A 71,067-nucleotide genomic window follows, 5' to 3' on the forward strand; every position below is an offset into this window, starting at 1 on the left:
CATCACATTTTAATTTGTCTAGACGCGTCGATCCCCCTAGCAGACAGCGACTCGAATCTGAGCAATGCTACATCAACGTAAATCTTTTTACTCCACCCAGTGAAATTCAAGAGGGGAGAATAATTAGAGATGGCAAGTTCCATTCCCTAGGCTTTAGTAGCACGTTCGTGGGTCTAAGCATTTTTGCTCGAATCTCCTACCGAACTCCAAACCCGAGCAGGTGAGCTAGCTGACGCGGTAGGCAGAGGGTCACATGCCAACGGAGCGCGGGATCAGCACGCGTGCACGCCCAATATTATACGCGCGCATGCGGTACACGCCGCCCACCATGTCGCGCCTATATAAAACCCGGCACAGAGCACCCAGCTCCTCGTGCCACACTCATCCCCTACTCCATCGCCTTCCTCCCATCCTCTTGCAGCGACCTCACCCAAGCAACCGTGTGCGCACACGCGGTGACCAGAAGCCGTGAGCTCGGCCGGACAAGGTGGTGTGGTGTGCGGAGATGGCTACAGGAGCGGAGACCGTCCGGCCACGCGCGGTCGCCGGCGGCGTGGAGGTGCCGGTGCTCCTGGCCGCGGACAAGGACCGGCCGGTGGACCCGGTGATGTGGGGCGACGAGGAGCGGATGAAGAGGGAGCTCATGGCGTGGGCCAAGGCCGTCGCGTCCATGGCGCTCAACGTCTCGTCGGCGCCGCCGCCTTCCATGGCACACGGGACCAAGTGTACGGCTTAGACAGCCAGCTAGCTTTTGATCGATCGCGTGGCTGCAGGTCGATCGACCGATGAGCGCTCAAAATCAATCATGGCGTATGTATGCCATCTTTGCTTGGCTAGCTGACATGCTAAACTCGGTAAGCTGGAGCATGTAATTAAGCTGCTTTTGGGAAGGCTCGTGTATTCAATTTTCCTTGGGTGGGTGGCTTAAGTGGTTGCTCACCCTATTGTATATATTTGTACCGCAATTCTTGGGTGTGTCCACACATACCAACTATGAAGAATTGCAGGTTTTGAGCTTATGCTTATTCGTGAGCTTATATTCACTAATCTAAGCATGACCAGCCATAATTACTCGAGAGTCCACGCAAGAAATATATGTGTTGGTTTGGAAACAAACAAAGTACCAAATAACACCATTTTGTGGCGGGGCTGGATAATGGTTACTGGAGTAGAGTATTTAACCAAAAACTACCACATTTGCCGGAAACGTGACGGAAAACTACCACTCTACGTTTTTGTGCGAAAAACTATCAAAATTTTCCTAAGTCGTGGCAAAAAACTACCAACTCGCGAAATCGCTCGCTTCGCCCGCGCTAACCCCTATTCTGACTGGTTGGGCCCGCCAACAGTTGCCACGTGGGCTAACGGACGGCCGGCGCGCGCTGACGGCCGTAACGGCCCGTCCGCTGTCGGAACGGCGGCTGTCGGTCGGGTGCGGGTCAAGATCTGATCCTCTCCCCTCTCGCTGCACTCTCTCCGTCCTCTCCCTCTCTCTGAACTAGGTGGCGGCCGGCGGACGATGGCGGCGGTGGTTCGGAGGGGGGCGTCGGCGATATGGGTGGTGGCGGCGGCGACGACGACGCTGGCGGCGGTGGCACAAGTTTGGACGCTGCGGGCTCAGTCGACAATTGGTTGGGGAGCACCAGCTTCTCGACGCAGGCCGGCTCGCAGTAGCAGGAGGCACAGCTCGCCCAGTCATCGCCAATGGGTTGCAGGTATGGAAATATCATCTGCTAGATTAGCTGCTTCAATCTGTCAAATAGGTTAGCTGCTCATGAATTGGTTAGCTGCTTCAATCTGGCAAATTAGTAAGATGTGTTTGTTAGAGTTTGTTGGACATGTGTAGTAAATTGTATTGCACTTGTAGCTCTGTCATTTTCAATTGAATCATGAGCACCTATTTCTGCACTTTTGCTGACAAGAAGTGGGAGATATGGTTTCATTTAGAAGGAAGAAACCCTGTGAAAAGGGTTATATATGAGTCAGATATATCTTTTGTTACTCTACAATCACTCATTGCTAGTGAAGGTATGGGCAGAGTGATTACATGTACTATGTGAAGGAGGAGGAAATTGGATCTGAATCTGAAAGAGTAAAGTATTTAGGTAATGAAGCTAGTGTTCATGAAATGTTGGAGTTTTTTAATCATGTCAATGTTGTGAACATAAGGGTTGTGAGAGATGTTGAACCTGCAATAAGTACACAGGCTATTCAGAATTACATGAACACTCAAGAGAGTTGCTGTGTGCAAAAGGTTGTGGAGCAATCTGAGCTTCAGAATGAGATAGATGATAGAAAGGCTCAGCTTGAGAGGAGCAGGATTCAAAGAGAGGCAGATTTGAACCACTTTGAAGGAGACACTGAAGTGTCTGAATTTTGTTCTGATGATTCAGCTCATTCAGATGGGAGTGCTGAAGATGTTCAACAAATGGAAATAGAGTGTGCCTCTGAAGAGGAAACAACATTGCAAAGTACTGCTATTGTGAAACATGTGAAGAACCCTGAGCCAACTAGCAGATGTCACAATGAGGTAGAGAAAAAACGTTTTGAAGATTGGTTTCCTGAAGCAGACGAGTTTTGTTTTGCTGGTGCTGCAGGCATAAGTGATGAGGAAGAAGAAGCTGAAGTTGAACTACCATACATCATGAAGAAGCCAAAGACAAAGAGTAGTAAGAAAAAGATGAAGGAAAGGGTATATTTTGACCCTTCAATTCCCAATTCACATTTACTCTTGTGCAAGAGCTTGTGTTTTGATTCTGTTTACCAGTTCAGAGAAGCATTAAGAGATTTTCATATAAGGACTTTGAGGTCTTTTCACTACCACAGGAACACTCTAACAAGAATTATTGTTTGGTGTTCACAGAGAGAGCATGGATGTGAATTTTACATGTATGCCTCCAGGATAGCTCATGAAAGAACATTTTGCATTAAGAAGTGTAACATGGAGCACACTTGTCCAGCATCAGCAGAGAACACAAAGGTTACTACTAAGTGGCTTTCCAAAGCAGTTGAGCCTTCTCTTAGAGCAGATCCTAGAGCACCTGTGGATTCACTTATTAAAAACAGCAAAGTCAAGTTTTCAGTTGATGTATCAAAGAGTGTGGCCTATAGGGCAAGGAGGAAGTCTATTAAGGTTGTACAAGGTAACCAGAAGGAGCAGTACTATAGACTGAGGGACTACCTACAAGCAGTTCTTGACACAAACCCTGGTAGCAGGTGTGTAGTTACAACATTTGAGGACCCAGAAAACCCTGCCCCAACTCCTAGATTTAAGTACATGTTCTACTGCTTGCATGCATCAAAGCAAGGATTTCTTAATGGTTGCAGGCCCTTTATAGGTAAATATATAACCGCATTTTGTTCAAAATATCTTGTTGTAATTTTTTGGTAGCTAATTTGGGTATGGATGCAGGGCTTGATGGTTGCTTCATCAAGCTAACCACTGGACAGCAAATTCTTGCAGCCACATGAAGAGATGGCAACAACAACATCTACCCCATAGCCTTTGGTGTGGTTGATAAGGAAGATTCAGAAAGTTGGACATGGTTCTTAACCCAACTAAGATGTTGCATTGGAAGTGGAAGCAAATTTGTAACCTACACCATTATTTTTGACAGGCAAAAGGTATGCAACCTATCTTAGCCAGTAGTTCAGATAAATATAGTTATTACTGGCTTTATTTGTTTTTGTTCATGACCATGGTTATTAATTTACAATCAGGGTCTTCTTAAGGCTATAAATGAGGTGTTCCCTGATTCCCCTCAGAGATACTGCCTCAGGCACATCTATGCAAATTTTCAGTCAGCTGGTTTCAGAGGAGCAGAACTAAAAAAGCTAGTAGATAAGGCTAGCTACTCATTCACCAAACATGGCCATGAATTAGCAATAGCAGAGCTTAAAGCAGAGTGTGAGGATGCCTGGAAGTGGCTTACAAAAATTCCAAAGGAGACTTGGTGTAGGTCTTCAATGGATTACAATTGCAAAACTGATCTTGTTGTGAACAACCTTAGTGAGGTTTTCAACAAAATGATCCTTGATGTTAGGGCCAAAGCAATTAGAACTATGTTTGAAGGAATAAGGACTAAGCAGATGATCAAAAGGCAGAAGACCAGGGAAAAGCAGAGAACAGCAGGTGGATGATCACACCCAACTATTCAGAGAAACTAGAGGAGAATAAGAAGTATGCCAAATTTTGTGAGGCACATAAGGCCGGTCCTGACATTTGGCAAGTGTCTAGTAAGGAAAATCAGTACTGTGTCAACCTAGCTACTAACTCATGTGACTGCAGGAGGTGGGACATGACAGGTGTGACATGCAGTCATGCAATAGTAGCAATGAGCAAGATTCACATGCACCCAGAGGACTATGTGCATGAATTTTTCAAAAAACTACTATATATTGGAGCATACAAAGACATAGTGTACCCTGTCCCTGGTCCTGGATTCTGGCCTGACACCCATACTCAGGATATTGAGCCACCAGTGTTCAAAGAAAAAGTAGGGAAGAAACAAACAGCTAGGAGAAAGGGCCAGTTTGAGGTGCCTGCACCAAAAGACACAAGCAGCATGGGAACAATTACATGCAGCAATTGTGGTCTACAGGGCCATAGATTTACTTACTGTGGGAAATCTCTAAACTCAAGTCTTCAGATGAGAAAGAACTTACACCAGGTCATTTAAAAATGTTGCATTCTTTGTTTAGTTAATAGTTGTTTAATTATTTTAGGTCTGCTCTATGTACTAACTATCTTAATTCTGTCATGCAGGAGAATAGAGAAATTTTTAGGGGTTCCTCTAGTGCTAGTCACCCACCTCCAGAATCACCACATCAACACCAAACTTCACAGATGCCAGCCTCATCTGCTCCACCTCCTAAAACAGTGAGGAACAGAAAAACAGCAGCAGATAAGAGAGCTTCAGCATCAACTGTTTCTACAGGAGCAGCCAGGTCTTCACCAGCACCTCCAACAGGATCAACATCAACAAAAACTCCAAGAGAATCAGCATCAACAAGAACATTCAATGCACCAAGAGCATCCACTGCAGAACCAAGGATATTAGCAGGCAAGAGGAAGAGGAAACCCCCTAGCAAGTTTGCACTATATTTTAGTGCTAGTGGAAACCATTGAAACTCTGTTACTAAGTTTGTGTTCTGCTACTTAGTTTGATTGTATGGTACTAAGTTTGTGCTCTGCTACTAGACTGCTTAAATTCAGACATGTGAACTTGTGTGCAATGTTGAATGTATGGTTGCTACTTATTTGTGGCCAATACCAATGGGTTAAGTGCTAGTGTTTTGTTTTATTTGTTTTACTTTGCCATTTGTGCAGTTTAGGTGCATGTTTTAATTGTTTTAATTTGTTTTTTTGTTTTACTTTGTTGTTTCTACAGTTCAGAAGTGACTGCCAAATTCATTTTAGAAAAAAAATATGCACAAAAAAATGTCTGGCCTGGGGCTCGAACCGAGGACCAGTTGGTTGTAATCATGCGCTCAATACCAATGGGCTAGTGCTAGTGATTTGTTTGACTAGCATCGGCCAAACTTATTATATGTTGCCCACCACGTCGTCTGTTCAGCGTGCGTTGCAGCCGCCATCGTGGTGAGCGTGCGTTGAATAAACCCAACCGTTTCGGATTCTACGACTTTATTACGTGTCCACCCACCATGCTCTCTGCTCACTCGCCCACTCGCCGCTCGCACCGCCCACTCTGCTTCCCCCTCTCTCCTGTCGAAATCGCCGCCGACAACCACCGCCACCGCCGTCGCCATGGACTGGCAGCTGGCCATCGAAGCTCTCGCCGGCAACAACCAGGAGATGCGCGCGCAATACAGGGAGATCGCGCGCTGGTTCCCCAGTCTGGCGATGATGAGGAACCACGCCCGCGGCCTCATGAAGATGATGACATCTGCTGAAAAGCAGCGCGCCTTCCCTGCCGGCCGCACCATCCCGCCGCCGTCCCTTCTGCTGTGGGCGATGCGCAAGGTGCAGCGCTCCCCCGACCCCAGGCAACGCGCCCGATGGTGGATGTACCGCTCATCCACCACGCCGCCGGCCGCCGCGGACCACGTCACCGACGCCGTCCTCGCGCTCCCAGCCCCAATCAACAACGCCTACCGGGAGAGGCGCAATCCATGGGTCCTTGGGCCCTCTGACGACTCTGACGGTGAGTCTTCAGACGACGAGTCCTCTGACGACGAGTCCAGTGAAGATGATGAGGACGAGTCATCTGACGAATCTCACGACGAGGTGGATGAGGTCATCGTCCTCTCCGACGACGAGCCTGAAGTGCAGCTGCTGGCTCCCGTCCTCGACGCCGTGGAGGGGGACAGGAACCTCCCAATCCACGTGGATGCACTGCCGGAGGTCGATCTCCCAGACGGCGTCGTCGTGAAGCAAGAATAAGATGGCGGCGAGGAAGATGTCGTGGAGCCGGCGCTGGGCAAGAAGAAGAGGGCGGCCGTGACTGCAGTGCGCCGCTCCCAGCGCCTGAAGATGCTGAAGGAGGAGTGAAGTGCTGCCTTTCAGTGCAAAAATATTCAGTTTCGTCAGTCCTGAACTTTCGTAAGTTCAGTAAGTTCCTAGGTTCAGTTTCGTCAGGCACTATCTACTAGTACTAGTTGCTATCTTTGTCAGGCACTATCTACTACTAGTTGCTATCTATGTCAGGCACTATCTACTACTAGTTGCTTTCTATGTCAGACTATGAATGACAGTACTATCTATCTATGTTAGACTATCTATATATGTTACTTGCTACTTGCTACATATGTTAAGTTATTTGTCACACTATCTAAGCTACTTGCTATATATGTTACTTGCTACTTGCCACTTCCAACTATGTCACTATTGTCAGTTATCCACACATGATATATGCAGAGTAAAGCAGCCTCATCATAGATAAAACATTCTTACTTACTTAACTTAGCATTAATACTCACTTAGCATAGTAGGTCTTAACATAATAGTCATTACATCATAGATAAAACCAACTAGTTCTTAAACCATAACAGTACCTCCCTCCCTCATACCATTCTGAAAGCACATGGAACTTTCCCAAAATATACACCTAACATGCATGACATTCCAAGGCCAGCTATATATATAGGCCTACTAATTACTTAACCCACACACCAAGCACTTCACTCATTCATAATTACCTTGATCCTTTCCAGCTTATCTTTGCTGGCATGCCCAGCATTGAGCAGATCAACAATCAGATACTCCAGCTTCTTCTTCTCTTGCTTAAGTAGGTCCCTGTCCCCCTCCAGTTCCTTCATGGCCTTCCTCATGTTCTGAATGATATCTGCTTGGCTTTGACGAATGCACCTTTGCTCCTTGGCAAGCTTCAGCTTTTCCATACTTAACTCAATCTTTGCCTGATCCTCAAGTTGTTTCTTCTTCTCAGCTAGTTCATTGATTGCCTGACTGGTATAGTCCATGTCATGAGACATCTTTCCATCTTGATAGTCAAAAAGCTTGGATACATCTTCCACCAACTGGTTGTAGTTGTTTGACAGGAAATCAATTTCCTTTTGTAGCTTGCCCACCTCTTTCTCATGGGCTTGTTTGTCACTCACCCTCCCCAAGTTCATGGTACATGTCCCAAATCCTTGTTAGGCACCTTTGTAGAATCTCTGGCCAAGGACCATCCACCCACTCCACAACCCCACAGTTCACACCTACATCCTACAGAAGCAATTATTTATAATTAAGCACATATCACTTAGTAACAAACTTAGTACAGATAACCAAAGTTCACACCTACAATTCTTTCATAGTAAGCACACAACACCTCACTTAGCATCAGAGATAAATTCAGTTAACAGCTATATTTAGCAGTAGATATAAATTCATTTAACTCTGCTCTTTTACAGTTAACAGCTATATTCAGTAACACCTAACTAATACATTCAGTCCACAGTACACTAAAGATCTCTGCATGTAGGTGTTCTCAGGTTCAGTCATGTATTCAATTCAGTTCTAAACTACAGCACACATCTCTGCACCACATGCTGCACCACACATCTCCAGCAGCAAAACAAGTTAGCGTTCAAGATTTAATACCTACTGCACATGACAACCCAGGAATCGCCTCCCAGTCAAAGCACCTTCAAAAGCCACCATCTTCTTCGGCCTCTGATGATGCATCATGCACGTCGGCTCAGATTCAGTGTAAGAACCATAGAAAGATGGTTCCACCACACTGTCAGGGGTTTCCTGCAAAAGAAACTTCGAATCAAACCAAAAGCAACTTGGAATCTCCAACTTGGATGAACTAACCCTAACCCTAACTCTGTTCCACCATTATGCACTTACAAAGAGCTGAGGATCCATTGAAACCATGTTGATGTCCTCGTCCGAGCTCTCCTCGTCATTCCAGGATGGCATCCTCAACTTCTACCGGCAGCAATGGCCGTGGCGGCGACGGCGATAGGCTGACCTAGCTCAGAGCACCATGGAGAGGGGAGAGGATGAGGACGAGTGAGAGCAAGCGAGGAGGAAGAGAATGAGCGAGTGGCTGAGCTCGCTCGCTCTCACTTATTGGCCCACCGACAGCTGCCGTTCCGACAGCGGACGGGCCGTTAACGGCCGTCAGTGCGCGCCGGCCGTCCGTTAGCCCGCGTGGCAACTATTGGCGGGCCCAACCAGTCAGAATAGGGGTTAGCGCGGGCGAAGCGAGCGATTTCGCGAGTTGGTAGTTTTTTGCCATGGCTTAGGAAAATTTTGGTAGTTTTTCACACAAAAACGTAGAGTGGTAGTTTTCCGTCACGTTTCCGGCAAATGTGGTAGTTTTTGGTTAAATACTCTGGTTACTGGTATAGAACTCGGCCCACCTTAGATGCAAAATGAGTTGTAAGATATTGCTAGCAAAAGCCTCTCGGATATTACTCGTCGAACAAAAGTCTATTTACCAAGTCTCTATGTTAAAGGAGATGGAAAGATTGGGCATTAAAATTCTAGCGAATAAATCAGTCATTTAAAGATATATATAAGGGGAAAGTGTTGACATACAAATGAGGCAGCTACTAAAAAATTTAAAATAAAATTAGTTGTTGCGATATCTTATAACCACAATTGTATCTTTGTTGCGACACATTATTGCAACACCCAACATAATGTTGCATTAGTCTATTGTGTCAAGTAAAACCCATAACAACAACCAAAACATATCAATAGAACAAAAGTATTGCTAATTGCAACATTTTTCAAAAAATAATTTTGTTTAATAAAGCACAATTTTAACCCTATCGCAATGACGCAATATCATTTTTTTACTAGTAGTTTGATACATATAGAAAACTATGTACCACTGTGGTACACCTCATTCGTTTCTATTTTGGTTACTTGATAAAAGGTAGAGGTGAACAATAATTCAAAATATGGTACATAATTGCATGCATTAAAATCACTTATTGTAACTTGTTTTTAAAATAATTTACGTGTAAATTATTTTGAAAATATTGTTAACTAACACATTATTCTTGTAAGCTTAGCAGAATTAAAAACATACAATAATGTTTTATGTTTATTATAGTGTCAATATATACTACTTTAATACAACGCACAATGTATTACTTTTGGCAAAGTTCTATATATATGTTTTTCTCTTAAAACTTTGTCTGAGTTGTTGCATCATAAAAGAAGTGTGTCCACGCACTTTCCCCAGGTCAACAAAAGGAGAAAACACAGAAGCCGCAATCCTCATTGTCTTAGTTTGAGCTATTTAGGTGAATTATTGTAAGTGTTCATATCTATTTAGTATTTATGAATATCTTGATAGATAGCTCTAGAGCGTGCATGACTAAAAACAATATGTTGATAATGGTTCATAAATTATATAATTATTAAAGTTATGTGTAAATCAATAGAAAATTCTTGAGTGTATATGGTGTTTTATATAGTTTTTCAGCACACTATTGGCAAGTCCATTTCCTTCTTATTTTGTGTTAAAATCTATATGTTGTTTATTCCTAGATAATGTCGATCTCATAATAGAAAGAGGGGAAGTAGAGGACATGATGAAGTGTTCATCGAGAGGACAAGGATTTATACAAGTTAGGGCTGCACTTAGGATAATAACCCAACTCGTGTGTGTCATATTGATATGAAAAAGGTATTACAATTGGTATTCTCGTGAGTACTATTTGGATCAACCATGTTCTGAATGTGGATGGTCTAGCTTGTAGCTTATGCTAGGGTTGTGTGAATCATCTTGCTCTTCCACACACACCTCTTAATTCTTACAAAGTCTCAAGTAGATCTGATTCTTTCTCGAGCAGGGCTTTGAAAAACCCAGCCCTAAAACCCCAACCTCAAGTCTGATTTGGCCCCCGAAAATTATTGCATATTTTAGGTATTTTCCTATATCAAATTTTAATGATTTTCAAGATATATAAATGTGTATTCTCAAGCATTTTATATTTTAAAAATAGTTTTTGTCATTTCATTATATAAAAATGCATTATTATACCTACGTCTATATTGAAATCTTAATCTTGAGGTTTATTGGGAATTTTCAGGCTTCCAGGTAGGGACTTGTAGGAAAAATCTAGTCGCTAGGTAGAATGTTCCAAGCTTTGGGTTCATGCTTTTAGGCCAGGCTGTCCGTGCTCATAACTAGTCGCCAGATAGTGTGTTGACAGGTATGTCCACTCTCCATGTAGAACCCCATCCATTCACCAACATAAGGGCAATCATGCTTAGTTTATGAGGTTCTGAATACCTAATTCTGGAATCAATATTTTTTGTTGTTGCCATCTTTCGTGATCTATAAAAAATTGTCGCAACACCTCAAAAAACAAAGGTTGCATTTGCTGCTGCTTTACTCAACCAAAGTCAATTTTCACTTAAAAACCCACAATGGAAGTGTTCTTTTTAGATACTGAGTTTGTTCGTGATACACTACTAGCCACGTTGCAACGCGAGCACAAGTTGTACTCGAGCGTCATCATGTTGCACTGTCAAAAGCAAGTTGCAAGCATGGCTCCGATTTTGGTCCATTTCAGGTCGTTGTAATCAATCTCCTCCAATCAAAGTATTCCGGTTTAGTCACTAGGACCATGAATGGCTTGAATGCGACAAAGATATTTGCATGTAGTACTAAATATCGAAAGAGGGACAATTCGGTCTAATCAGGTGTGAAGAATATACGGATCTTTTACTTAGCAAGCCTCTTGGTCCAACGATCATATTCAATGGCACATTTGGGCGCTCGCTTTCGGCCGATATGCTTCGCAAAATAATCACCAAGTGATATCATCAGTTAGATGAGCAAGGAAGGATACATAATTGCACCCGAAGAACCTCGAGTTATTGTACAAGGAGTATGTGCACGAATTAAGTCTGGCCTAACAATTACCAAGGTCGCTCGTCCTGTGTATCTCATACTAGATGGAATTGCGCGCTCCGCTGCGTGCGGATATTATAGCATGGATAAAGTACTCCGTAGGCATATCATATCATGAATAAAAATCTTTCATCCAAAAAAATGGGATGAAGAAACTTAAACCGAGAGCTCTTGATTCGAATGAATGCAATTAGGATGCTCATAGTACATACATAAACGTTGATGGTGTACTGTACAAGTTAATTTAGTTGATGGTCATCGATACAGACATCTCCACCTTGGTAATGAAGATGTAGTTGTGGTTTAGGGTTGGTGGTGGAGATCGTTAGGGTGGCGGCGCGGACGAGCGGGAGGGCGGAGTCGCGGACGAGCGGAACAGCCCACACATCTACGTGTGGGCAAAACAACTAGCGCCCACATGCCTCTTTTTTTCTCTTCCGATCCCTCTCACACGCGTGCGTGTGGGCGAAGTTGATAACACCCACACGCCCGTATGTCAGGCCTCGTTACCTTCTGGTCCCGCACGCCACGCGTGACAGTCACAGCGCGCCCGCAGTTGCCATGGTCCAGACCCTCGTCCATGTTTGTTTAATTGCAGTTGCCATGTCGCTGAACTACGGTTGCCATGTCGGACAACTGTAGTTGCCATGGTTGCTCAACTGCAGTTGCCATGTATGGTCTGATCTAATGTAGTTGCCATGATTTCATAACTTTAAGAGTTGCCACATACTAACACTAGGCAGTTGAGAGAGTTGCCATGCGCTCACAAGCATGTTAGGGCAGTTGCCATGTAAAAAGGAAGAGTTGCCATCTGCTTACATGCACGTTAGGGCAGTTGCCATGTACATGCACGTTAGGGTAGTTGCCATGTACCATGCAAAAACATATGGCAACTCGGTACAAAGAGAGTTGCCATCTGCTTACGTGCATACTAGGCAGTTGTCGTGTACCCTGCAAAACACATGGCAAATTCGGGTAAAAAAAGAGAGTTGCCACCTGCTTATAAAGCACACTAGGGGCAGTTGCCATATGCACTGCAAAACACATGGCAACTAGCAGTTTGGGTGTGGGAGAGGAGACGGACGTGTGGGCGAGATGGCAAATGTCCATACACTAACCCCTGTGTATGCATGCAAAGTGACGTGTGGGCGAACTGTTGAACGTCCACACACCAGCCCCTCCTGTGTGGTGAAACAGCCGTATGGGCGACCGGCTGAACGCCCACACACCAGGCCAGTCCTACGTGGCACTAGAAACATGCCAAGATTCGTGCGCTTACGAACGGACGCGGATCTACGTGTGTGGGCAAGATGCAAACGCCCACGCCACGCGTTAACATTTCCGAGCACATATTATCCTCTGACACTGCCCCAGCACACACTGCAAGTGGTCCCGCGGTATCTTGAAGCCGACTTCTATTTCCTTTGGCAACCTGACCGAAATACTCAGCCATGCTGCTCGCGCACGGGGAACGATCCAGACGTCACTGTCAACTATCAAGCGTACGTTGGAAGATCATCGCTGATCGTGCAGCCACCTCTGGTTCGAAGATATGGCAACTGGATGAAGGATGATCTCACCGAAATCTCAATGTTCGTTTGCTTGCAGTGGGACTTCAGTTACGATTCGTTTTGAAGTACTACGTCGCAATCAAACATTCGAAATAAGGAGCTGTCAAAAACTCAAAATCCATTCGAAAAGCAAAACCGGTATGGATCGGTCTGTTCGCGACGCTACAATAAAGAAAGTTGTGAAGTTGAGGGCAGGCACACATGTAACATGACGTGAACCTAGAAAATTCAGTAAAACTATTTCAGACGCTTCTTCCAAAAGACCATTCGTGCACAGAGCAGGCAGCATCGTGTGTGTGTGTGTGTGGAAGTCCAGCGTCCACCGCATTCTGTGATCATAGTGTTTGATTTTTATTCTACCGGCGGGCACCACTTGCGCTCGGGTGCCATCACGCGACACTATCAGCAGAAACAAGTTGCGAGCATCGCCGCGATTTTGGTTCATTCGCGTCGTTGTAGTAATGATGTATTTCCCGGTTTGGCCGCTAGGAGGCAAGGCTCTTGAGCTGTTCGAATGTGACACATATATTTGCCTGTAGTACTCCTGCTAAATACCGGAAGATGGACCTGTACAGTTTTACGTACTTAAGGGCGTCACGTCGACGTCGACCAAATCAGGTGCGAAGAATATACGGATTTTGTACTTCTAGCTAGCCTCATCCTCAATCGATCCTATTGGATGCCGGATTTGGGCGCTCGCTTTCGATCGAGATGCTCCTCAGATTAATCTTCTAGTGAGATCATCACTTAGGTGAGCAACGATAGTTGCATGCCATGAACCCGAGATTTTCACAAGACGACTGGGCACGAACTAAGCCCCTTTTTGTCGAGGACACGCACGAACTTTTTCGACAAAGGATGAATTTTATTGGTTCGAAATAAGGTATCAAGAGAATACAAATATAGTGAGCACACCCAGTCTCTGCATAGCTAGGATGCACACAACCAACACCAACACACGCACACAAGAACACACCAGCAAATAGCAAAGTCATATAAAATTAAAGCTATGCGTAGGCGATGGTAAAAAAATCAGAGCGATCAAATCCATAATAGGCAAACTGCATCCATGATCGTATCCACACCAACTATCTCATGACATCACGCGAATGACGAGGTTCTTCAACAACAACGCCTTCAGAAAGGAAACGACGCCCAGTCGCCGATGTCACTGGATTCAACCACTTAGGGTCAGAATCGAGGTTTTCACCTTCAAAAACAGTCCGAGTATATCCAAGCAATGCCTCCAACAAGGTAACGACGTAAAAACATCAACATTGCTAGGTATAACCAATTCGGATCACCTAGGCTTTCACCCCGGAACTCGAGACCGGGTACTTGAGGAGCACCATCATCAAGTCACTCATGTGTTGCCGCCACCACATTTTCACGATCTCAACAGCTACTTGCGACGTGTAATTGGCACCAATGCACCATCATCCCTTTGCGTCAAGTCGTCATCCTTAATTTGCATCTCATCATCAAAGTCAATCATCAAATTTGAAAGTGAGAAAACCTCACGAAGATGTATCGACGGTGACCGCCGTGGATGAGAAGTCCCACGTACGTGCAAAGCAATCCCTAACCAAGCACACATGCAGGTTCATTGATTTGCTGCCAAGTAATACATGCACATCTAATATCGATTCGGTCTCTCTGGATCTTCGTAGTCCGATGAAGAACAGCCATAAACAGGGACGCCGCCGGCGGCGCCCTCCGACGACAGCGGGAGGGAACAATGGGAGGAGAGGGAGTTAGGCGGGGCAACGCCGCTGTCGTCCGTGTCGTCCGGGATGAGCGACGCGGGGGCCAAAGAGTGATTTTCGGACAGGCATGAACTAAACCTAGCTTAACATTAGACCGTAAGCCTGCTTAATGGCACGTTAGACACTTAACTGAGTGCTGTATTTCATATTCCATGAGGGGATTGTGTTTCGACGTATTTCTCCAAAAAAGAAGACCTTCACATATTTTTTATGTAACGTACAACTAGCAAGATCATTCTCTTGACTTGTCCGTGCTACCGCCAAACTCGTCTTGCTTCTCGGCAAAACAGTGATCTGAAAGCTGCCGGCTGGCTATCACCAGCACGTGTTCAATGCTGCGTGGGGGCAGGGTATCCCGTGTGCCACACACTGCAAGCGGGTCCCGCGGTATCGTGTCGCGGACTTCCATTTCCTTTCTCACCTGACCCGGATGAAACAACCACAGCCACGCTGCACGGGCGCGGGGCACGATCCAGGCGTCACTGTCAAGCGCACGTACGAAGATCGTTGGCCGCCATGCTAATGGCTGCACAAATCCGTGGCCCGGCCGTGCAGATCGTATCTCACGTAGTACGTATCTTGGACTTTGAGAAGCATCGGATCAGTCCGTCCACAAAGCTACAATAGAAAAACAAAGATGTGAAAACAAAGGGCAGACACGTGAAACATCACGTGAAATTATAAAATTCATCGGCCGCTTCTTCTCCGCGGACCATTCGTACACGGAGCAGAGCAGGAGGCAGCGTCGTGTGTGTGTCTCGAAGTCAATCAGTGCGTCCGTGTCCGTCCCATTCCGCCCGACGGCGACGCCATAAGGACAACTCCACCGCGCGACCTCAAACAGACATTCGTTTTGTTCGGTTTTTGTCTCTTTGATAGGAATTTGGGATCGTGTCCGGGCCTATTCTGGGATGCGGTGGTCGTGCGCCCAGCGCGCGGCCGCATCCTTTTGCCCCATCCTGTCCACGTCTATTTTAAAAAAAGGATGTTTCAAATGCGAAGCCCCAGTTCACGACCCGAGTTCATCACGCCGGCAACAAAGCCAGCGGCCTACACGACCATCGCCGGCAACACAGCCAGCGGCCGGCAACACAGTCGGCCTCCAAAATGAATAGTTGTCCTCACCGGCAACACAGCCAGCGGCCGGCAACACAGACGGCCTCCAAAATGAATGTTTTTTCGCCGGCACACTGCCAGCGGCCCAGCGGGCGGGCGGCACCCATGCCAGCCTTCAAAAAGAACGGCCACGCCGATCGAACGACCTAGTTCAGGCTTTCGGCGTCGAGCATCTCCTTCTGCTTGGCCTCGAAGCAGGCCCTCGTCTTGTCGCTCATCTTCGACAAGTCCACGCTCATGATCGCAAGGGCCACCTCCTTCGCTTTGGTGGCGGCATTGGTGGCCTCGATGTCGAGCTGCCTCTGCCTGGCCTTGACGTTGTCGGCCTCGATGTCGAGTTGCCTTTGCCGGGCGGCCTCTTCCATGTCGAGCTGTCTTTGCCGGGCCGCCTCCTCCATGTCTATCTTCCTCTTCTTGGCCGCCTCCTCCATCTCAAGCTTTTGTCGTTGGAGGTCTAGGTATTGCTTTATTTGCTCGTCCTTGCTTTGCCGCTTCTTCTCGTCCCTCACATCCTTATGTGACATTATGCCATGCAAAGTCTCATGCAAGGCCATGGATGAGGCGTCACGTATGTCGTCCACCTTTGAGTTGGTCTTGCCCCTCGGCCTCTTCAACGCCTCGCCATCCCCACCTCCGGCGAACTTGGCCGTCTTCTTGCCTCTCTTCCTTTGAAGTTCACGGTATTGATCCTTGAACTTAGGGCAATTGTTGATGATCGCCCAACAATGCGTAAGAGTGAATGGCTTGTCATTGTGCCAGGCCTTGAATGCCTCCAAAGATTGAAATGCCTACACCACATGATCAACAACAAATGAACATGCAAACATATACACGGCCGAAGTCTCATGGCCGTAGTAAGGGCTAGAAAGAGAAGAGCATACCATGTCTCCAACGCCAAGACCACTCACGGGCCGTGCTTCAACGCTCTCAAGTGCGGCACAATACTTGTTGCACTCTTGTTGGATGAACAACCATCTTTTTTGAATCGAACCAATGCCACGGTTGCTTCTAATTTGGTAGGGCCCAAACATCTTCCTTTCATGGAATGTTTTATGGACTCTCGTCCAAAAAACAATGCCCTTTTGTTGCGCGCCGGTCCTTGGATCTTGGCTAATCTCCATCCAACATTGGCAAATCAACTTGTCCTCATCTTGTGTATATGAACCTGTGCGAATGCTCTTCCGCTTCTTTTGTGCTTCCGCTCTTTGGGTGAGCTCGTCTATGAACAATGGAGCGCCACTAATATCAACATCATTGGCTTCATTTTCATCTTCACCTTCGACATAGATGTCATCGTCTTCATGCCACGACTCACCATGGTCGTAGTCAGCACGATCGTCGGCCTCTTCATCGGGCACGTACTGGGCGCGGCCATCCTGACTTTGGGTCTCATCGGGGCCGTAGGCACGGCCATGCCCACTCTGGAAGATCACGTCCTCCATGTACTGGTTGTAGAAGGGGTCGTCCACGGTCGGCGTTGAGGTTGGCATTTCGTCAAACAACACGCGGGGGCGGGCATGGTGCCCGTGAATGGTGCACGCGCCTGCTTTCTTTGCATCTCGACGAAAGGCCGCCCGCCGCTGCTGGACCCAGGCGTCACGTTGAGGTCGATGACGGCCGCGGGGCATGGTGTGGACGGCGCGAACAAGCCCACGTCCGGCGACGCCGAGAAACGGGTCTGGCCGTCGTGCCTGGGTGGAGGAAAGCTGGGCGACATGGGCGCGGCGCGCGACGTCGGCGACTGGCAGTGCGTAGGCCGGGCGACCGACGAGCCTGTGCTCGCCGGGCCGACGGCCGCTGCATGGAACCCCGCCGGACGGCCCATGCCAAGCATGAGGATGGCGTGCGCTTTGTTGACGAGGTCCTCCTTCTCGTCGGCAGCGGCCTTGCGCCGCGCGGCCTCCAGCTCCTCGCGCTGGGCGGCGAACTTGGCCGCGGCGGCATTGATCTTGACGGCCGCTCTCCGTTCCCTCCTCTTCGCCGATTCCGCGTCCAACTTGGCGATCTCCTTCGGCGTGTACTCCGACCGCGGCTTCCTTGGCGCCTTCTTCTTCACCTTTGCGGTCGGGTCGACGGCCAGGCCGCCGGAACTCGGCGGGGCGTCGGCCATGGACGGGGGAGAGAGGGGGGGGGGGAGGGACGTGGGAGGGTTTGGGGGAAATGGCGCCAAATGGCCGTCGGGGGGTTTTTGGTTTCTCCCACAGGCGGGCCAGGGGAGGACAAGCGCGCGCGTCCCGCCCGTCCGCGCGCTGTCCATTTCACCCCAAAACCGGCGCAAGTTTGGGCCGGGGATGGGTCGAAAGCGGACACAAAGCGGACAAAAGTCCGTTTGCTCCCGCGCGCTGGGCCGCCTTTTTTGTCCCTTTTACCCCAAACGGACGAGGCCGGACAGGATAGGGTCACGCGATGGAGTTGGCCTAAGGCCAACTCCACCGCGCGACCCCAAACGGACGTCCGTTTTGTCCGGTTTTTGTCCCTTTGGGTAAGGATTTGGGGTCGTGTCCGGGCCTGTCCTGGGATGCGGTGGCCGTGCGCCCAGCGCGCGACCGCATCCTTTTACCCCATCCTGTCCGCGTCTATTTTAAAAAAAGGTACGTTTCAAATGCGAAACCCCAGTTCACGAGCCGAGTTCATCATGCCGGCAACAAAGCCAGCGGCCTACACGACCATCACCGGCAACACAGCCAGCGACCGACAACACAGTCAGCCTCCAAAATGAATAGTTGTCCTCACTGGCAACACAGCCAGCGGCCGGCAACACAGCCGGCCTCCAAAATGAATGTTTTTTCGCCAGCATACTGCCAGCGGCCCAGCGGGCGGGCGGCACCCATGCCATCCTCCAAAAAGAACGGCCACGCCGATCGGACGACCTAGTTCAGGCCTTCGGCGTCGAGCATCTCCTTCTGCTTGGCCTCGAACCAGGCCCTCGTGTTGTCGCTCATCTTTGACAAGTCCACGCTCATGATCGCAAGGGCCACCTCCTTCGCTTTGGTGGCGGCATTGGTGGCCTCGATGTCGAGCTGCCTCTGCCTCGATTAAGTTGGGTAACGCCAGGGTTTTCCCAGTCACGACGTTGTAAAACGACGGCCAGTGAATTGTAATACGACTCACTATAGGGCGAATTCGAGCTCGGTACCCGGGGATCCTCTAGAGTCGACCTGCAGGCATGCAAGCTTCTGTCGTTGGAGGTCTAGGTATTGCTTCATTTGCTCGTCCTTACTTTGCCGCTTCTTCTTGTCCCTCACATCCTTATGTGACATCATGCCATGCAAAGTCTCATGCAAGGCCATGGATGAGGCGTCACGTATGTCGTCCACCTTTGAGTTGGTTTTGCCCCTCGGCCTCTTCAACGCCTCGCCATCCCCACCTCCGGCGAACTTGGCCGTCTTCTTGCCTCTCTTCCTTTGAAGTTCACGGTATTGATCCTTGAACTTAGGGCAATTGTTGATGATCGTCCAACAATGCGTAAGAGTGAATGGCTTGTCATTGTGCTGGGCCTTGAATGCCTCCAAAGATTGAAATTCCTACACCACATGATCAACAACAAGTGAACATGCAAACATATACACGGCCGAAGTCTCATGGCCGTAGCAAGGGCTAGAAAGAGAAGAGCATACCATGTCTCCAACGCTGAGACCACTCACGGGACGTGCTTCAACGCTCTCAAGTGCGGCACAATACTTGTTGCACTCTTGTTGGATGAATAACCATCTTTTTTGAATCGAACCGATGCCACGGTTGCTTGTAATTTGGTAGGGCTCAAACATCTTCCTTTCATGGAATGTTTTGTGGACTCTCGTCCAAAAAACAATGCCCTTTTGTTGCGCGCCGGTCCTTGGATCTTGGCTAATCTCCATCCAACATTGGCAAATCAACTTGTCCTCATCTTGTGTATATAAACCGGTGCGAATGCTCTTCCGCTTCTTTTGTGCTTCCGCTCTTTGGGTGAGCTCGTCTATGAACAATGGAGCGCCACTAATATCAACATCATTGGCTTCATCTTCATCTTCACCTTCGACATAGATGTCATCGTCTTCATGCCACGAATCACCATGGTCGTAGTCAGCACGGTCGTCGGCCTCTTCATCGGGCACGTACTGGGCGCGGCCATCCTGACTTTGGGTCTCATCGGGGTCGTAGGCACGGCCATTCCCACCCTGGAAGATCACGTCCTCCATGTACTGGTTGTAGAAGGGGTCGTCCACCGTCGGCGTTGAGGTTGGCATTTCGTCAAATAACACGCGGGGGAGCGGCATGGTGCCCGTGAACGGTGCACGCGCCTGCTTTCTTTGCATCTCGACGGAAGGCCGCCCGCCGCTGCTGGACCCAGGCGTCACGTTGAGGTCGATGACGGCCGCGGGGCGTGGTGTGGACGGCGCGAACAAGCCCACGTCCGGCGACGCCGAGAAACGGGTCTGGCCGTCGTGCCTGGCTGGAGGAAAGCCGGGCGACATGGGCGCGGCGCGCGACGTCGACGACTGGCAGTGCGTAGGCCGGGCGACCGGCGAGCCTGTGCTCGCCGGGCCGACGGCCGCTGCGTGGAACCCCGCCGGACGGCCCATGCCAAGCATGAGGATGGCGTGCGCTTTGTTGACGAGGTCCTCCTTCTCGTCGGCAGCGGCCTTGCGCCGCGCGGCCTCCAGCTCCTTGAGCTGGGCGGCGAACTTGGCCGTGGCGGCATTGATCTTGACGCCCGCTCTCCGTTCCCTCCTCTTCGCCGATTCCGCGTCCAACTTGGCGATCTCCTCCGGCGTGTACTCCGATCGCGGCTTCCTTGGCGCCTTCTTCTTCACCTTTGTGGTCGGGTCGACGGCCAGGCCGTCGGAACTCGGCGGGGCGTCGGCCATGGACGGGGGAGAGAGGGGGGGCGGCGGGAGGGTTTGGGGGAAATGGCGCCAAATGGCCGTCGGGGGTTTTTTGGTTTCTCCCCCCGACAGGCGGGCCAGGGGAGGACAAGCGCGCGCGTCCCGCCCGTCCGCGCGCTGTCTGTTTCACCTCAAAACCGGCGCAAGTTCGGGTCGAGGATGGGTCGAAAGCGGATACAAAGCGGACAAAAGTCCGTTTGCTCCCGCGCGCTGGGCCGCCTTTTTTGTTCGTTTTATCCCAAACGGACGGGGTCAGACAGGATAGGATCACGCGGCGGAGTTGGCCTAACCAACGCCCCTCCATCCAGAACCCGATCCCAGCAGACGCGGTGCTCTCGGCGCCACACAACGCCTGACACGGTGACATCCCCGGCCGGCCGGCCTCCGGAGGCGCATATAAAACAGGGCAGTGCTGTTCATCCTCGCCATAGGCCTACTGCTACTACCTTCCTCCACGCACAACACTCTTAAGCTCTCCGCAAATCCGCAGCTCCCGCTCGCATTTCATCGGCGATCGCAAGCGGTACGGCTCGCGAAAGGCAGCTCGCACTACTCGGCCGGAGTGGTGTGCGGGCATGGCCACGGGACCCGAGATCTTCCGGCCACTCGCAGTCACCGGCGACGTCGTGGAGGCGCCGGCGTTGCTGATCGCCACAGGCAAGGATCAGCTCGTGGATCCGGTGATCTGGGGCGACGAGGAGCGGATGAAGAGGGAGCTCATGGCGTGGGCCAAGGCCGTCGCGTCCATGGCGCTCAACGGCTCCGTCGACTCGTCGTCGCCCCTTTCCATGGGCCGACGGCAGAGAAGCCAGGGAGCGAGCCGCCTCCAGCTTAGTATTTAGTAGGTACGTGGTTAGTTTTGCATGCGTTCCCTGTTGATCTGGCTGTGCCTGAACCTGAATGATGTGTTATCATTGTTTGCGATGGTATATTTTTGCCCGGGGGCGTTAAATTGTTGCTCCCTCCTCTGATTACAGCGTGTACATGTATGAGTAATTGACAAGTTTTTTTAGTTGAGATCAGTGCCTATGAATTACTTGTAATCCTTGGGCAGAAATCGGACTGTACACTGATCAGATAGGCGAAACCTTTAAGTTCAATTAGCAGATGTGGCGCGGCGGTCACGCGAGCTTGAATAAACCTGGTATCAAAACGTCGCCTAATGTATCGCCACATCCATAAATCACAAAACATGGCTACCACTGTGTTACCCTAATTCAAAGATGGTCCCTCTTATACCTCACTAATGGATCTGAACCGTTGATTTTTATGGGTTTTTACATCCAACGATACCAAACTAGTACTCCCTCCATTCCAAATTACTCGTCGCAGAAATGGATGTATCTAGAACTAGATACATCCATTTCTGCGACGAGTAATTCTGAACGGAGGGAGTATGTTTTTGCAGGTACCAAACTATTAAAACATGGAAATCAACACACTCACCCTCCCAGGGTGCGGAATGTACAAACGAGTTTGTCAACAAAAGGAAGCCATAAAAATCTAGCCGAGGCGTGTAAAAAAAACTGTCCTATGTCATGCTCTGCTCAAATTCTCTCGTCAGTTCGATGTGAGAGAGTGATCCACACACAAAAAAAAACTAGTCCCATATGTCTTTCCATGTTTTCATGGATGGTATTTTCCTGAACATGTCCTAGGAGCAGCGCCCAAATGCTAGAGCCTACAAATGGTCATAATTTGGAAGGTCCGTTGAAACTGAATCTTCCAAATGCCATTGATCTACGATTGGAGATCACATGTATTATAGGTTACCGAAAATGGCCAATGTTTTCTTTTATAAATTCTGTCATACCTTCAAACGCGAATACTAATTTAATTGACAAGAAACATAGCAGTGATGTTTTCTCTAGTTTTAGGAATCTTGCTGGGGTTGAATTAACCTCCTATAGTTTGTAAGCCGGAGAAGTGCTCCAAAACCTCAAGGTAAAGGTACATGAAAATAATGACTTCACTAGAAGAAACCATCTTCGATTATCTTCTCAGCAATTAAGTCAAAACACTAAGCTAGCATGCTATACTTGGCAAAATGGCAAGTATATTAATTGGCTTGCCATTGGAAGTCAAAAATGCACACCAAACAATGGATAATAAGATGCATGGTTAACAGCGGCATGAAAGAATGACAAAGAAGATAAAAAGAGACTAGGGTAACATGAAAGAGAGGAAAAACAAAAAAACTCAATAGTGGTATGAAGCAAAACATACAAGTAATTTCCTGCAGAATTAGTGACAGCGACCTACAATTTCTCAATAAAAGAAAAGGGAATCATCATGTGTATTCTTATCAGGCACAAGGTCATAGGAAAAGAACATAATCTCTACAATACATTCCTCTGAGGAATGAGGTGATTATTAGGAAGAAAGCATCTGCTTAGTGCTGCAGACTGCAGAGCCTCAAACAGTTGTTCTACACTCTAGACTTATAAATGTCGCATGTACCATTTCAAACTCTGATAGATGCTTCAGAGGCTTGATTCAGAAATATCTGCAGGACTCCAAGATCTCAGCAACTTTAGATCCTGAATCCCGATCCTTGTGCACTACCTTGCTCACAATACTGCAGAAAAGAACGGGATTCATTCCCACTGAACCCAAATTAAACATGGCAACTGCAGTACTACTGTGGGTAACTGAGCGGAAGCACTCAGTGCACATTGCAATGCATGACAAAAGATTGATCAGATTGCACAGCTATACGATCTAAAGGTAAAATGAACAGATGAAATCAGCCAGTCTTATAAAACAATTTCATCACTGAAGCAATTCGTCAGAACTCAGGATCGGAGTATTTTCATTGAACGGATAATGGTATTGCAGACTGGTGAGCACAAACGCACGACAGAGAAGTTCATCCCATCCACGACGGCACATATAACACAGAAAAACACGGCCGCCGCCACCAGCACAGCACACCACGCGTCTAGCCTCCGAAGCCGTAGAGGGTGCGGCCCTGGCGCTTGAGCGCGTAGGCGACGTCCATGGCAGTGACGGTCTTGCGGCGGGCGTGCTCGGTGTAGGTGACGGCGTCGCGGATGACGTTCTCGAGGAAGATCTTGAGGACGCCGCGGGTCTCCTCGTAGATGAGGCCGGAGATGCGCTTCACGCCGCCCCTCCTCGCCAGCCTCCGGATCGCCGGCTTGGTGATGCCCTGGATGTTGTCGCGGAGGACCTTCCGGTGGCGCTTGGCGCCGCCCTTGCCCAGCCCCTTGCCGCCCTTGCCGCGCCCGGACATCGTCGCTGGATTTGAGGGAAGAAGGGAGTGCCGCGGATGTTGATGCTTGGGATGGATTTGGGAATCGGAGGTGACGGCCTTATATGGGAAGGAGTTGGGAGGGAAGCCCGAAATTTTGGGGAGTTGGAGACGGGAGGTGTCTGCTCTCTGGCGCTTTGCTGGGTCCATCCGTGAGATGGTGGAGTTGGGCCGTTGGATTGCGATCGGAAGGTGGGATGCTGTGGGAGGCTTGTGGTGCGGATCGGTGACGTGGCGGAGATGTGGGCATTAGCTTTTTTTTAGAGAGAAATGTGGGCCGCTTGTGCTGCTATGATTTGGGCCAAGCTAATTGAAGGACAATCTCTCTTTTCCCTCGGCCTAGACGAGAATGTTAATAGCTCAGTTTTCATATGTCATAATCGCTTGTTTTTTTCAAAATGGCAGCTTACTGTATTAATTAAGAAGAAAATAGTTGCTCGGTTAATTAGAAAAACCCGGATGAAAACCAAATACAAAGGGCTGAAAGCCCATACTCGCCGACGGCGTGCCGAACACCACAACAAACGCCAACCAACCAAACACACAACCACGGGAAGCCCCGCTCCGCCGAGCTAGCCTGTCTCCCACCACTGCTGGAAAGAAGAAGTCGAGACTGCTATGGGAGAAGCAGACCGGGACTCTCCCGCAGAGATGAAGAGGCAACCACCCACAAGCAAAGCGCCGGTTATCGTAGACGACATGACGACGACCAGCTTCGACGGCAACATCGCCGCCCACACGACCCAAGGTCAGTGCACTTGTGGCGCGTTGCACGTGCACCGCTTCTCACAACTAGAGTTTTTTCCTTTTTTAATATTGTAGATCAATTTATTTAAAACATTTTATCTCTTAAATCATGCGTTCAAATCTTAAACCGTTTTCATCGTTAAATTCATCGCGTCGAGATCTTCAAAATTAGATCCCGTATTAATAGGTTTTGATGAACTTTTCTTTCACGAAAAAAACAGACGAACATCTAAAAAGAAAAAGAAAGACCGACAGTGCCATTTTTTCCCTTTTCTAAAGTCATTTTCGAGACACACGGCCGCGTCTCCCGCAGAAGCAAATCCGTGCCTCTCACGTAATGAAAAAAATTGAATTTTTTTCCGTTTCTGATAGGCACGGCCATGCCTCTTGCGGAAGGAAAAAAACGTATTTTTCTTGTTTTCGAGAGGCACGGCCGTGCCTCTCGCTGAAGGAAAAATATGAGTTTTTTTGTTTCCAAGAGGGACGACTCCCGCGAAAGAAAAAGAAAACATGTTTTTTCGCAAAAAAATATTAGTTCAAAAGCTAAGAAAGACTGGTTGAAAACCAAAAAGCCGGAAACAGCCAAAAAAAATTCTAAAAAGCCAAAAACACGTGTCGATTTTTTTAGAAAATCCGGACGGAGCGTCCAGAGCGCGACACGTGACGGCGGCTGAGTGGTCTCAGCCCACTGCAAGTGACCCTTGGGGAGGCTCCCGAACAAGCGTTCCTCAATTAATTGCCCTCTAGTTCTCCCTTTGCACCGCGAGTCAGTATTGTTGTACCCATCTATTTTTCTACTTCGTGTATAAAATATATCCTTAAGTCATGTTTTCAAAAATTAGGACGGACACAACCGGCCCGTGTTACTTTTCCGTTTTTCCTGAACTCCTAAAAACCTATTTGGCGACTAGGGCGGCGGTGGACTGGCGACGCTCATGGATCTGATCGGCGGTGCGCAAAGGCGATCAATGGAGGATGGCAACATCAACCGGTCAGGAGGGACAAAGGCAAGGGCGGCACTCCTTACCCCACGCTCAGCAAGTGTGCAAATGGATGAGGCGCTCATGAGGCTCGAGATCTTCGAAGAGAAGGCAACCTTGTTGGTGATCAACGACCTGGAAGAGGAAGGTGATTTGAAGTGGTTGCTGGCAGTTAAAGTTTTGCACCGCACGTTACTCCACGTCCAGACGATCTTCATCGTTTTACGCCTGGCCTAGGACAACCCAAGGGGCTCGATTGCTCGGTTGCTAGAAAAAAACACATGTTTGCTGAAGAGTTCGAAACCAAGCGGGTCGTGATCATGTTTGGGAGAGCTTGCCATGGCATATTAGCAAGAACACTGTGATCTTAGAGGAACTAGTAGTACACCCGTGCGTTACTACGGGCTATAATGCATACAAATAAATCACACAAATGGTCATATCCAAGGTCAAATCTTATTCCTCATACATCCGAGCATGTTAGGACATTAAGCAAGCTCCACAAAATTTAACCATCTGGATAGTCCCCCGGGCTACAATGCATACAAATAAATCACACAATGGTCATATCCAAGGTCAAATCTTATTCCTCATACATCCAAGCATGTTAGGACATTAAGCAAGCTCCACAAAATTTAACCGTCTGGATAGTCCGGACCCCCCCCCCCCCCCCCCCCCCCACCCCCCCCCCCCCCCCCCCCCACACACACACACAAATCCAACCCATATATTATCCCAACATGCGGTCCCAACACGAAAACCCCACCCCACGACGCACACTTACCTTTCTTGTCGGACATTCCACTTACCGCTCGGATTCCCGTCTTAACAGGACATTTCACGCTGGGGCCCTCGTTATTGACTCTTGAAGCAACCAACAACCCTTCTATCCTAACCAAAAAATTGTACGGCTTGATGAAAATAATATATGGACCGCTCGCTCATGCTGTTTGTTGCAAAGGATCTCACATGAAATGTTATACATATGTCACATTGGTTCACTATCCTATCTATAATGCCGTGACAGTAGTTTAGAAACTCTCCTAGCACTCCAAATACCGGCAACAAAATCACCAAATATATAGCATCCGCAGCTACCATGAAATAGGACACTAAACAAGCACCAAGCACACCGAGCAGAAGCAACAAGCTATCAAGATTTCTTCTACTCACAGAACTGACAAATGTGACTAACTCTGTAAGAAGCTTTGCCTTCAGAACCTAAAAATGGTGTAGTCCCATCACTACTTCAGCCGCTCTCTGATCTCAATAGAAAACATGGAGATCGTCTAAAAAACATAGTACACTTCGGCTGCACTTAAATAAGCTTGCTAAAAAGAAACTTCTCAAGTGACGTAAGAAAAAATATAAGTAACTTCCACTTGACAGTCGCATCATTTGACTTATAGATTTTCAGTTAGCATGGCAACTGAAGTGAGTCTATTGATTAAATTACATAGTTCATTGTTAAATGCTAAACACAGATTTAGAAGAGTATCCAATGCTCATCTGTCAAATATGCTACTGTATACTTAGAGCATCTCCAGCCCCCCCCCCCCTTCGAGGAGCCTTTTTTCTCTGTCGGCGATGCAAAAAGGGCAAAAAATGGCCCAGCCGTGCTCCCCAAGCCCCCCCCCCTCGAGGAGCCTTTTTTCTCTGTCGGCGATGCAAAAAGGGCAAAAAATGGCCCAGCCGTGCTCCCCAAGCCCCCCCCCCCCACACAAACAATTTCAAAAAGGCTCACCCTGTATCCACTGCTAGTACTGTCTATAAAAGAGCTCTTTTTCCCTACATCGGCGAGTTAATACTTTGATCTCTATCAACTGGAAGCACAGATAACTATATTTAAAAACAAGAACATCTGCTATCTTCATGAGTAAATAAAATAGTAAAAAAGTAGATGACCAAACCCAAATATTTTCATGAATGTTACAGGTCATTTTTGTTAATGTGTAAGTACATCAAACATGTTCTAACAAGCAGGAAAATTGTAGAAACATTCAAATGATGAGCAGTTCCTAATTCCTATCATGGAATCACTGCATGATGCATTGCACTGAGCACCTTCTGTGTGATATGGAGATGGGCAGAGGCAAAGATCAAGGAATTAAAATTCGAAAAGAATAAATAACCTATCAGTAAGCCAATAGAAATCGACACAGAAAAAATAAATAAGTTTACTTCAGTAGCCGATAGGGATCGACGCATTTGGAGACATAACTACCACAACAAAGATTCCATCGTTGTAATAATAGCCTTAGTGCTGAATTATACTCCTTAAAATATGTCTCGGGCATTTTCTTCAAGTACCTTGTAGGCAACAAGAATGACAATGATTCTAGGGAATGAAATTCTCTCGCAAATAATCTGACTTGTATTGTAAATTCACCTAGCTGTATGAAAATCAAAACCAATCATTAAATAGGTTATCCAAAGAATTAATAAACAGACTTTAAGAGCGAAAGTGTTTTAACCTGAACTTCCAAGAAATCATCAAAGCAGAAGTGGCTTCCCTCCCATCAATAAACTTCCAGGTGAACAGGAGAAGCATGATCATGGAGAATCATACCTGAATACCTTAATAGAGAGTCATAACTGTCCTGGCAATAGCACATCTCTTTGTCCCTCCTATATTCTTCAATCACATCAGAATACTAAAATTGACCATATATCGTTTTCAAGAGAACAAGAATGGTCGATCAAACAATTGGTCTAATTCAAAAGTTTGTGTCCTTCATTCTCATAATCGTCAGTCTTCTTAACCAACTTCTTCTTGCAATACAACATCTTCATCCCAGCCCTCAACTCCCAGATCCATCTTCATTCATAACACCATTTTTTAACCCTCTTTTCAAAATCAATCAGGTGAATATTTGAGAGCAGTAATTTGATCTCCCTCCTTATTGATTAGTAGACATAATATAACATTAAATCTTTCCATGTGCAGTTGCTGGCAACCTCTGTCATTTAGTGAAGAGGTGGTAGCTGTGGTGTCAGCAAAAAAATTAAAAATAATAATGCATTGATGTATTGCAAGTTTCTTGAGACCAATATAATAGCTTTGAAGATTTCCTACACCAATCCCGGCCTCATGGCATTCCAGACAGCCTATGTAGATGAAGCAAGTGCAACCATATCTTGTAAAAGAAAGATATATCAGCTTCACAAAGGTACTCCTGAAAATATCTCAATTAAAAATACACATCTCTCTATGGTTCCACCTTCATCATAATGTTACCGTCATATGGAAGAAAGATATATATTACAAATATCATCCATATGTCAGTCAAAGGCTGAACAATTACTATTATTGAATACAAAAATATTAGACGTGATGGAAGATGGTTTCAAAAACACCAACGACACACACTCGTATTTTAAAGTCTTCATACTATAGAGTTATCTCCCTGCAAGTTATGTGTGCTAAATAATCACAACACTTGGATAGCACCAACACATGGGATTATATATTCAATTCACATAATCAGTTTTTCTGCTTCTATAAATTAAGAATTGCATAAAAAAGTACGTGTCTATCTAGTAGTACTCCCTCCGTCCGAAAAAGCTTGTCCCTCAAATGGATGTATCTAGCAACAAGTTAGTGCTAGATACATCCATTTAAGGGACAAGCTTGGGACAAGCTTTTTCAGACAGAGGAAGTATAAGATAAGGATTTGAATTGTTGACGCAAGGCCGGTGGAGCCGTGCATGGTCCACTTGCAAAGTGCTTTCGAGCATGGACGTCGTGCACATAGTGCAAAGCTGGCTGAAGGAGTCAATAGATTGGATCCCGGCAAGACTGCACATACTTAACGTTGGCTGCCCCTACCTTGATTGATTCCCATGCTGGCAAGGTTGCACACATAGAGGAAGACTCGATGGATTCTTGCCGGCTAGAAACGAACAAAAGCAAGCACGCAGGTGATGCCTATTTCTTTGCAACAGATGCGTGTCGCCTGACGCAATGGGGGAAAACAATATGTATATAGTGATTTTACCTCAATAGATATTTTGGTAGCTCCACTCCATTAGTATGAAATTTGTGATGTTGAAAACCTGAATAAAAAAGGAAAATAATGATCTCAGTGGCAATTGAGTCAGCTGTTGAATAGGTACGACATTTATTTCAGGATTACAACTGTTCTCTCCCATTGAACAATGGCTTGAATTCTTTCAAGAGAGAACCATACAGTAAAAAGCTTCAGAACACAATGTACTCTGAATCAGGTCATATTCAGGCCATATACATCGAGCTTATACTACCAAAAAATATCAGCTAGAAATCTAGCAAGTATCTTGAAGGATCAAGAACATGAAAGAGGAATAATGACGAAAGAATATTGAATCAAGATTTTTTTTACAATGTCATGAACCTGGTGCCAACGGCGTACTCGCAGCGGCCGATGAGCCTTTGGCCACTGCCTACACTGCGCTCGCGACACGCCGCTTCGCTGCTGCCGCAAGCACCGGCCACACTCCCCGCCGCAAGCAGCCGAAATGATGGAACTCCATGCCATCATAAGCCATTCCAGATGTTGAATTAAGGCTAGTACGACATCCCATATTTGAGGATTGCACTCGGAAGATTGCACTCAACACGCCAGTTGAAACCAAGATTAATAATACAGATACAAAGAAAACAAAGATAAGCAGGAATAGGATGTTGATGGCCTGCTCATCTTGGTCCCTCTAGACCCAAAAAGTTCGTTACCTTTGTAGAAAAAAGATTTTGTGGTTCCCCTGGTATCTAGCACCAGCGACAATTTCCTATTGTGGCGACACCCCGACATGGCCCTACTTAAGCTCCTTCTCGTTCTTGCTTTGGTTCCGGTCCGGCAAACCATACCATATTCCAAATATTTTTACACTGTAGCATCCTAAAAGTTCTCATGTCTTTCAGTACATTATCTTTTGTAGAATCATCATATATAGCTCTTAGTCTATGTCCTCCCAACCTAATGCAAAATGAACAAAATCAGATATCTATACATCAGTACACAACTTAGCATATACTCCCGCCGTCCCATAATATAAGAACATTTTTTAAGCTATATCATGGGAGGGAGTAGTAGACAGAGTACTGTTTCAAATAATGGTCCCTAAGAGTAAGGTTAACGTTCCCAACCAGACTTGTGAGCATCTTCGAGCAACATACAAGCCACAGGAGTGTAATTGGATATCACAAGTGTCAAATCAATAGCTGAGCATAGCATCTCTACATGGACTAATAAAACCAAAATAAATTTTAACATACCGCCGGTCCTACAACAGTGGTTGATAGTGAATTTGGTAGACACCCATAAATGACAGTTTAGCAGTGTCTCCGACTCTCTATACATTTTGAGTCCCATGTTTTCAGCATTTGATATCTCCTTGGATACAATGAAATTTATGCTTCACAGGAGGATCTGCACAAAATAAATGAAAAACACTTAAGTTTCTCATCCTTGTAAGAAGAGGTAATTCTATCGAGAACTTACTAAGGGCATTCAATCAATTCAATTCATGAAAAGTTGTGTCCGTTGGAGCTTGTTATGCCAACTGAACCATGTTGACCGACCCCAATAAGCATATGCACTCACGTTCTCTACTCACATAACAAAGTTATGTCTGATTCTCCCGTTTGTTGTACTCCCTCCGTTTCTAAATATAAGCTATTTTAGATAATTCAATAGGGACTATATATGGATGTATATAGACATTTTTATTGTGTAAATTCACTCATTTTGCTTCGTATGTGGTCCATATTAAAATATTTAAAAGGTCTTATATTTAGAAACGGAGGGAGTAATTCTTATCCCCGTTAGAAATTGATGGCCAGGGATCAAATGAGAAATGAATAGAACCTTGAAGAACAACATCAAATAGACCTTACTCATTCTCAGGTAATTAAAACCAAGGGAGGGTTCATGTAGGATAACTATATTCACCTTCCAGTCTTTGCATCCATCACAGCCCCAAAATTGATTGACATAACCAGCCAGAGAACGCACCTGCCCTGCTGCCCAAAAAGGAGGAATGCCAGACAGCAGAATGTAGAGTATAACTCCAGCACTCCATATGCAATTATCGGCTCCATATATCCGCTTCAGCACCTCCGGAGCCACATAATAGGCACTCCCAGGAATATCCCTGAACTTCTCATCTGCATTTCCATTATATCCCATTTAATCTTAAGCACTGCATGAGCTTAGTTGCCAGAATTTAATTCAGGTAGCACTACATATACAATTGTAAATTGTAGAGACAACATGAACTAAGGGGAATAGTTGAGGTTTCTTCCCTTGTCCCTTCTCAAATAGTATGTTCAGTTAACCAATTAGTTACTCACCGGCTTGAAGGAGACGGAGAGGCTGAAATCAGTGGGCTTGAAAAAACACATATGTGTACAGTTGTCCAACAAGTTGACTGAAACATGCATCACAATACATCGTCAATGGTTTTCTCCTTGCTTCATCTTAACCAACACGCAGCACAATACATCATCAATGAAATGAGATTTCAACTCTCCAAGAACGCTACTTAATGAGTTTAAGAGGTTTCGGCCCAGCATTGACTGAAACTGTTTCCGAGAAATTAGACCTACACCGAGATTGAACAATATCAAGAGTATTCCCTGGAGTAAATACTGGTTCTAAAAATTGTCTAAACGAAATCGGCGCGTCAGAGCCCTGAGATAAACAGACCCAATAAAAAACTCCATACATTAACAACTGTATGATCTAGCTGGGTGCACAAATAGGTTTTAAAGAAACTCACAGGAACAATCTTGGAGAGCGTAAGTAGATATTCAGTCAAATTAAAAGGCGAAGTCAGAGCAGGGAACAGTTGATCCGAAAGACATGCCGTTCCAATGCACAAACATCCATATGCGTGTTCAGGAAGAAGAAAAGCACAAAGATGTCATCTCCTATAGCTAGCTAATGTACTATGGTAAAGATCGTACATACTTTGGGCGAGCGAGCATTGCATAAAAGAACAAACACCTTAAACTACAGAGGGCATAGACAACAAAGAACATCTAGTCACAGAGGCGACACTCACCAGCAAGCAAGCAGCGCACGCACAACGCAACCGTCTTAACCCCTTTACTCACTTCATCGTGTAGTTGAACTGCTTACACCCCAGGCACTGCACCTCGTCGTCCCTAAGGTGCTCAACGGCCAGCTAGACGAAGGTATTCTTTGAGGTCGCACCGGATGCAGCAGAACACTGGTATACTAAGCATCGGCTAGCTCGGAGGTGTGCCCTGCATGCACCACCCAATCATGAGGTTACCAGGGTGTCAGATCACAAACTATTAGTTAGTTTTGCAATGCACTGGAAAAGACCATATATTACAAAATAAGCTCATCTCACTGCGGCAATATCGCTAACAGTTCAGAAATATTACAAAATAACACAATAGCACATGCAGTAGCAGTAGCAAGCAACATTCCCTGCACTCTTCCATCTAGTGACCATCCTCTCCCTGCTACCTCAACCACCACCACCACCCCCACACCAAAAGCTCATCTGTACACTGGATCCATGTGATCTCTCAGTTCTCTCTGCTCTCTCACGCAGAAAACACAACAACAAGCAAGCCTCTCTAGCCCCCCCCCCCCAATCCAACTAAATCAGAGGGGAAATCTCTATTACCTGGTGGCTAGTGGCTTGTACCTGATGGATCCATAACTGGGTGGATGGATCTCCGGCTCGCGGTAGTATGTGTGTTTTCAAACTCGCGTGAAGAAGAAACGTGTACGTGTAGGTCGAGAGCTTTACAGCAGGAACACGCCATGGAGCCTGTCTCCTCTGCATCCTTCATGCATCTCGTTCTTTGAAGAAGACAGGCATCCCTCGCACATGTCGGCGGCGGCGGCAACGAAGAGGCGGTGATGGTGGAGGCAGTGGCCCATCCCGGCCGGAGATCTCGCCCGCCGCCTGATGGACGTCCTCCGCGCCGAAGAGCCGGTCGATGTGGGAGCATGAGGCCGAAGTAGGCCGTGAAGCGGGCGACGGCGTGGGAGAAGAGATTGTTGAGCGCGAGGGAGACGGCGAGCTCGCCCCCGCCCTCCTCCGCCAGAGACAGCTCGCCGGCGGCGGGGCTCCGCCGCCGCTGCTATGCTCGGGAGCGGGAGCGGCGCCCCGGCGCGCACATCGTGGAGAGCCTGGCCAGCGGCGGCGGCGGCTCGTATTGGGGGCTGGGCCGGCGTCTTTGAGAGATCGTAGGATAGAATACATAGATCGAGGGGAGCCTCGCTGGCTGTTTTTTTCTACGTGCGGGGAAGCGACGAGAAAACCGTCGAAAAAAAACAGCGAAAAAAATCCGGACGAAAATGGTGGGACGAAAATGGTGGGACGAAAATAAAACCCGAAACGCGACCTACCAACTGAGACATTAGGAGTAGAGATTTGAGTCGCATATGCAGTCGTGTTGACAAGCGAAACCCACACGTGTTATTGAGGAGCTTCTACTCAAAAGACATGACAAAAAAGGTAAGAAAAAATAATCTCACGACAAGTGTTATCAGCAATCTACAAATCTTGGTACATATGATTTCAGGAAGTAAGGAAAAATACTTCAACAATGGCACAAAAATTAGTATGGAGCGCGGGAGACCATATTTGGTCAGGTCAGTCCAATGGTCTTCTGTTCATATAAACATTGTGACAGGTAACAAAAAAGCTTCAGAGTTTCCCTAGAAAAATGAAGTGAATCATTTCTCCCTAAAAAAAGCGAAAGGAATTGTTTAATTATGTCCCAGATAAACGAGACGAAACAAAAAAGAACTGGAGATGCGGGGGATCGAACCCCGTGCCTCCCGCATGCAAAGCGGGCGCTCTACCATTTGAGCTACATCCCCTTTGTTAAATTTTTCGATCTCAAGCTTTAAAGTCTGTTACACTTCTGCAACGCTGAGACTAACGAGCATGGGCCAATGTTTTACCTATGATGACCGGCCCACCTGTGTACGCCTGATGGCCCGTGGCAGGTTTAAGAACTGGCCTCCTCAAAAGTTGTCCAGCAGGGAGAGGGTTCAACGAGGCTGGAGACATATTTAGTCCCACCTCGGCTGGAGGGAGTGAGCGCGTTGAGGGGAGGTCTTTAAGAAGGGACGGGGCGCGGCTGGGAAGAGCATGATCCTTCAGGCAGCAAAGGGAAATGAGGAGTGGTACAGGCTCGCTAATTATGCGAGAGGGGTGCCCGCCTCAATAAGCCTGTTACGACACTGGGGCATCCCTGTGATTTACCATCTGATCCTGAATATAAATTTAAAGTATTTCTTCTTTTGATTTTTTTCTTTGTTTTCTTGCTTATTTTTTATTTGGACCTTGGTTTAGATTTTTGTTTTGGTTCTCCAAAGTTTTATTTGATTCTCATTGTTTTCTGATCATTTCTTTTCTGGTTGAGATCCCGCGCGTGGCCTTTGCAGCCGGCGTGCTGCACCGCCGCTCACGGCATAGAAGCCACCGGCTGGCCCAGGCAGTCCACGAGAGTTTAGAAACAAGTTTGGCCGCCCTAGGTGATCAAACAGGCAAAGAACTTGCTAGTAGCCACGATGCCGTAAAATTGCGCCTTGTGCTGTGGCCGCCGAATAATGCCCTGAGGTGGTGAGCTTTCAAGTGATGGTATCAGGGTGGTTGTCTTCGCCGCACCAGTTGTGCTGGTCGCATTATCTTGTGGGCCACCAAAGTCCAAAGCGAGATGAATTCGTGGATCCACGGGAAGGTAAGTGTTGAGTGGGATTACGTAATGATTTGGCTGTGTTTAATTGGGCCTTAGTGGGGGCATAGGGCCCACCCTGAAATTCAGAGGATTGTTTAGTTAGACTGGGTGAGAACTACGTAGGGTACAACTTTCGTCGATACCGCCATAGCTCGCCTTCGCCGCACCAGTTGCGCTCGTCGCATTACCCTGTGGCTGTCCTGCAGCTCATCGTCCCAGCGCCAGCTAGTGGCAACAACAGTAGAACTATGCTTGCTGCATCGCTGAGATGGGCTCGTAGCAGCATCCAAGTTCCACACAACAGTCTGTTCTTGAGGATTCCAACAAAATCACTTGCACAGTTGTATCAACTAGTATAGCAGAGCACGCGTCACTCACCAACCACACCTGCGTGCCAATTTACTAACCCGTCACGCTTACAGCATCTATAATCTGGTAGAGCTACATGACGTACTGTGCAGAGGAGGAAGAAGAAAGGAGAAATCATGAATTCGGTAGGTCGAGGGGATTGATTTGATACAATTTTGATGGGGTGGCGCACCTGGTCATTCCGCACTACATTTAAGCTGGATACGAGGGGTGATGGTCAACCCAGGCGTTTGAGGTGCCCGTCTGAATTGATTTTTTTTACCGATCAGTGACTGGGGTGATAGGGTAGGGGTTGAGGCGTCCGACTTACCGATCAATGACTGGGGTGATGCGGTAGGGGTTGAGGCGCCCGGCTGTAGATGCTCCTTGGAACCAATTCTAAATCCAAGCCTAAACGAGCTAGCTTCGTATCAACTGCGGAAGTGGAACGCATTTTGAAGCTCTCCCATTTTGTATTTTTGCCACGATTTTTCTAGTTGTGATATCATGATAAAACTTTCCAAGCACTCTGAACATTCATCAAGTTTGCAACAAAAAATTCAAAAAAAAATTTGGAATTGTTTTCTATTCTTGTTGTTCTACTGTTCACACCAAGAGCATTTGAGTTCAGCTAAGAAAGGTACTTTGGCTATAGAACCACTTTTATACAACGATAAAGAGAGAAACGGCGTGGCAAGACGCACCCCTCCTCTCTTGATTTCTGACTGATTCAGTGTACACCGTTACACAACAACCCAAAGCAAGAGACATGGTACGATCACGTAATAGGCAACGGCGGCGACCGGAGTCGGTGGCACGAGCACCGAAGAAGCGGACTCGTTGTAGTAGGGAAGGTAGCTGATCGGAGGTGCTTGGTAGTTGCTGAGGCGTGTTTTGGCCGCCGCAGCAAACGGGCGTCACCGGCGGGCACGGCGCCTGCATGCCCGGGAAGGGCGGCGTCATCGACGGCGGCAACGGCGGAGGGCCGCCGTAGATCGGTAGCGGCTGCGGCGGTGGCTGGCATCCGGCGCCGTTGCATAGGCCTTGAGCCGTGGTGGCGTTGCTGCCAGCAGTGTTGCCGGCCTCAGATGCTTCTGCCGCCGCAGCTGCAGTCGCCAGAGCGGGAGAAAAAGGAGGTGGATGGGTTCGGACTGACGGCGTGAAAAGGGGGAAGCGGGTTGGGTTAGAGTTGTGGGACGCTGGTCGGCTTAAATTGTCGGATTTCATCTCGGGCGGCGAGCTGAAGTGACGCCACACGGGCGTTCAGACCGCGGCGAGGGATGCGGCGTTTGTCGGACCAATGGGTTTCCGGGCGTTTCTGTATGGGGCCACGCCGTCAAGCCGACATGGCGGGCGTGTCCGGACGCCCCCATATTTGGGCAGGATATGGGGGTGCCGGTCAGCCCGGGCTTTTGAGAGGTTTGTCTAGATCAAAAAATCGTGACCTAATAATGACCCGTCGGCCTGTCTGGGTATATGAGACGGGGTTGAGAGGTCCGGTTGTAAATGCTCTTGCTATATCCAGGTTCCACACAAAAGACTGTTCTCATGGATCCCAACAAATATCTTTTTTTTGTGAGAACTTGCACAGTGTATCACTCGGCCAAACTGCGTGCCAATTTACTTCCCTCATCAAGTTTAGAGCATCTCTAACTGATCTTTAAAAATAGTGAAATGAACTGCTGAGTAAAACTTAGTACAAATTTTACTTCATTGAATTTTGGCCAGACCTAGCCGATCTTCTAAATTTAGGGAGTAAAAAGCAAATTTGGATATGATGAACACAAACTTGATTGAAACAAACTTAACCAAAATTCGACACATAGCCATAATACTTAATCGAGACTAAAACTTACCCTTGCCTCCCACGTGCAGACCACTCGCGGGCCGACAACATTTAGCTGCGACATCTCACCCAACTCAAAGTTCTGATGCCCATCGGTGTTGTGCAGCCGCGGACCGACCAAATGTTGTATTTTTTGTCCGCCTGCTCGGCGGAGTATAAGGATCCGGGCCAAAACTTCTTATGTGTGTGTGCCGGTTCATGATATCGGCCACTCACATCCCCATGCCTGCCGCCGCACGTTGATATACGGCCTTGGTGGTGCGGGGAGCTCGGGGAAGTTGACGAGTCTGCCGTAGGTGGCAGATGGGGCCGCGCTCGAGAAAGCACCGCGGCGGCGGCAGGAGGCATAAGGTCACGGGATCCGGCCATGGCGGTATGGGTGGGGGTACACGAGCGTGGGGGTGGGGGGGGGGTGTGCTTTACTCCGCGACCTAAAGGTCAATTAAGTTTAGTGGGTCAACTCAGCGAAGAGTAAAATATACTAGCTTAACCCGTGCGGCGGCACGCCGCGCCAGTCTATACGTCATGATAGAATCATGAACAATTATTATAACCTAAGAAAATATACGCGGTGGCTTCACGTGTATTATATGCTGTTACATGATCAAAAGCACATTGATACATACATAAAGACGGTGATATAAGACCTCAAGATAGAAAAGAAGCACGTTTATTACAACCAATGCATGATGCATATTGACAAACAAAATGACACACGCCTTGATACACTTCTAATAAAAGCTACAGATTAAAACCGTGTACAGTCCGCTCTACATAGCCATGCACTGAGACGTTATGTAAAAAATTCTATATACGGTGGTATTAAACTTTATCTGATAATTATCTAATTAACTACTCAGTTGTTGCCTGTTCACTTTTTTTATGTTGTGGTCTATGTACGACCATCGTATTGGTATGGAAGCTGAATTCTTTCATAAAGAAACACACATTACCTAGATGCTACATAGAAGTTCTGTATGTGTGGATAGAAAGAGCCTTGTGTTCATTATTTGGCTAATTGGTTGGTTGTTTATGTTAGCTGTTGTGTACTCCATCAGTTTTTCAGGTTTGTGTAAGTTTAACTGTATGTTTTTTCTCACAATGTTCTTGTTTTTCATCTTCATATGTAGTTTCAGGTGCTTGATTTTAACTCTTTTTTTAATTTTGTTTGGTTTGATATTCCGTTTTGTTAATTTCATTTGAGATAGATGATGTGCGTGTCTTTATAATGATGATACAACAATCGGTTATGCATCAAATTTTATGCACCAAAGTACCTAGCAAAAACTTCTACTTTCCATCCAAAATGGAGAGTAGCATTCTCTTTGTTTTCCAAAGAAAGCACATCCTAAGCTCTTCTCTTCTTCCACTGATTTTGAAGAGAACAAATAAAAAAAGATAGGCCTTAATTTGAGAGCCAAGAGGTGCATGTTGAATCAAATTTTAGGTGGATTGTACATAAATATATGCATAGAGACCCTTGTTGAAATGTTGACCTAAAACAAAAAGAAACTTGAGACTATCTTCTCTGATGGCAAATTCTGCTTGCACCGAGTTTTCATATGTATGTACCGGGAACAGTTCTGCAAAAAAACCATACACCATTAGCAAAGACAGATATATATAGTGATGAACCATCTATTTTGCGAAACAAATATGTGTGGCTTTGAGAACTAACTAACCTCCTTCAGAGTACCCGGATGTACTACATACTATTCCAACATGCATGCACGCTACTTGACCGAACAAATGATAAGACATATGCATGTACACCTGCTAGTACCAACCTTCTTCCAGTTGTATAGTACTGTAGTACATTATAATGGACGTCTCGGCTCAATTCGATACCTCTACAGATACGACAATTCAAATTACTATTACATCTCTCAAATTGTAGCAAATAAATTATATGTACAATCAACTAGCAAGTACTATCATTAGCAAAAACAGAAACATGTATGCTAGCAACCGTGTGTCCGGTACATGTGCATCTCGTCCATCGTGTGGGTGGCCTATCGCAGGATTCTGAGTTCCTCCGGCAGCAGGACACGGTTGAAAACCATGGGCGCATGATCTTTCTCGTTACTGGCAATAAAATCTGCCAGACTGCCGTTGTCCACTTCAGTTAGAACCCAATTTCTGAAAATAAGAAACTTTGCTAGGTGCATATATTTTAAAGCATGACCATTAATAATAATACCTCTCTGTATTATCCTCCAAGTGGGCTGTTGCACCAGTACTTGTTCATTCACAATATTCAGGTAGAAACTTAGACAATAAAACATTGCAAATCAGAAGGAATATTTCAAGGCAAACTCCGTATCAATAAAACAAACAGAATATAAAGAGATCATGAGATCTGGAATCATAAAAGTAGCAAAGGAAAAAAGAAGAAATATGAACAACACAGGAAATTTTGCTGGATGGTACTCGTTCATCCCTGCTGAAAATGAAGACATGGGAACTTAGAGCTTCATGGAGAAATTGCTGATCATGAGGTTGTAGATCAGTGAGCACAACCATCAGTTCATCTACAAAAAGGACACTGTCCTGCAACAAAAACTACTGGGAAAAAAATCACATCAAAAGGAGAGGAGGACAACGTCTGAACTTTAATTAAAGATGCAGCAAAGAGAGAGGAGCATATCTTCTGTACCTACTGAGGAGGTGCTCATGCAAATATATAGAAGCAGTTCATATGTAAAAAAAATGCAAACTGTTAGGGAATTATGCAACTTGATATTATTAGGAGGCCAAAGCCATCGTATGTACATGTACAAAGAATGCCAAGAGACTAGAATACAAAAGGCCAAAGGCCATCCTCAATATAACTCTAACACCCCCCCTCAAACTCATGGTGGATCCACAACACTGAGTTTGGAGAGGTGAAATCCATGCTGCGCTCTAGTCTGGGCATTCGTGAAGAAGTCTGCTAGTTGTAACTCGGAAGGCACATGCTGAAGGCCAATAACATGATCCTGCACAGGAGCGCGCACAAAGAAAGCATCAACACCAATATGCTTGGTAAGCTCATGCTTCACCGGGTCCCGCGCAATACTGATAGCACCTGTACTGTCTGACAAGAGGGTGGTAGGCGTAATAACAGAAATGCCAAAATCCTCCAGTAACCACCGTAACCAAGTCACCTCTGTCGTCAGAAGAGCCATAGCTCGCAACTCGGCCTCTGCACTCGAACGAGAAACTGCAGTGTGTTTCTTCGTCTTCCAGGCAATGAGAGAACCACCAAGAAAAACACAGTAAGCAGAAAGTGAACGGCGGTCCGAAGGATCACTAGCCCATGTAGCATCTGAATAGGCCCGAAGCTGTAACGAGCTGGAACGGGGGAAAAAGAGACGACGAGAGATTGTGCCACGAAGATATCGTAGAACACGAAGAAGGTGACTATAGTGAACTGAAGTGGGAGCAGAAATAAACTGACTCAGAATATGGACAGGATAGGAGATATCCGGACGTGTGACAGCAAGATAGACAAGACTCCCAACAAGATGACGATAACGCGTCGGATCAGACAAGGGCTCACCATCAGAAGCACGAAGGTTAAGATTGAGCTCCATAGGAGTGTCAACAGTGCGCTCATCACTAAGAGCCGCACGAGTAAGAAGATCCTGGATATACTTTTCTTGTGAAATAAAAAAGCCATCGGAGGTGGATGAAACCTCAATCCCAAGAAAATAACAAAGAGGACCAAGATCAGACATAAGAAACTGCTCACTGAGGCGGGCCTTGACAAAGGCAATGTACTCAGAATCGTGGCCAGTGATGATCATGTCATCAACATACAGAAGAAGAAGAGTCCTACCACGAGCAGAAAGGTGGACAAACAATGCTGGATCATGAGCACTGGGCAAAAAACCAGCGGCAGTCACCACAGAGGCAAAGCGCTCAAACCAGGCACGGGGGGCTTGCTTAAGGCCATAAAGAAAGCGACGAAGACGAAAAACCATGCCATCAGGAACAGAATACCCAGGTGGTGGCTGCATATAAACCTCCTCGTGCAACTCACCATTTAGAAAGGCATTCTTCACATCAAGCTGAGACACGGACCAATGGTGAATAGAGGCCACGACGAGAAGTGTACGGACAATGGTCATATGGGCCACGGGAGCAAAAGTCTCATCGTAATCATGACCATGCTCTTGCTGAAAGCCACGAGCCACAAGACGAGCTTTATAACGCTCAAGAGAACCATCAGAGCGAGTCTTTATCTTATAGACCCACTTACAAGTGATAGGACGAACACCGGGAGGAAGAGAAACCAGATCCCACGTGCCGGTGCGCTCAAGGGCAGCAATCTCCTCTGCCATCGCAAACTGCCATTCAGGATGCAAAATAGCATCTCGATAAGAAGTTGGCTCAAGAACGGTCGAAAGACCATAGCGAGAAGGAGAATATCGGTCAGGAGGCGGACAAGGCCGAGAACGAAGACCATAAGTCGGTTGAGAGGAGGAAGACGACACACAAGTAGTGGGCACATCAGTAGACTCATCCATAATACGTGGACGGCGAGTATAATGAAAAGGAAAGGAGGGAAGAGGTGGAACCACTGGAGATGGAGACTGGGAATGTATCGATGAAGGTGACGAAGGGAAAGGTATTGGTGATGAAGGTGTAGAAGGTGAAGATATCGATGATGAAGGTGGCGAGTCATGTGATGAGGGAGGAGAAGAAACCGTAGGAGAGGACGACATCGAATCTGCAACAGCGGGACGAGGAGTAGGAATAATGGGCACAGATGGAGGTGTATCTAGAAACGTAAGAAAAGAGATATCCTCTGTGGAAAAGGCTGAGGAGGATGGGCGCGGGTAGAAGGGACGAGACTCATCAAAGGTCACATCCCAAGAAATACGCATCCAACGACCGATGGGATCCCAACACCGATAGCCCTTATGCTCATCACTGTATCCGAGAAAGACACACTCAACAGACTGAGCGGCCAGTTTGGTGCGTTCACGAGGAGCAAGCAATACATAGCAAACGCACCCAAACAAGTGAAGCACCGAATAATCAGGAGAACGACCAGAAAGACGTTCGAGAGGAATTCCGCCCTGTAGGGCAGCAGATGGCTGAATGTTAGATACGTGGAAGTGGTAACAGCCTCATCCCAGAAGTGAGGCAGAAGAGAGGCAGCGATCATCATCGCGTGTGCCGTCTCAAGAAGGTGACGATGCTTGCGCTCAGCCACACCATTCTGAGCATGAGCACCAGGGCAAGAGAACTGAGGAAGAGTACCTTGCTCAGCAAGGACTCCTCGTAGCGCATGGGAGATATACTCACCAGCTGAATCTGCGCGAAAAACACGAATAGGAGTGGAAAACTGGGTTTGAACCATGGCAGCAAATTTTTTGTATATAGATAAGACCTCACTACGAGAAGACATGAAATAGATCCAGGTGTACCGCGAAAAATCATCTATAAAGATAATATAGTAGCGGTGACCCCCTTTTGAAGCAAAGGGAGCCGGACCCCAAACATCAGAGTGAACGAGGTCAAAAGGGTGCTCGGACATCGACTCACTGTGAGGATACGGTAGTTGAATCTGCTTACCAAGCCTACAACCCAGACAATCCAGCGAAGCGTTACCGGACACAGACCCTAGAACACCGCGCTGAACCAAAGATGAGAGACGAGAACCACATAAATGGCCAAGACGATGATGCCACTGCTGAAAAGAGCTAGTAGATGCAGCAACAGGGGCTACGGAACTGGCAGCGGTGGCAGCGGAAGGAAGACATAGCCAGTCAAGCTCCCGAAGACCATTAGAGCGTCGAGGGCCAGCACCAAGTAGAGCGCCCGTGCGACGATCCTGGACGGAATACGAATCAAAGTCGAGGATGACCCTACAACTAGAGTCAACAATCTGACCACCAGATATGAGTTGCATGGTAAGTCGAGGAACATGAGCGACAGAGGGAACATTAAATGAAGAAGTGGTAAGAGTGCCTCGACTAGCTACAGGGAGGGGAGTGCCATCAGCTGTAAGAACACGAACAGGAGACTCAACAGGTTGAACGGAAGTCAAAGTGAAAGAATCATATGCCATATGAAAAGATGCTCCGGTATCAAGAATCCATGGGGATGTACCTGAATGAGTAGAAGGTGGTTTCTCAATGCCAGAAGAGTCAGTCACGGAACCTGCAGAACTTGTCGGTGAAGAATCCCAAGTAGCAAGCAGAGATTTCAGCTGCGCAATCTCACATGAAGACAAGGATACGGCAGAAGAGGTCGAGGTAGAAACACCAGCCGATAATAAGCAGTCTCCACCACCCGTAGAATCCGCATGTAGAGTCAGCTGAGAGTGGCGAGTCGACGTAGAGCCATATGTGGGAGCCACTTGGGGAGTCGACATAGAGCGATCACCACCGCGCGCGGAAGCCGCAAGAGGAGTCGATGTAGAGCAGCCAACAACACCGGTGGAAGTCGCAAAAAGTGTTGAAGTAGAGCGACAACCACCATCTCCAAGCGGGCGAGCACCAAGCACCGAGGAAAGGTGCATGTGCGAGACAGGATCAATGTACGGAACACCGTCAAAAATCACCGGACAACGAGGAGAGACCGTGCCCGATGACAACATATTGTTTTTTTTCTCTGTCTCTTTTTCTCTCTCTCTCTCTCTTTCTCTTTTTCTTTTACTCACGTGCTAAGGAACTGTGCGGGTCAACTCCCGATGGGATCGAGCGACCGAGAAGCGGACACGCTCGGGGCGACCAACACTAGACAATAGCCACGGCAGAATATGCCGCGAACGGCCAGCGGCAGTGGCCAGAATCGGCCGGCGGGGCGGCGGCGGCCAGACGAGGGCCACGGCCAGGAGGAGGCGGCGGCCGGCGGAGCAGTCGCGGCCGGAGGACGAGGGAGCCGATGAATCGATGGCGGGGCCGGACAGGTAGCTGGCGGCGACAGGCGGACGGGGCCGTCCTGGGAGCGCCCGCCCGCGGAGAGCAGCGGGACCTGCGAGAGCTGGCCTCCGGCGGCAGAGGCCCGACCAGGGAGAGCCAAAGGCCGGCGTGCGGCAAACGGACCTCAAGCGGCAGTCAGAGACAAGGCGGCGATGGCCCGAACCAAATCCCGGCGGAGGGCGGTAGTGGAAGCCGACAACGGCCAAATGAAGTCAGTGGTGGACGTCCCGGTCTGGGATGCAGCGGGCTGCAGGAAGCACGGCCGGAGCCGACGAGGAACAGCGGCTCGGGTGGAATCTGCGACCTCCTTTGTCCAGATCGAGACCGATCTCGCACAGACAGAACCTGGGAACGATGGACAGGCAAAGTAGAGGAGCGGCAGCAGAGGAAACTGCACGCGTGAGAGGCAACAGCCAAGCGGAGGCAGGAGACGATTTGGAGCAGCGCAGCTGGGAAAGGATGATCACGGCGGCGCGATTGGATCGAGCACGAGTTGCAATGTGCGAAAAAAGAACCAAAGCTCTAATATCATGTTAGGGAATTATGCAACTTGATATTATTAGGAGGCCAAAGCCATCATATATACATGTACAAAGAATGCCAAGAGACTAGAATACAAAAGGCCAAAGGCCATCCTCAATATAACTCTAACACAAACCTCTAACCTATGCATACTATTTCATACCAGTCAGATCTAAACCTAATTAATTCAGAGTATAATTTTCAAATTTACAATGGAATTACAAAGAAAATGTGGCAACATGTGAACCCAAAACCTGCATTATTGCTTCTGGCTTCATATAATGCCTTATTCCATAGAAAGATATGTTCTAAAGAACAAAAAAATTTGACTTCACCACGCATACAAAATGAACATAGAAAGATATATATAATAAAAGTTGCCCAAAAGAAAACTTAAACTTATATCCAAAACAGAGAAGACATGAGTATCACACGAACCTCCAAATCCACATCTAGAAATGTGTCTAAATCCACAACAGCATTTCTTCCACTAAGATCTAAAAGCAACCTAAAAGTAATCTTGGCTTATCTAATATGAAAATAGTGAAACTACATCTGGGGGGTAAGCAGTCCCTTACACCTGATAACCATCCTCTTCACTTTTTCTGATGAAACCTTCTGTTTTTAGCTGAACATCAAGGGATGAGATATTTATATAACCATCTTGTTCACTTTGTCTGCTATAAAAGCAACAGGTTATAGTTGATCATTAGCTTTAGTTCTTGTCGACATATTAACAAACATATAGCGATCATGAAATAACCACATCAAGAATATTATACGTACACAGCGATCTTACCAGTCACGACAGAAATCCCCTCCCGCGCCGCTCCCGCGCGGTGACCGGGAGGGCAAACCCCAGCGCCGCCAAGCGAGCTCTCCCTTCCCCTGCCCTCTCCTCTGCGCCGCCGGGCAAAGCCCGGTCAGCGTCGGCGGCGGCGGGGCATCTCCTCCCCACGTGCGGTGTCGGCAGGCGCGGGCGTCTGCATCGAGCGGTGGCGGCACGCTGGCGGCGGGGCGTGACGGCGCGATGGTGGGCGGCGCGGGGGCGAGCGGCGCGGCCTGCTGCTCCCGCTGGCGCCTGGCCGAGGCGTGGAGGCTGCGCGCGGCCGCCGGGCTGGCTCGGTCCGGCTCGGCCAGATCTGGCCACCTGGGCTGCGCGGGCACCGCCGGGGCTGCGCGGGCACCGCCGGGGCTGCCGTCGGCGGGTGGTCCAATGCTGGTACGCTGGGGCGGCGGCCCCAGGCTGAGGCGGATTCGCTCTCTTCTCCCCGGAGCGGAGGCGCGTCGTGGTGGCTGGTTGGGAGTTGCGGCGGATGTGCGGCGGCGTCCCGACGGAGGCGCTGATGTCCCTGGCCGTGAGGGCGGCGGGGATGTGGCGGGTGGAGGCAGGCGCTGGTCTCCCTCGACCAGGGGCTGCGGTGGACGCGCCTACTAGGCGGCGTGGTGGTCTGCAGATGGTGGCGCGACGGCATTCGGTTCCCCTCTCCACGGTGATGGCCCAAGGTGGCAGCTTTGCCTCCCACTTCCAGTTTGTTGAGCTCCCTGGATGATGGGCGTGGCCAAGGAGAAATTCGGCGCGGCTACGACTGCGGGCAACGGCGACGCTCGTGGGCGCCGTCTCCTCCCTGGAGGCGTTGTCATGGCCATGCCCATCCGCTCTACTGACACCGGAGGAAACTCTAGGCTCGGTTCACTGGGCCAGGCAGCGGCGGCATATCGGTGCTGTCCCCTTCTTGGAGGCGCTGCCTAGGTGCTTGGGGTGTCATTCGGGGACGCGGCTGGTGGGTTGCCTCGCTCGCCTCGGCGGTGTGGCTTGGGGTGCAGGGCTGTCATGTGCGGGATGTTGCTGTGGACATGAGCATCCGGGGCGCTATGTACTCCATCATCGACGCCTCATCGGCGACGTCTTCTTCGAGTCAGACTAGCTCCCGCTGTCCACTGGCCGATCTTCTAGGCACCATCGGTGGAGAGTGCGCTGATCTAGTTTGGTTAAGTGATTTGTCGTGCTATGAGGTGTTTGATACCGGGGGACGCGGCCTGTGTGCTCTGTGTCCGTACTTTTCGCCATTGTTTGGCTTGAGTTTGGGCAAGGGTGTTAGTTGCCGATGTTGTCATGGTGGTTGTGGGTGTTAACCTCTCGGGGTGGCACATTGCCGAAAGGCGTTGTATCAGCCGTCTTGGTTCTTATTCTATGAATATATGATACACATGCTTGTGCGTATTCGAGAAAAAAAAGAATATTATACGTGTGTATTTCTATCAACGTTTCTCTGCATTAAGTTTGACATATCACAGACATTTTATTATAACAAAAAAACCAGATTTCAAATTGATACACCAATTCAGCAAAAGAGAAGCTGTTGCTAAATGAGAGAGAGAGAGAGCTAGAGAGAGAACAGGAGCCACCGCTGTGTGTACGGTGAGGGGAGAGATGGAGTTGCTGCAGCCATGGAGATAGATAAAAGTAGAGCAGCAACGGCAGGAGCTCCAATTTTTAGTACACGTAACTGGGAGAGAGGGATAGTGCAGAAGCGCCGCATGCAAGAGCAATGGCCGTGCGTGTCCGTTGACAACAATCGTGGGCGGGAACGCGGGTGAATGGGGGCCGACGCTAATTGGTAGCAGAGGAGCCCAGCGCTTGTTCCTGTGGTGGCGATTGGTGACTTACAGGCCGTTGAGGGCATCTCCAGCCGTTCGGCCCCTCAGGGCGCCTAAATAGAGCGGCCTGGGGCGTGCTGGCGTTAGTTTGGCCCATGGAGGCGACCTAGCTCCCAGTCACGCCCCCAAGCGCCGGCCCCAGGATGCGGGAAATTTAAACTTGGTCGTTCTCGCTCTCAAAAGACGTCACAAATCCGGCGATCGGACGTAGTCTGGCGTTATAAAAAACAAGCATGCCGCAAGTTTGCGTGCGCAATGATTCACTCGGCGGGGTCGGCTCCAGGCGTTGGCGGAGTCGGCGTGCGCGGGCTCGGCGGTGTCGGAGCTGCTTCGGTGCTGGGCTGTGTCGGCGCGGCTTCGGCACTGCTGGGCGGCGATGTAGAGGCGTCGTTCGGGCTTGGCGTCCGTGTGGTCGTGGGCGCAGGAGCTTGCGTCGTCGGCGTCGTCGGCGTTGCCATCTGCATCTGGTTCAGGATGAGGCCGCGCTCCGCCATGTACCACGCCCTGACCTGCTCGTCGTCGCTCTGGAGCATGTCCGCCCTGCCCATCAAAAAAGCCATGTCGGTGTTCCTCTTCTTTGCGGCGACGTTCGTCCGGAGCAGGTCGAGCTTGATGGCGCTGTTCTTCATCAGCGACGACTACCGCGCCTCGGTCTTCTCTTCACGTAGGACGGCCCGGGCCTCGGCGTCGGCGAGGCAATGCTCGATGGACTCCTGCACTCGCGCGGTTGCCGCATCGGTGTTTTTCCCCTTCTTTACCAATTTGTGGCTGTCCGGCCGCCCCTCTGACGCGCCCGGAGTCGTCGTGTCCGGCTTGTAGGTCTCCTTGGCCTTGTCGAGGGCACGTCGGACTTCCGCCCACTTCTCGCACTTGTCAATGCGCTTGTAGACATGGAGGTGTTTGAAGTCGGCGTCTTGGTTGTCGCGTCGATACATGGTGAACATACGCAGCAGCTGCGCGGAGGAACCACTACTAGGAAAAGGCTTACTAATGGCGCACCTAATTTGGCCATTAATGGTGCATTAGTGGTGCGCCATTAGTGCCACGCCATTAGTATATTTTACTAATGGCGCACCACAGGTGCGCCATTAGTATTTGGTATACTAATGGCGCACCTCAGATGCGCCATTAGTATATACAACAGTGCGCCATTAGTATGCCTCCCAGGGGGCCATGTATACCCAGGTGCTTTGGCATACTAATGGCCCACAACATCAAGATGCGCCATTAGTAACTTCGGCATACTAATGGCGCACTGTTTAATGATGCGCCATTAGTATCCTTTGGCATACTAATGGCGCACTGTGATGTGATGCGCCATTAGTATGAATATTAGGTTTTTTTTATTTTTTAATTTTCTGTTTTTTGCACAGGTTACAAAATGTATAATTGGACAAAATATAGACAGCACACATCAACAACAGATTCATCGAATACAATAGAAGATTAGTCTCTGAATATAATTCATCATATTAGTCTCCGAATACAATTCATCATATTAGTCTCCGAATTGAAAAGACCGAACAAAGATAGAACATTATATTACAAGTCTCGAGACCGCGAGTAGCGAGTTTGTCTTCACATTACAAGTCGATATCGATCATCTAAACTACCATCACATAGAAGAGAGCTGCGGTCATCACGATGAGCATCATCACGATGAAACTCGTCTTCATCCGGTTCCTCCAGCGCTCCCTCCCCTCTCCCGCTAGATAGCGGGCGTATCTAGATTCGGACTCGGCCCTAGTGGTGTACCCTTTGTAACTGTTACCGCTGAATCGGTGAACCTGTCTCCGACACTCCTCCCAGTCGTCGTAGACTCCGGGAACCTTACCCTTGTACATGACATACGACGGCATCGCTATGCAGTAGCCAAACGAAACGTTAGTACCAATTCACAGACAATACATAAGCAATATATAAGTATGCAACAGAACGATCGGAAGAGAAAAGCAAGACATTAATAGCATCGATTACATCTAAGTTGAACGACTCTCGAAACCAAAGAGACATACTACAAGTTCATTAAAGTTTAATTACAACATGAACCAATCGATGTTTCAGAACTAGACACATCATCACTGCTTTCGACTCGACTCAAGGGACCGGAGCGTGGATGAAGCCGCCGTCTATCGTGGGAGTCATGAAATAACGGTCGTTGTCAGCCTGCATTTGTAGCATTGTGTCGATGTCACTATTGGACGGTTGATTTCTGAGGTAGAACTGCCCCGAGGTACAAAGGACATCTTGATGGATGATTTCCGCAAACTCTGACTGGATGCGAAAGAATTCTTGTCTGATGTCTGCGTCCTGGATTGCCGACACGCTCGCGGCCCAATCTTTGAGTTTACTCGGTAGCAGAAGTTGATGATGGTCCCGTACGATCGCCCGCATGTGATGGATGGCGTAGTAGGAACCCTTCTGACCGCCAGGCGGCTGCTTGACGCAGCAGAACGTCGTATTGTGGGAGAACACGTGCTTGCCGTACTTACGAATAGGCCTGGTGAAGGTGCCTCCAGATTTGACGTAGCCGGGGAGAACATCATCAAGAACCTTCTTGACATCTGTGTAATCTACGTTCGACTGACGGTCCGGATCGAAATACGTGGCCATGGAATATTTGGGGCTTAGGAGGATGAGCGTGCAATGTGTGTCACTGCAGAAAACATGGAATGTTAAAAGAAAAACGATCGAAATCTAAGAATTCATATGTTACGGGGCGGTTGAGGGGAGGACTTACTCAGGAAAGTAAGGCACGAGGAAGTTATTCTTATCTTGGTTTGCCAGAATGACGCCTTCGAGGTAAGAAGTCGCGACTTGCCGGTCCCCAGCGCTGCCCAAGATCTTGGCACGCATGTAGAAGGGGTCGACTATCACGATGTCCGGGGTCTTGTCGCGAATGATCCGCATCTCCATACTCAGCGAAAATAGCTGAACGAAGGTGTAGTGCAGCGGATGAAGGTTCAACATAGCGTGGATGTCATCAAACCGCAGGACGATCGTACCCCCGATGGTGTTATCCACAAAGCCCTTGCCCTCTGGCACCTTGGCCGCGAAAACCGGGTATGCCACATCCTTCTCTTCGAGACGCCGCTTCTCCAAAGAAAGAACACTGTCATGCAGACTCCGCATAGCACCGGTTGCAGCATCGAGCATATTTCTCGGTAGCATCGGCCTACCCGCCACATGCACCCTCCTCGAGATATCCTCAGGTGAAGGTGGCCTGTCCTGAGCACGGATCGTACTCGGTGCCGGCTGGCCGCACCCTTGTTAGTCTTTCTTTTACGTGCCTTCTTCTTCTCCTGTAATGGGACCGAGTTCTGCTCACAGACCGCCTTCTTGAGTGTGTTGGGGCTGATAATATTTCGCACCTCGCCTATCTGAGGCTCGGTGAAGTCGGCAGCTGGAGGCGTCTCCTGAGAGCTGAACGGCAGACGACGCCTGTTGCAACTTGGCTTCTCCGCGGTACCAGCTAGATCGTGCACGTCTTTTGTTGGGTTGGGTTCTTGAGAAGGAGGCCCCATGAAGTCGCCACCATACCCATGATCGGCAAAGTACTGATCGACGTTGGCAAATGTATCATCGTCGTCGTCGTCGTTCTGATCCTGTGCCATATGCATGTTTGGATCCAGTGGCATAGGGATGTCCGGCACCGTTGCGGCGGTCTTGCCATGGGGCCGACTTGGCGCCGGCACGACTGGCGGTGTTGTCTTTGGGGTGGTGTCCCCCGCCCCCAAACGAATCTGGCTCTTCGGCCAAAGCAGGGGCCAGCTCAGGCAGGCGCTGAGGGTCATCACGTCATCATCGTCGGCCCCGACGGGTCGAATCGGAGGTAACAACTCGTCGCAGCCTGGCAGCACCCGAACCAGTTGAACCCTAAACAAGTTGGGTGGCATCTGGGTACCGTGGAACAAGGGGTTGCCCGGTTGAACGATTTTGCCCTTGTCGACATCGACCAACTCGTTGTTCACGAAGTGCAGGAGAGTGCACGGAACGTCGGCGGCGCCCTGCAAAAACATGTAGGGCGTCAGGGATGCCCAGTCAAAGGCAAGGAGATGAAGTCCTCGGCCGAGAGAGGCTTAATTAGTTACCGTGATGATGGCGTCGAGCTCGGCTAATGTCGAGGCACCGCCAACGGCGGGTGTGCAGTTGACGGAGGGGCCGCTTGCTGCAGAGGTGCCGGCCGGCGTACACCTGGGTGCATTAAGCTCCCGTGCCGGCGTCGGAGACACCAATGGCCCCGCCATCGCATTCTGCGAGTTGCTGGCCGTGAAGCTAGGAATCGGGGGCGGCCCCTGTTGGTCGCCCGCAATCCACGCACTAATCCCCTGGATCAAGGTAGGCACAATGGCGGTGATCGTCCTTCCGAGTTGTTGTTCCACTTGCTCTTGGACAATCTCCGGAATCCGCGCCACCTGTGCCCTGAGTTCTTGAACCTCGCGCGCCTGGCTTTCCGAGCTGGTCTTTTTCTCCTTTCTCCCACCAGTGTTATAGTATGACGACCATTTTGTCGACAAGCCTTTGCCGGCCACACGACCAGCTGACGTCGGCTTACTGAGCTTATACTTGTTCTTCATTACATTCAACGCCCTATTTAGAGTGGTGTCCCAAGGGTTTCTCTTAGTCGACCCCGCGCTACTGCTTTCAGTCGCCTGCGGAAGGAATGTGAACCATTTAGAAATTTGGCTTCATTAATTAGAATGCAACCATATGGAGCTAATTACACGGGGGTGTATTCCTTACCAGAACAAGCTCAAGCGCCCTGGTCTTCGGATCCGTGGTAAGCTCCTTTGTTTTCGGGTCCTTCTTGTACCGGGCCCTGACAAGTTCCTGGTCTGCTTGTCACCGTATTTATCGAAGAGGGGCGGTAGGCCTTGCTCGGCACGGTCCGCCTCCTCCTTGTCCCATATAGGCTCCGCCACTCTGTAACCGCCGGGACCGAGTGTGTGTTCCCCTAAGTTCAGCTCCCGCATTTCTTTCCCCCACTTACTTGATTCGGAGTTTGCGGTGCTCGAGCAATTGATCTTGAAGTCGTTGTAGTCATCTTCGGTGATCGAAGGATTTTTCTCCTTGATCTTCTCATAACTCTCACCTTTCTCGATCATTCTCTTCACATTGCTTTTCCAAGTAGAGAGGGCCTTGCTCATCTTCGTGAGGGCAGCATTGTTCACTCTATTCCGTTTGAGGCTTGTGTTTTCAAATTCAGCGGGGAACTTGTATCGTTCATGCAGCTTCGTGAAGAGGAGGTTGCGCAAATTCCCTCGGTCAGGATGCCTCAGGTTCTCGGTGTTGATCGAGACGGTGCTCCGGAGAATGCACCCGAGCTGAAGCGAGTACCCCTTGACTATTCGTTCAGGCGCCGTTGGATTCCCATCGGAGTCCACTTCAGTAACTTCCTCCTTGAGGGTGTGGAGCACGGTCGGGCGCCGGTCCTTCTGTTGCCTCTTCGGTTGGCTGCCATCTGTGCGTGCGCCGCCATCATCAGTGGTGGCATCCTCGGCGGCACCATCAGTGGTGGCATCCTCGGCGGCACCATCAGTGGTGGCATCAGTGGGGTCATCCTCGGCGGTACCATCAGTGGTCTCAGGATCGGTGTGGAAGGCGGCGTCCTCATACAAGTGAGGTTGTTCCTCCATCTCCTGGGACAGCTCCCAGAATGCCTTGACGCCCGAACCCCCGGCCTCATCGTTGTTGGCCATGTTTCTCTCTAAATAGGAACAAAGTTTGGTCAAAAAGTTGGTTATTGTCAAGGAACAAGATCATGGTCTCATCATTTAGGGTTTGTCGACACCGAGGCATCCTAAAAGCTAAGCTTTTATCATTGAGGGTTTTTCGACGCCGAGGCACCCTAAAAGCCTAAGCTTTCATCATTTCGGTTTTTATCGACATCGAGGCACCCTAAAAGCCATGCATTAGTCACAAGTACGCCGGGGCACTTGATCCTACTTAATTAACTACTAAGATACCCCGGCCCATGCATTAGTCACAAGTACCCCATATGTCCTATTTTTAGCAAAGTCATGCTAAAATTCACGGAAAATTTCAGCATGACCTTTGCTGAAAATAGGACATATGGAGTACCCGAATTTGCCGGAACGGAAGTTAATCGACATTCCAGCAAACTCAAGGGCCTCTCGGGTGGACAAGGCAAAAAAGGCCTCCATCACAACATGGAAAATACATTGGCATGTGAAGAGGTGAAACAATATATGCATCTCCAAGCAGTATCATTCAACATTTTGGACAAACCACTACAAGCAATACTGGACCATTTCTCCCCCAATACATCATAGCAACATTATTTGGGTACCTATATGGTATTAACATGCCATTCTCTGTCAACAGAAGTAGCACAAAATCATTCAAGTACCAGTGTTTAACTAAAACTTGGTGTGAATAAGATCCTCTGTCAGTACTTCATACCAATAATCAAAACCCCAAAACCTGACCCCAACTAGTTACCATAAGGTCAAATACTGTCCACAAAACCATAACAGAAATAGCACAAAATTATTCAAGTATCATTGTTTAACTAAAACTTGGTGTAAATAAGGTAATAAAAGCAAATTATCCTAGCCAATATGGGTTTTCAGGAAATATTGAGACGTCGCACTTCTGATCGACTCCTGAGGTACATTCTCAACTAGCATAGTTTGTTTACCTTCTATTCCTATGTGGTTCAATACTTGATTTCCTTTCAGCCTCAAAGTTTATGTTTGTCCTGGTGATATTATGCTTTTGGCAACCACTAGAAATGTAAAAGATTTCTTGTGAACTTGGGAAGAAAAGAACCAACTTTCATCAAAGAAATAAAAATAAGATCATGAGCAGAATAGTTGTTAGGGTACTGTCATTTATAGGACCATTTAACATTGGCTAGGCATTTCTTGGCTGCAACAATCACTGAGTTTGAAATAGGTAGAATAGAATGTATTTTTCTCACTTGGGAAAGTAATCAGTTACAACAACTTCAATATTTTGTGTCTCTGAATATTTGCATAAATTCCTACCATCATCCATGAGCAGCACCACATAGCAGTTCACAGAGCAGAACATGAGGCAGTTAGCTACTAACAGAGCTTTTTGGCCAACACTCATAACACTGATCAACATTTCTCTAACTCAGACTACTTTACACTGATCAACTGTTCTAATGGAGGAGAGGAGGAACAGCTGAGGTGGCTACTCACATCTACTTCTGGTGGGTGCTGAGGTAGGACTTCTCGCAGTACTCGGAGGCGGAGTAGAGCTGCGGTGGCAGGTTCTTGAGCTCCTGCATCAAGCATGGCCACAACGCTCAGTTTATCTACCATAGACAGTTTAGCAGAAACAAAAGCAACACACACATGTCTATGAAGTATCTGAATTTTGCAACTTTATTGTGTCTGAAATAGCTTTACTCGATGGTGTACATGCAAATCTCAGTTTCAAACTGGAATAATTTACAAGCAGGTCTAGAGTACTGTCAAAATTCAGAATGGTGACTGAATTTAACTGACAAACACATATGATTGTGCCATTCTAAGATTAAAAGGAAGACACGAAGAACTTAATTAGATAAAGCAGTGTCAGCTTTCCTAAGACAAGTATCAGCAAAGCATACACAAAAAGCATCCAAAGCAATAAGCACCAAAACATTACTACACACAAAATATCCAGTCTACTCACTGAAACCTTTGAATCTCAAACTGTCCCAACTTGACAAGTCAAGGGAAACTCAGCATTCACAAATTAGTTCAAAATAGGCATGCACCCCATGGCAATGAAACTCTAAACCGTTATTACTTGAGAAACTAACAGGTCAAACTGTACATTCTTAATTTCTATTTATAGGTTGTTTACTTCTTTAGTAGCATTCAGTAGAAGCATGACTGACATGTGACAACTCTCAACAGCTTGTGAAAAGGTGCATCGTCAACTCATCTATATAATATATCTGAAGAACTCACACGTATAATTAACCCTACTAGACATAGTAAATCTATCTGAATCTTCAGCCCAATTTAAGCAAAGCAGAACACATTGACATGATCCAAATCATCACTATGGGAAATAACAGCGAATTGACAACTAGGCAGTAGCCTAGTGCCAAGGTTCACAGTGGTGCACCCTGCGTCCAGAGTCCGAATCCCGTCTGGAACGAATTTCTGACGCCTCACTCGGGTGGGCTTCTTCTATAAAAATATGTCCAGGGTGCTAGTGCCCATGGATCTCTTTTTTTGGAAATAACAGCCATCAAGAAACTCATTAGTGTATGGTAATGCTATCCCTAGATAATTCACATTTGCTGTATGAACAAGACCACAAAAGATCCATTCAGTTCTGCCTTGCATGCATGCACAGCACAACACAACACATCCATACAATACATTCATCTGCACGCGAGGGGGAGAGGGGGAGAGGAGGAGGGGGAGCTCAGGGGGGCCGTAGGGATAGGGCAGGGGGGCGCGGGGAGGATGTCGGGGACGACGACGACGCAGGGGAGGAGGCGACGAGGTCCGGGTGGTGGTGGTGCTCCGGCGACGGTGGTGTGGACGGGGCGGCGTCCGGGCCGCCGGCGACGAGGGCGGCGGGGCGATGGCGTCCAACGAGGTGGGGAAACGGGGAGAGCGGCGCCGACGTCGGGGCCTCAGGCAGCGGTGGTTGGAGACGTTGCGGTGGGGTCGAGGCGGCGTCGGGGCGGCGTCGAGGCGGCGGGGCAGGGTCGAGGCGGCGGGGCAGCGGCGTCGGGAGAGGAGAGGGGAAGGGGATCGAGGGCGAGGGCGAGGGAGAGAGAGGGGATAGGTTTGGGCCGGGGTGGAAATATGGATGGGGGCAGCACAATACTAATGGCGCACCACCCCTCAGTGCGCCATAAGTACATCCATACTAATGGCGCACCTCACCCTGGTGCGCCATTAGTATTTTTTTGATTTCTGCTCGAGCCGACAAGTTATCTTCCTCCTGACCTGCTCCACACCAAGTTCCCTCTACTAGCTCGACTGGTCAGCAGCCAGTTCTCACACCAGGAGGTCCTGGGTTTGATTCCCAGGCTCTACAATTTTTTTTATGCATTTAAAATGCTGTTTGATACTTATTTGTGTTTAAATATGTTCAAACTTGTTTAAATTATAACAGTAATGTTTTTTTATAAGACAGTAATAATTTTTTAAAAAATATCATCAAACAGTAATGCCGGTGGAGCGGGGGAGGGTGCGCGGGGAGCGGGGGGTCGGCGGCGGCGGTTGAGTAGGGGAGGGGTGCGGGGGGTCGGGGGGGGGGGTGGGGTGGGGGAGGGGGGGGGGGGGGGGGTCGGCGGCGGCGGCCGGTGGACGGGGGGGTGCTCGGCGGCGAGGGGGACCGGATCTGGCGAGGTGGGATAGCGATCGAGATGGAGGGGGATCGAGATCGAGTGTCCATGAAATTTAAAAATATTCATGATAGTTCAAAAAGTGCCCATGAAATACAATCGAGAAATGAAGGCTACGATTTAAATACAATCGATCTTAGCTAGCTATCTGTTCACAATCTTCTTGCCCTTCTTTTTCGTAAATGGAGTTCTTCTGTGGAACGGACGTCCTTTAGGTAGGGTGGTCCTGCTTCTTGTTGTGGTGTATGCTGCTACTTCATCATCGTCGTCATGTTCGATCCTCGGGTCGCCGTACTTGTCGAAGTCTTGCTCATTGGCTACTCCATCCATTCCGATGATCTTCCTTTTTCCTCTCCTCACGACAACACGACTGGGCTTTGACGGGTCGGTAATGAAGAAGCATTGGTCCACTTGGGAAGCCAGTACCCATGGCTCATTTTTCGCGGTGATGTTTGCGCCCGCGGTCTTGGATTTGGCTTCGGGTATAACCATGGTGGTGAAATACCGGTCTTCTTTTAGGACGCTCTTGGCCCATCTGACACGGAACATCGGGACCTTCTCTCCAGCGTAGCTCAGCTCCCAGATCTCCTCGATCCTTCCGTAGTATCTGTCCTTGTCGTTACTGGTGTAGGATTCCATTGTTACCCCGGAGTTCTGATAACCATCGCTCTTCATGTCCTTGGCCTCGGTGTAGAATGTGTAGCCGTTGATATCGTACGCCTCATAGGTCATCAGGTTGTGCTCGGCGCCCTGTGACAAGGCGAATATGAGTTGTTCTTTCGCGGAAGAATCCTCATGTAAAGGGTACGACAGAAGCTTCTGCTTGAACCAACGCGTGAAACATGAGTTGTGCTCTTTGAGTATATCTTCGTCCGTCCTCTGTTGGCCTCGGTCATTGTACGTCTTCTTAATAAAGGTTTTGTGCTCTACCACCCAAGGATCGACCACGTCTATGTGTTGTAGCGCGACTAGGTTTGCTCTTTCAAAGTCGGCGAGTCGACCCTCGAAGTCGACATGCATTTCGCGGCGACCCTCACTGTGACCCCATCCAGCGAGCCTGCCGAGGTGCCTGTTGACGGGCAGACCAACGGGGTTCTCGATGCCTAAATAATTCGTGTAATAGGAGATGCACTCTTCGGTCAGAAAACCCCTAGCTATACTTCCCTCTGGACGTGACATGTTGCGAACGTATCCTTTGATGACACCATTCATCCTTTCGAACGGCATCATGCTGTGTAGGAACGTCGGCCCGAGTTGGATGATATCGTCCACGATATGGACCAGCAGATGCACCATAACGTCGAAGAATGCGGGCGGGAAGTACATCTCAAGCTCGCATAGTATCACCACGATCTCTTCCTGTAGCCTTCTGAGTTGCCTCACGCCAACAGACTTCCGAGAGATGACGTCGAAAAAGTTGCATAGGCCAAATAGGGTTTCACGGACGTGCGCGTCCATGATCCCACGGATTGCAACTGGAAGTATCTGCGTCATCAGCACATGACAGTCGTGAGACTTCATCCCGCTGAACTTCAGCTTCGCTGGGTCTAGGTATCTGCTTATCTTCCCCGCGTAACCGTAAGGAAGTTTTACTCCTACGAGGCAGGTGAAAAACTGCTCGATCTCCTCCTGACTTAGAGTGAAGCACGTGGGAGGGTAGTCATTTCCGGTCTTCTTGGACTTTTTGCCTTTGCGACGACTTTCCGTGTCCTGCTTCGCCTCATCATCATCATCATATATAGCGTGAAGCTCCTGCCTGATGCCCATTGATTTCAAGTCTGCCCTTGCTTTCGGCCCATCTTTGGTCCTCTCTGGCATGTTGAGCAGGGTACCAAGCAGACTCTCGCACACGTTCTTCGTGATATGCATGACATCAAGGCTGTGAGGCACACGGTGGATCTTCCAGTACGGCAAGTCCCAGAAAACAGACCTCGTTTTCCTTATCTTCAGCAGCGGCTCTGGCGCCTTTCGCTTCTTTCCCGGCTCTGGCGCCTTTTGCTTCTTTCCCGGCAGTGGGCAGTCTTTCCAATTTTTCAACAGCTCGTCTATTTTCTCGCCGCTCCTCGTACGCGGGCGTCCTCGGGGTTCGGTTTCACCATCGAATAGATCTTTGCGTTTTCTCCACGGGTCATTGTCGCGAAGCCACCTTCGATGTCCCATGAACACGGTTTTCGAAGACCCGGGATCTCTATCTAGCTGGCGATACGTTGTGTCATCCATGCACCTGACGCATCCAGAAAATCCGTGGACCACCTGCCCCGCGACATATCCGTAACCGAGATAGTCGTGCACCGTCGTGAGCAGCGCGGCTCTCATAGGGAAATATTCTTTCTCTGCGGCGTCCCACGTATTGGCTGGCGTTTTCCACAGCGTGTCAAGCTCCTCTTTAAGCAGCCCCAGATACAGATTGATGTCGTTCCCTGGTTGTTTCGGTCCTTCAATTAGCATACTCATGTTAATGTACTTCCTCTTCATGCACAACCAGGGGGGAAGGTTGTACATCCACACAAACACAGGCCAGGTGCTATGTGTGCTTCTCTGGCTGCCAAACGGATTGACTCCACCGGTGCTCGCGCCCAGCACGATGTTCCTTGGATCGTTCCCAAATTCTGGGTCTTCGAAGTTCAACGCTTGCCACTGGCTCGCATCCTTAGGGTGACTCAGCATCTTGTCTTTTTATCTATCTCCGGATCATTTGCGTCATCTTCTCGCTTCTTCTCCTCCCTATCCGCGTGCCAACGCAGGAGCTTTGCTACCTTAGGGTCCGCGAAATACCGCTGCAGACGAGGAGTGATCGAAAAGTACCACACCACTTTTCGAGGAGCTTTCTTCCTCTTCTTGTATCGAGTGACGCCGCACACCGGACATATGGTAGACTCCGCGTGCTCGTCCCGATAAATGATGCAATTGTTCATGCACACATGGTATTTCACGTGCGGTAAATCCAGAGGACACATGATTTTCTTCGCCTCCCCCAAACTGGTCGGGCACTTGTTCCCCTTGGGAAGACGTTCGTGCCAGAATGACATGTTCTCGTTGAAGCATGCGTCGGTCATTTTGTGTTTTACCTTCATCTCCAGAGCCATGAGCGTTACTTTCAGGCGGGTATCCTCGGGCCTGCATCCTTCATACAATGGAGTAACCGCGTCTAACTCAAGTTGATCCATCTTGGCTTTCTCTCGGGCGACAGCTCTTGCGTTATCCGTCTGCTTGAGAAGCAGCTCTTGAATATGAGGGTCCTGCACCCAGCCCATCGATGGTCCAGCGTCGTCTGCTCCGCTAGCATCATCATCTTCATGATCATGCCCGTCGTCTGCTCCGGCATCTTCCTCATCATCATGTCTTGCATCTTCTACATGATGACTCTGTACAGCATCACCGTCGTGATCATCTCCTGGGGATTCTTCGTCTTTTCGCCCGCCCGAGCCGCGGTGGTTGTCTTGCTGCCCTTCCTCATTTCTTGCCCGGCCCCCATGGACGACTTCGTAGTCATCTTCATCACCTTGCCACCGATAGCCATCCATGAAACCACGCAAGAGCAGGTGGTCCCGCACCTGCCCGGATTCCGGGTCCGCAATAAGGCTCTTCAGCTTGCATCTTCGACACGGACATCTTATCTCCATCTCGTTCTTTTGAAGCATCTCGGCCTTCGCGGACCTCAAAAACCTATTCACGATGCCTTCGGTCATTGTGCGGACCATGGTCGCCTGCGGGGTAGAGCAAAACGATATTTTAGAACCAAGAAAAAATTTGGCATGACTTTCCCTAAAAATAGGACCAAAAAGAATGCTTAATGCCAAAATTCTCGCCGAAACGGAAATGAATCAACTTTCCGGCAAAATATTGGCAACTATCGCATTTCAAATACCGGTACACCTCCAAACGCAAACACATATGCAACACCAGAAACATATGCAACACCACGAACATACATAGATCTAGTTAGGCCATAAAAAGTGCATGTGCACATTGTTGTAGGGAGAACAACATAAATATAGCTTCCCCCTTACTTACCTATCAAAACAAGGTAATTTAACCACTTAAATTGAATGAATCTATGGTGGAAATGAGGTGAAAAAGAGGAGGCACCCGAGACAAGGAGGAGGTGGAGAGAATGAAGTAGGGAGAAAGTGAGTGTGGGTAGGAGAGGCTGTCCAAAATATCTTGTTGCTGCCCACTTACTAATGGCGCACCAACTCTAAATGCGCCATTAGTAATCCAGGTTACTAATGGTGCACCTTCTGGTGGTGCGCTATTAGTAGTTTTGCAAAAAAAACATACTAATGGCGCACTGTTCGACCGTGCGCCATTACTAGTTTAAACTAGTAATGGCGCACGGTCGAACAGTGCGCCATTAGTAGTTTTGCAAAAAAAGGAATAAAAAATATAATAAAAAAACAACATTAGTGGCGCACTTTCTGACAGGTGCGCCATTACTAGTTACAACTAGTAATGGCGCATTGTGTCTGGATGCGCCATTAGTATGTTTGGACGGGCGCACTAGTTCAAATTTTTTTTGATACTAATGGCGCACCCTGGGCCAGGTGCGCCATTAGTAGTTTCAGCTCTAATGGCGTATCAGAAGGTGCTAATGGCGCACCGCTTGTCTGGTGCGCCATTAGTGTCAATCCCATCTATAGCCCTTTTTCTAGTAGTGAACAAACAGTTGGCGGGCGGCGGGCGTGGACGACGAAGAGATGCGGGCGAACGACGTGCGTACCTGATCCTCAACGCTGGCGCCGCTCTCCGGGCGAGCCGCGACCTCCTCGACGATTCCATGCCATTTGTTGCACGCCAACTGGATACGCCCCCAATGGTTCGCCATCGCCTTGGAGCCGCGCTGCATGTAGACGCCTTTGAAGTACGGGTCGACGAACTTCCGCTCGTCGAACTCGGCCTTGATGCGGTCCCAGTACGTCTCCAAGCTCTGGTTCACGCCGGTGGTCGGGTCGAGGCAGACGACTTTCCATGCTTCGGCGAGGCATTCTTCCTCCTTGGACGTCCACTTGATGCGCGGTTCGCCTGACCTAGCCGCCCGCTTCTTCTTCTGGCGCCCCTTCGTCGAAACAGGAGCCGGCTCCTCCTCCTCCTCCTCCTCCTCGTCCTCCTCCTCGGGTTCCTGTGCTTCGTGCGCGTCCTCGCCATAGACGTAGCCGAGCTCGGCCTTCATGTCGCCGCTGAGATCCACTACCTTGTCCTGGGTGGCGAACCCGGGAGACGCGGCGGCCACGGTCGATCCTGCCGCGATGATGTCGTCCATGTCGGCTCCTGTGTCGTCGGTGTCGCCGAGGTGCGAGAAGGGCATCGGTCCACGGCGGAGATGGGGCGTCGGTGTGGACGCGTAGGCGGCGGGCGGCGAGTAGTTGTATGGAGGGTACTGCACGCCGACGAAGGCGGGCGAGGGTGTGCGCGTCGCGGGGTGGCCATGGGGGAAGGTCACATTTGGGTTGAAGCCACCATGCGCGTCGCCGTCGGCGTAGCCGGGCGACGACGAACCCCATGGAGATCCGACGCCTTGCTGTCCCCAGGGCGCGTACTGGGCGTGGCTGACGACGGGTGGATTCATCATCCCCGCCTGGTCGACCGATGAGGAAGACGCCGCCGCGCGCGCCGCCTTGTCGCTGGCCTTCTTGGCAATGGCCCTGTTCCGCCGGTCGGCGGTGACTGCGTCGCGCCGCTGAACTTCCACCCTCCATTCGGCGTTCGACAGGCCCAGTGGCTTCGATGGCGGCGCCCTCGGCTTCCTCTGCTTCGGCTGGGTCACGGTGCCATTCGCGGTTGCCGCCGCGCGCGGCATGGCGTACTTCTTCGGTGGCATGGCGGCGACTGGAAGACGAGCGGGAGGGGGTTTGACGGGAGAAAGGGAGGGAATGGCGGGAGGAAGGCGAGCGAGCGGGAGAGATGTGAGGGAAAAGTGTCAAGAAACGGCGGGAAAAGGCCCTCGGGTCGCCGCCAGGGCGGACCCACGCGCCTTTTCGTTTGTGCCGGCTCCCCAAGCGCCTACAGGGCGCCGGGTTCGGCCTGGGTCCGCCGACATCAGTTTTGCCCCGAGCCGGCGAAAAACAGGCTTCTGGGGATGCGACTGGTCCGTTTTTTGACACCGACACGACAAAATCGTCTGAAAAGGGTCTGTTGGGGGCGCGGCTGGAGATGCCGTGAGGGAGGCGGCACCCAGGTGTTCGTGGGCAGCAGCGCACGCACAAAAAAAGGAGCGGCGATGCATGCGGCATGGGTGGCGCGCGCGGGGAGACCAGGTGATGGTGTGGCGACGATGGCGCGAAGCAGGTCCCAGCGCCGGCCTTACTCGATGGAGGAGCGAGAACGGCGCAGCCGCCTCCTCCATGGAGGCTGCTGCTCCTTTGCCGTAGATGCCCCACAGCCCACAGCGGCCCTCGCACCACTCCAGATCGAGCAACACGACACAGTTACGACGGCGGTGGCAACTTCGGTAGGGACGGCGATGCAGTTCCTTTCTCGGAGAGCATCAGAGGCGGCTCGACGCAGCTCCTCCCCGGTACTGTCCCTGGGAAGAAGACCCGAGGCAATAATCTGGCAAGGAAGGCGACCTATTTATAACCCCACACCGTAGCACGGTACGTACGTATGCAGGGCAAAAGCGGTAGCAGTAAGCGGTGGTATTTCTAGAGCGAGGCACGATAGGACTCTGGAATAAACGGCACCGATCAGAGACACCAACAGCGGCAAGAACAGAAGAACGCGACGCATCGATCGGGCAACAGCGGCCGGGAGACAAACGCATGGCCAATTCAAATACATGAAAGCATCAAATTCCAACGCGACAGCGACGCAAAGTAAGTACTCCCTCTTCCGGTCCTTTTTAATTTGCATATAAAATTTAACTGAAATCAAGCTTTGTAAAGTTTGACCAACTTTATATAAAAAAATATCAACATTTACAATCTAAAATCAATATCAATAGATGTGTCATGATTTAAAGTTTCATATTGTATAACTTTAGCACGATAGATGTTGATATTTTTTCATATAAATACGATCAAACTTTATAAAGTTTGACTTTAAAGAATTCTAATATGCAGAGTAAAAAGAACCGGAGGAAGTACGCAAAAACACCGAACAAATCAACCTACCCCACATGCAGTACAAAAACGCTAAACCAACCAAATCGATAGTCACACCCGTTCAAAAAATTTCAATCAAAAACTTGTATCCACAACGCCTTTCTACCCCGCCGTGAACCAAATTAATACCACGCGGCACGTACACTATTCACCACGGGTCACTTTCATATAAGTGGTTTGTTCTCAAGGCAAAAACCTTGGCTGGAATAGATGCTTGGGTATACTTCACTACAGGATTTAGGGGATTGGCTAGATCCCGGTCACTAGGAGCCAATCCAAATCCAATAAACGAGCTAGCTCCGTATCAGTTGCGAACTAGTGATGGTACTTTAGAATGCATTTTAGAGCTTTGATTTCCTTTTTCTTTCTGCCACTGACTTTCATCAATGTGATTTCATGATGAAACATTGCTAGTACTCTAACATTCACTAAACTTTGCAAAAAAGAAAAAATCAGATTTTTTTTTGAAATTATCTTCTACTCTCTCCGTTTCAAATTACTTGTATGTATGGATGTATCGAAATGTATTTTAGTTCTAAATACATCCATTTTTGAGACGAGTAATTTGAAACGGAGAGAATATGTTTTATTATACTATTCATGCCAGAAGCATTTGAGCTCGAGGTGAGAAAGATACTTCCGCTATAGAACCGGCTTTACAACGACAGAAAAACGGCATGGCAAGACGTACCCCTGCTTCTAGTACAGCTTTTTTTTTTGTATGTGGAGCCCAATCTTCTCTTGATGTTGGACGAGGCTTCAGTGATCACCGTTACACCACAACCCAAAGCAAGAGACATGGTACGATCACGTAATAGGCAACGGCGGCGACCGGAGTCGGTGGCACGAGCACCGAAGAAGCAGACTCGTTGTAGTAGGGAAGGTAGCCGATCGGAGGCGCTTGGTAGTACGGCTGCTGAGGCGTGTTTTGGCCGCCGCAGCAAACGGGCGTCACCGGCGGGCACGGCGCCTGCATGCCCGGGGAGGGCGGCGTCGTCGACGGCGGCGACGGCGGAGGGCCGCCGTAGATCGGTAGCGGCTGCGGCGGTGGCTGGCACCCGGCGCCGTTGCATAGGCCTTGAGCCGTGGTGGCGTTGCCGCCTGCAGTAGCGTTGCCGCCTGCAGTGTCGCCGGCCTCAGATGCTGCTGCTGCTGCCGCAGCTGCACTTGCCAGCAGCAAGGCATGCAGCAAGAGAAGCGTCATAGTGTTGGATGTTGCCGTAGCTGTTGTTGGATATTCTTGGCGTCCGTGTGTTGCGGTGGAGGGTCATATAACCGGTTCGGGTGTAGAGGTAGGGTTGCATGCACCGTGACACATGGAGAGCCATGTGTTGCAGGCTGAGACGCCCTACGCTAGCTTATGGAGATGGAGACACTGGCCGCTCTGTCTCTTCTCTCAAACTCAGCTTGATAACTGGATATACACGACGAGGGCGTACGTAGCAGCTGTTTCCAGCAAGATTCAAGGGAAGAAAACAAAAGTAGTTTCCAGTTCTATTTTATCGATTCAACGTGTGTGCATACTGGGGCTACACCACGACTATCTTCAGCTACGTCAGCCACCTTGTCATAGTGCAATCGCAGTTGCGGTGCCTACCGTACTTTTCCAACGAAAAGCATGAGATTCTCCACACAAGAAACACAAGTTTAGCTCATCCAACACAAGAAATGCGATGTGTTGGATGTGCTAAACTCGTGTTTTTTGTGCCAAACACAAAAACAGCTTTACAAATAACTGTTCAAATCCAACACTGTCCTAAGATCTCCGGTTCAGTACTTCAGTTTCAACACAAGAGCATATCAACAGTTATTTGTAAAGTTGTTTTTTTTCTAATACTCCCGAAAATCACATGAGTGATCACCCTGAGCTTTCCAGATAATTGAAGAATAAATCACATGCCATTTTTTGTTGTTGCCAAAAATCAGCAACGAGCACTCTGGCAGCAAGTACATAAGCCGGACCAGACCGATAAAAAAACGACTGCCGCAGGGAACCAACTGGACGGGAAAAGCAAAGCAGAACCTGCAACTTTCCTGAGTACCCCAAATATTGCGGGCGTAGAGAGTTAACTGACGCCTCAAGAATTCTCAGTGTTTAGCCTCCTACTTGGTGAAACACCAAATCTTGCATCATAATGTGATCTGGTGAGATCGTACGGTCAAGCAATAAGTTTAACAGCTTCTGTTCCAGAGACAAGTGTGTCTTCTACAAATGGTATGGTCTTCCATACTTTTAATCCTACTGCCGCTGGACTACTTTCAGGACCTGAAACATTAAAACCATTAACCTACGCATCAAAGGCGCCTTCTCACCCATGCCACGCAGATTTTACTGTCGCTCAATTAACACCTCCTCAAGGTAAACTCTCGATGAAAAAGATCTCCTCTGGTTTCCTTCCCCACACACGCGACCCTCTCTCTCCCTCTTTCCTTTCCTCTCCTCCAACGCCCAGCTCCTTTCCTGCTGCTCCGCCGCGCCGCCTCTTTCTCCGCCAAATACACCGCGTGCCGCCGCCCGTGCTCGTGCCCTTTTCATCTCCCGTCCCGAGCTCCACCTCCTCCAGCTTCATATCCCCGATTTCAGGGGCGATTTGGATCTCGGGAGCACACGGGAGGGAGGCGAGGTGCTTGTTGCTGGGAGAGGGGCGATGAGGAGTCTCGGCCCTAGGATCCTTCCCTCTCGTGGGGCTAGGCATCCTGTCCGCGCCGCGACGCCGCCGGCATGGAGGCCCTGGCTCGGGCAGCCGCCGCAGTGTCGGGTGGGCCGGCGAGGTCTCTGGGGTCCGTGCAGCGGGCGTGACCTCTCCCGGCTCCCCACCCTCGTCCGCGACGACGAGGACCAAGATGCATTTACGGTGTTGTCTGGTGCGTCGTCAGGTTTGGTTGGTCTGAGGCGAGGTATGCTCCTGAGGCTGATGGATGGATTGATGTGTGCACGCTTGTATGCATGTACATATGGATATCAGGGTGCTTTCCTACTTATGTGATGTTTCTTGGGTTCAATGCAGCTTGCCCTTTTGTTGAGATTTCTTAGTTCAGTAAGCAAACTTCATTTTGGCTCTGCACCACGATTTCTAAAAGTTAAGGAAATCACTTGCTTGACTGGTTCAGTACAGCTTGCTACTTTTTTTTAGATTTGTTAGTTCAGTTAGTAAACTTCAGTTTGGGTTTGCACCACAATTTCTAATTTCAATGAAGGTTTGAGTTTGTTTTATCCATTTATGCTGCTTCATCTACAGTGAGTTTCAAGATATATTTGACGTGGGCTGCTTCATAGCATCATTGAGAGGAGAATTGAATGCGGAAAGAGTTGACTCCATTCTGCCGGTCGGTTGATATTACCATAATCAACTTTGCTTGCATCTCTGAATTATACGCACAGCCAGATAAGGATTGTCGGTGTTTATTTTGGAGAAGATGGATTCAAAAGATACCAATCAGATAATGATTTATCTTTCCATGTACACAGTGGCGGAGCTTCAGCCTAAATCATGGGGGGGCATGGCCTTGAGGGGGGGCAAACATGATTATTTTCAGCTGATTTTTGGTAGAAAATAGCCCTAGAACAAAGGTATATAGGCTTGGTTTGTTGTGAGCTGAGGGGGCCATGGCCCAGGTTGGCCCCCATGAAGCTCCGCCACTGCATGTACATATTGTTGTATGGGATTCTTTCTACGCATAATGTATACTGCTTTTGGGTTTCTTACTCAGTATCTATAAACCACTCGGAAATATAGGAGTACCTTTGAGTGAACAAATGGTCATTTTAAATGTTAAACTGCTGCATACTGTGATGTCAAGATCAAGATCTTACTTGTCATTCATGCACTGAATTTAGAATCTGGAAAGTCAAAAAAAGGAAATTAATGCTATTGACCTCAGTTAGACCATTTTGCTGAAGATTCGAAGAATCTAAACTAGCTGTCACGGATGGAAGCTCTTCCTCTTTGGTGGTGGACAGGAGGAGCACGGGTGCCCGGGACAACGTCAACGACGAGCCAGAGGAGACACAGTGGATTCATTGTCTGCTTCTGCTGCTGCTCGTGTGGACTCTGCACCATCCTGGCCTTGAATTACCCCATCTTATATACACAACATACAGGTACAACCTCCTTTTCGGTAAAAAATGAGGGGCGATGATGATGACTCTGGCTGAAATAAGCATGTCTTGAGCAATCAAGACTGCTGTGGCCTGTGGGTACTAAATTAGAGCCCACTCTTACCTCTCTTGCAGTCTGTTCAATTCATCAGTAATGTTGGAGGTTCTGCGCCTCGGATGGTCATTTTGGCGAGTGATAACCAGGGCATTCGTTTACATTGCGATGGGTATGTTACGCAGCAAGAGATGTGAGTGTTGGGCTTGAAGATCAAAGACAAAACTGAGCCCTCTTTTGCTATGCTATAGATACACAAATTTTCCTTATCTATTAATAATAGACAAATTTGCCTTATCTATTATACAAATACATTGTATAATAGACATACAATGTTCTTCTTTCTTCTGTATTCCTCTATTGTGTTGATGTGAGTGAAGATCCGTCTGGACTTGTGATTTATGTCTTTTTTTGGTGATGAACACAACCACCCATAGCTTACTTGAATTGATTCATGGTCGCGCTGGACATTCCCCATGACGCTGCCGGCGCTGATGCCACGGCTTGCGCTTCTCACCCAGCCAAGTTGAGCTGGTACCGGCTACTGCTAGCGGCAGTACCACAAGTAATGGCATCGGTGCGTTTCTTTTTGTTCTAGGAGCGGTTGGATCTGTACATTTTACTGGCTTAGGTAGGTGCACATGCCTTAGCAAGATTCTGCTCATGCGATGCGAGTTGAGCGGTTGGACTGATTTCCTTGATGTACTTGCGACCAAATCTGAAAGTGGCGCTTGCGTTGTGATTTGTGTAGCACGCATTTTACTTAGTAGTACTTTCAGTTATGAAAGTTATTTGCGGTATCATATGAGAGGTCGGCTTTGCTTGGTCCTGGTTTTGTCATGCGCGGAGCTTTATTAGTATTCCTTGTCAGTCTGCGTCGTCAAGCAGACCAGGTAATGTCTTCCAACACAACAGGATCTTGCAAAGTTAGCATTGAATTTGTTTGCGTTAAGACATGTTTTTCCCCTACAAATTCAGTTTTTCAACATGGTTGCCTCCTCTCTCTGTCCATGGTTACTGAGGCAAGTAGAATTGTTCTTCATTTTCCAACTAAAGTGAAAAGTTCCACGAGCAATTGCAATTTCAAATTCAAATGATTGTCACTCGATTCAGATTATTTTACCACAAAAGCAACTTGGCTGCAAGTCAGACATTTGATGATTCACTTTCTGGCTCTGAAATAATTATCGCTGGATAAATTTCTAAATTAAGTATGCATTGTTTCACCGTGACAAGCATGCTGGTATACATTTGCTAGGTGTCTTATGTTGCTCGTACACTCACAATGTCGTGCCAAAAGGGAAGTTATTTTCATCTGTGTCTGCTGAAGCATAGACTAATACCCCACTGTTCGTACTAAAGACTGGAATTGATCTATGTTTTTTATATATATGACAGATATGAACCAGTTAATTTTTTGAGCAACCATATGAACCAGTTAATGAATCTTCTCTTTATAATTGTTGTCAAATAAGTAAGTTTTGCTTTATATGAGAATACAGTGTCAGTCTCATGTTGTAGATGTTCATGGCCTTTCTTTTTTTCTCTTTGTAGAGTTTTGATGCTATTTCTACTCACTTTGAGACAACTCTGATAGGTGTTATTGACACTTTTGGCAAAGATGATGACATTTCTTCAACTTTATGTATGCATGAGTGAGCCTACTCTTTTCTGTTCAAGTACTTCATATTTTCCCTTAGTTTTTTGTTGTGAGGTGAAGGTGAGTAAAGTTGGAAGCTACCCTATGAATAAAGGAGGATCCACCAGCAGGTCAATTAACTCCTCATTCTGCAATTCGTGCCTGATCTTAGCAGAAGTAAATCTTTGTGATATTAGCGACCATTTCCGTATTTAAAGACTAATCAATGCCCAACCACCATCCACGGGTAAAATGTGGCATGATTTACGAAGGGCAATTTGTCAAAAATGTTTGGATATGTGGGAGCGTTGTGCCCATTCGCAGAAACATTTTGAACACTCCATAGTTGGTTTTATAGATCAAAGTATTTGCAATTTTGAAATTATGTGGGGTGTAGGGAACCTGAATCCCTTAATTGGTTGGCTGTTTTTTTGTTTGCAAGAAGGCGAAGCAAATTTTCAGAGATTCAAGCATGCTACTATACATGCGAGTAAGTGTTACCTATCCCTGTGATGTCTGTGCTTGTCCATGTTAATGATCTTTCCATTTAGTTTGTGCTTGCGTATACTACATACCATGATGTATTCAAAGGACAATGTCTGGATTTTTGGTACTCCCTCCGTTCATTTTTGTAAGTCGTTTTAGACAATTCAAAATAGGCTGTTTTGAACATTGTCTTAAATGTCTTCAAGGTCTTATAAAAGTGAACAGAGGGAGTAGAAGAATTTTCAATTTTAATCCATCATGGGCATTGGGCAGGACTCGGAATCAAGTAGAGAGGTGATAGAAGAAATTTGTTCAAATCATGATTATTAACATTCTCGTATACAATTTTTAGTATGCGGGACATTTCAACCGACTGTAATTTAAAATAGATAGTTTGTGTCCTACAGCGAAGTAACTTTTAGATTGATGTATTAGTACTTAGAATTGTATTTGCTTCATTGCAGTGCTTGGTTTGAGGAGCTTCACAAGCAGAGAATTGCTGAACTGAAAAGGCAGGCGGCTCGGCACCGCCGACTCCCCACCGGCCATCGGGCATGGGCACCATCCTGATGCTTCTGTTCTGCGGCTATTCTTTGGGGGTAAGGTATGGAGCCAAGCTGATTGTAGAGAAGGGATACATTGGTGCCCAGGTCATGAATGTCGTCTTTG

The 71,067-nt window shown here is 48.4% G+C and overlaps 3 protein-coding genes, 3 long non-coding RNA genes and 3 other non-coding genes across 24 annotated transcripts in view; 3 read left to right on the plus strand and 6 right to left on the minus strand.

The window, feature by feature from the left end:
* Positions 1-23,450: 23,450 nt before the first annotated feature.
* On the minus strand, positions 23,451-23,978 carry LOC125525262 (histone H4-like). Its single transcript, XM_048690261.1, has one exon. The coding sequence runs from the start codon at positions 23,917-23,919 to the stop codon at positions 23,608-23,610; it is 312 nt and encodes a 103-aa protein (XP_048546218.1). The 5' UTR covers positions 23,920-23,978; the 3' UTR covers positions 23,451-23,607.
* Positions 23,979-27,561: 3,583 nt separating this feature from the next.
* LOC125523126 lies at positions 27,562-28,443 on the minus strand. Its single transcript, XR_007290110.1, has 2 exons — positions 28,139-28,443; positions 27,562-28,057 (listed from the first exon to the last, which is right to left on the minus strand). It is a non-coding gene; the product is annotated as an uncharacterized LOC125523126 (long non-coding RNA).
* Positions 28,444-30,095: 1,652 nt separating this feature from the next.
* LOC125524344 lies at positions 30,096-33,832 on the minus strand. 4 transcript variants are annotated; one of them, XR_007290689.1, is made up of 6 exons: positions 33,327-33,832; positions 32,709-32,913; positions 31,996-32,072; positions 31,658-31,809; positions 30,919-31,072; positions 30,096-30,619 (listed from the first exon to the last, which is right to left on the minus strand). It is a non-coding gene; the product is annotated as an uncharacterized LOC125524344 (long non-coding RNA). The 4 variants fall into 4 exon arrangements; XR_007290688.1 differs by having other exon boundaries at positions 33,306-33,831; XR_007290687.1 differs by lacking the exon at positions 33,327-33,832 and having other exon boundaries at positions 32,709-33,267.
* A 608-nt stretch (positions 33,833-34,440) lies between these two features.
* Positions 34,441-34,513, minus strand: TRNAA-UGC. The gene has a single exon. It is a non-coding gene; the product is annotated as a tRNA-Ala (tRNA).
* A 294-nt stretch (positions 34,514-34,807) lies between these two features.
* Positions 34,808-34,912, plus strand: LOC125526110. Its single transcript, XR_007291570.1, has one exon. It is a non-coding gene; the product is annotated as a small nucleolar RNA Z279/snoR105/snoR108 (small nucleolar RNA).
* A 10,646-nt stretch (positions 34,913-45,558) lies between these two features.
* Positions 45,559-45,662, plus strand: LOC125526180. Its single transcript, XR_007291595.1, has one exon. It is a non-coding gene; the product is annotated as a small nucleolar RNA snoR99 (small nucleolar RNA).
* A 19,069-nt stretch (positions 45,663-64,731) lies between these two features.
* LOC125525238 (vegetative cell wall protein gp1-like) lies at positions 64,732-65,358 on the minus strand. The gene has a single exon (XM_048690241.1). The coding sequence runs from the start codon at positions 65,321-65,323 to the stop codon at positions 64,892-64,894; it is 432 nt and encodes a 143-aa protein (XP_048546198.1). The 5' UTR covers positions 65,324-65,358; the 3' UTR covers positions 64,732-64,891.
* A 920-nt stretch (positions 65,359-66,278) lies between these two features.
* Positions 66,279-71,067, minus strand: part of LOC125518549 (4'-phosphopantetheinyl transferase HetI-like) — a 15,161-nt gene continuing 10,372 nt past the window's right edge. The window contains exon 10 of the mRNA XM_048683367.1: positions 66,279-66,385. Coding sequence (XP_048539324.1) covers positions 66,279-66,385 — 107 coding nt within the window. The remainder of the gene's footprint in view (positions 66,386-71,067) is intronic.
* LOC125517994 overlaps positions 66,492-71,067 on the plus strand; it is a 5,657-nt gene continuing 1,081 nt past the window's right edge. For 2 of the 13 annotated variants that reach the window (XR_007287876.1, XR_007287878.1), the window contains exons 1-2: positions 66,494-70,402; positions 70,863-71,002. This is a non-coding gene — a long non-coding RNA (uncharacterized LOC125517994). Of the gene's footprint in view, positions 70,403-70,862; positions 71,003-71,067 lie in introns of all 13 variants that reach the window. The other 11 variants (XR_007287882.1, XR_007287881.1, XR_007287886.1 and 8 more) reach the window with 11 other exon arrangements.

The sequence above is a fragment of the Triticum urartu genome, chromosome 7 (assembly GCF_003073215.2).
Source record: "Triticum urartu cultivar G1812 chromosome 7, Tu2.1, whole genome shotgun sequence".
NCBI classification, from domain to species: domain Eukaryota; kingdom Viridiplantae; phylum Streptophyta; class Magnoliopsida; order Poales; family Poaceae; genus Triticum; species Triticum urartu.

Bases quoted from the DNA above. Each gene is read 5' to 3' on its own strand.
- LOC125525238 (XM_048690241.1), bottom strand. From the start codon at position 65,323: ATGACGCTTCTCTTGCTGCATGCCTTGCTGCTGGCAAGTGCAGCTGCG.
- LOC125525262 (XM_048690261.1), bottom strand. From the start codon at position 23,919: ATGTCCGGGCGCGGCAAGGGCGGCAAGGGGCTGGGCAAGGGCGGCGCC.